At 31.3% G+C, this 72,089-nt stretch overlaps 4 protein-coding genes, 2 long non-coding RNA genes and 1 pseudogene across 10 annotated transcripts; 5 read left to right on the top strand and 2 right to left on the bottom strand.

Annotated features, from left to right (window-relative positions):
* Positions 1 to 9,491: 9,491 nt before the first annotated feature.
* LOC105629583 (uncharacterized) lies at positions 9,492 to 11,797 on the bottom strand (annotated as a pseudogene).
* An 8,608-nt stretch (positions 11,798 to 20,405) lies between these two features.
* LOC105629582 (phosphatidylinositol 4-kinase beta 2) lies at positions 20,406 to 36,878 on the bottom strand. The gene is made up of 16 exons (XM_020677542.3): positions 34,834 to 36,878; positions 32,021 to 32,212; positions 30,242 to 30,290; positions 29,008 to 29,140; positions 28,402 to 28,867; positions 28,247 to 28,327; positions 28,043 to 28,162; positions 27,206 to 27,275; positions 26,907 to 27,004; positions 26,721 to 26,825; positions 24,597 to 24,650; positions 23,974 to 24,117; positions 23,567 to 23,620; positions 23,397 to 23,471; positions 21,612 to 21,695; positions 20,406 to 21,525 (listed from the first exon to the last, which is right to left on the bottom strand). The coding sequence occupies exons 1-16, from the start codon at positions 36,289 to 36,291 to the stop codon at positions 21,424 to 21,426; spliced, it is 3,285 nt and encodes a 1,094-aa protein (XP_020533201.1). The 5' UTR covers positions 36,292 to 36,878; the 3' UTR covers positions 20,406 to 21,423.
* An 11,742-nt stretch (positions 36,879 to 48,620) lies between these two features.
* On the top strand, positions 48,621 to 49,773 carry LOC149497725 (uncharacterized). Its single transcript, XR_016319923.1, has 2 exons — positions 48,621 to 48,748; positions 49,569 to 49,773. It is a non-coding gene; the product is annotated as an uncharacterized LOC149497725 (long non-coding RNA).
* Positions 49,774 to 54,487: 4,714 nt separating this feature from the next.
* On the top strand, positions 54,488 to 55,639 carry LOC149497724 (uncharacterized). Its single transcript, XR_016319949.1, has 2 exons — positions 54,488 to 54,615; positions 55,435 to 55,639. It is a non-coding gene; the product is annotated as an uncharacterized LOC149497724 (long non-coding RNA).
* Positions 55,640 to 58,718: 3,079 nt separating this feature from the next.
* Positions 58,719 to 59,213, top strand: LOC149497723 (uncharacterized). Its single transcript, XM_089719271.1, has one exon. It carries the CDS (start codon positions 58,719 to 58,721, stop codon positions 59,211 to 59,213), a length of 495 nt encoding a protein of 164 aa, XP_089575397.1.
* Positions 59,214 to 60,806: 1,593 nt separating this feature from the next.
* Positions 60,807 to 61,319, top strand: LOC149497722 (uncharacterized). Its single transcript, XM_089719270.1, has 2 exons — positions 60,807 to 61,010; positions 61,053 to 61,319. The coding sequence occupies exons 1-2, from the start codon at positions 60,807 to 60,809 to the stop codon at positions 61,317 to 61,319; spliced, it is 471 nt and encodes a 156-aa protein (XP_089575396.1).
* A 4,533-nt stretch (positions 61,320 to 65,852) lies between these two features.
* Positions 65,853 to 70,297, top strand: LOC105629612 (NAC domain-containing protein 82). Of its 5 annotated transcripts, XM_020677550.3 has the most exons (6): positions 65,853 to 66,008; positions 66,440 to 67,667; positions 68,722 to 69,141; positions 69,252 to 69,378; positions 69,600 to 69,653; positions 69,753 to 69,894. In XM_020677550.3, exons 2-5 carry the CDS (start codon positions 66,810 to 66,812, stop codon positions 69,620 to 69,622), a joined length of 1,428 nt encoding a protein of 475 aa, XP_020533209.1. In that variant the 5' UTR covers positions 65,853 to 66,008; positions 66,440 to 66,809; the 3' UTR covers positions 69,623 to 69,653; positions 69,753 to 69,894. The 5 variants fall into 5 exon arrangements, with proteins under 5 accessions (XP_020533209.1, XP_012066614.1, XP_089575528.1 ...); XM_012211224.4 differs by lacking the exon at positions 69,600 to 69,653 and having other exon boundaries at positions 68,725 to 69,141; positions 69,753 to 70,297; XM_089719402.1 differs by lacking the exon at positions 69,600 to 69,653 and having other exon boundaries at positions 69,819 to 70,297.
* Positions 70,298 to 72,089: the final 1,792 nt, after the last annotated feature.

Raw genomic sequence — 72,089 nt, 5'->3', positions numbered from 1 at the left:
CTCATCTAGGCGTCGTGGTGGGACACGATCCCAACAAGAGATTAGGACATAAAAACGAAAAAAAAAAAAAATTAGGAGGGATAATACAGTTTCAGATTTGCAAGAGAAGACATGATATAGAACTTGTTGAATTTCAGCTTTGGATTTGCTGATAGAAACCATAGTTACATGACCGAAACTCGTCTGCACAAGTTCGGTTCAAATCTCAACTCATAAGTATAAAATAGTTTAATTTAATATGATATCCATTTGATAATTTAACAATATAACTATGGGCTTAAGTCCACTTTGTGAACTCAGGCTTTAAATAAAATCATTTGACACTTAAAGCCCACGAGATGAAATCCATCAACTTTGGTCTCTTTCTTATATTCTATGTTGTTGGAGTTTCACTTCTTTCTCATCAATTCACCCATAAGTAAATGCTTCTTCTCTTTCTTATCATTATTATTATTATTATTATTATTATTATTACAATGAAAAAAATAATTTACCGCATCATGTTTTTGGAATTGCATATAGTTTGATAACTGAAATATCTAGCTGAATACATAATTTTAATTAAACTGAACTTTATCCTTTTTAACAATTTTAGCCAATTCTTTTAATTGCTACAATTGATACCGCAAAATAATTTTCTCTTAATATTTGTGGTCTCTGTCCATCAACCGTTACTATTATGCTTATGTGGCCATAGGTAGGACCCTCGCCATGACATGTTAGTTGCTAATTGTAACTTTGCAAAGTATAATTGTTAAAAGAATTGGACAAAATTATTAAAAAAGACTAAAGTTCAAAATTTTTTTTAGTCATTAGGCCAAAGTTTGTTAGTTTACGAATTATAATCAAGATTATTACATACATACCAAGGATAGCCTAGTAGTAAGTGTATATACAACTTGACAATAAATTTAGATTTTTTTTATTAAAATTAATTTCTAATATTTATATAATTCATTTATCAATAAATAATTTTGTAACTTGTAATATTCAAATTTAATCTAATAAAAATGGTTAAATATTTTTCAAATTTTAATTATAAAATTTTTTATTTTAAATGATATATTATAGTAATTAACGACAAACAATCAATAGTATGGTTAAAAAAAGCTATTTCATTTTAATAAGAATTAATTAAAAATAATAATTATTTGACACAAACTAAATGAAGAAAAAAATTTCAAAAGGAGATTATAACTTCAAAATTCGAAAGGTGCTGAACTTTACAATTAAAATATAATAAATTTCAATAATGAAGAATGATAAAAATTTACATTCATATATAAATTTCTCAAGAAAGATTAGTGTAAAGGTATTTGATCCTTCAAAAGAAAAGAACAAATTTAAGTAACGCGATAATGTTGTTGAAGAGGTTCTTACAAATAGTACTATCACTTTTTGAATTAAAGCGGATTTACGATTAATTAATTATACAGCACTTGATTTTCCCTCTCTTACTATGTTGATAATTTTATTAAATTTTTAGATCTTCTTTAATATTTAATTATTATAACATGAGTGTTGACAATTTTGAATAACTAAAAAAAAATCTCTTTTTTTTCCCTAAAATTGACTAAAAAAATATGAACTTTTGCCTTTTTAATAATTTTGCCCAATTCTTTTAACAATTATACTTTGTAATTTTACAGTCAGCAAGTGATATATCATGGGCGAGGGTTCCAGTAACGGCTACATCAGCATAGTAGTAACGGTAAATGGCTGAAGGCCACAATTGTTAAGAAAAAATTACTTCGCGATATCAATTCTAGCAATTAAAATATGCCAAAATTAAATTGACAAGATAATATTTCCTTTTTTTCATGAGAAGAGGCCCATCCTTTTGAAGCCAGAATGGATTTTCTTGATATCTAACATAATGCATGAAAGGATGTTCAGGTTTTGTTTTTTAGCCATTAGGCCTATCTTTAATAATCTTTAGATGTACAATAAAAAAGCAACCTTAGAGCAAAACTAACGTAATAAAACAACTAGCTTGTAAATAATTGTCCACAAAAAAACCCTAATATTTCCTTTTTTTTATTATAGAAAAATATTTGATATTTTTTCTCTTTTCTAATACTTTACAAATAATTATAATTATGGCAATAAAGATAAAAAACTTATATAATAATATCAATAAACATTTAATTGACTTAATAGTTTATTTGAAAATTATGTGAAATTCAATATTTTTCTTTCTCTTCTTGAATATATTTAGATGAAATCTCTATAAATATATATCTTTTTTACTTTTGGTTTAGTTTTTTTCTTTTTTAGGAATTCCTTTGGGATTAGTTTTAGTTTTCAATAATGTTCTAAAAAAGTAGGTGAAACATACCATATTTTTATTTTCAAAATTTTTAAATTTTTATGAAATCAAAATCCAGATCTTCAATCTGACGGGCTTCAAGCGCCGAATAGTTTTATTTTAAACCCGAGTTCACAAAGTTAGGCTTAAACCTATAATCATATTATCAGAACTTTTAAGCGGAGAATTTTTCAAATTATTCAAGGATAAATGTTTAATATTAAATTAAGTATAATGGTTTAATTTAATAATCTATCTATCTTTTTTTTTTTCTTCAAATTTATATATATATATATATATATATATATATATATATATATATATATATATAATTCTCAAGCAAAAAAATATATATATATAAGAATCTGACTTGCACTCTTTCCATCAAGTATTCATATTTCTTTTATAAATTTTTGAATTTCTACCGTATTTTTTGGAATTTTTAATTGGATGATTCTTTTAGATGCTTTTATAATAATAATAATTAATCTAAAATTATTGAATTTTAAAACTTTAAACCTTTTCAATTTTTGAGTTTAAAATTTTAAAATTTTTGAATTTTTTTTCTTATCTAGATCTATATGACTATCTATATATATCTATAATGTCATGACCCGATTCCATGGGCCGAACCGGCACTAGGGCCCAGGTAAGCTTAAAGCCCTCGAGGCCCATAGTAAGCCTGAAACACTAAAAATTACTATCTCAATATAATTTTAAACATTCAACCCATATTTATAGGAGAATAAACCTCAAGATTTTATTTATATCTCGGCCCAAATTTATCAGCTACCACATTCCACAGTTCGGGCCCAATTAACAATACATCACATTTTTAATATGCGCTCATGGAATAATTTCGTCTATGATAATACACGACTAAATGTAAGTAAATTCTACAACTGCAGAGTCACTAACTATTTGGTATACATAGCTTTTTATATATATAATAACATAGTAAAATAATTATGAAATTGGGAAAATTTTCTTATAGCCCTGCGGCAAAGGAGCATAACTTAAACCGAATTAAAGAAAAACTTACTTCCTGAAAAATTAAACAAAATATGTGAGCCTTCTAAGAAGTAATACCTATTGCACAACCCATGCATTCACACAAATGAATAAATATATCAATCTAGTCATCCGACTAGTTATATGCTCACGCAGTCAGTCACACAAATGGCATGTCACCAGCACCCACAATCATTAACATCTTCATGTAATCACATCACGTGGAAATTAGTCAGTGGAGTCACCGAAACCCCCGATGAGTCGTCCTCCCACATGGCCCATCCTCTCACATGTGCACCAGGGAGCCGATCCCCCATACTGGTCGACCGGTCTAATCCTCACTTGACCAGCCCTCTCATTTTTTTTTTCCATTCTCTCTCTTTTATATATATATATATATATATATATACCAACACGAGGCAACTCGGTGGTCTCCATCCAGTCTAGATCATCAGGCTCACACAACAGGAGGCCACCCTGCGGGCTGCGATCAAATCTAGATTTTCAGGTGCGCAACAACAAGCGGCCATCCTGTGGTTAACGGTAACGGTAACGATAGGTGCACACGGGGGCGCCGATCTCCCATTTACCCGGCTAACGGTAATGGATCCATATAACGTTAACGGTATATAACGGTAACAGTAATCAGGGTCCATATAACGGTAACGGTCTCACAAACCCATGGTGACCCACTTCATCCCAATTCCACACAAACAAAGCATAACATTATTACAACACAATTAATGAAACATTGCAATCAAATGCAGACATATTAATCAATTAAACATCATAATGCAATGCACAATTAAACATCCAAAATCAATGCAAATAAATAAATAAACAGTATTAACAATAAACAACAAGGATAAAATAAATAAATAAATAATAATAATAATAATAATAATAAACAATGACAATGAAAATAAATAAATATTTGAATAATTAAATGAATAATAATGATAATGATAAAGTAATTAAAGCACTTTATTTATTATGTATCAAATTATAGAATTTATCTAAATAAGCTTATTTATTAATTAGAACTAGTCTAGATTCTATCAAAATTTCGACAGCACCTCCCCTAAAAGTAGGACTATCTACCTACTTAAATATCACAATATTATTATATATTTATCAATCAATGCACACAGCCATCCGTCGGGCAATCAATCAGCTTTATTCCCCTTTCTCCTTTCAAAACAACCATGTCCACATGCACCAATTAATTTACGAATTATAATAACCTCCAAGCATGTTCCAACGATATTATTAATTGTTCTCTAACTAATTATCAAATAATGTACAATTTATAAACAAAACTTGTATCAATAAGTTAAATTCAGTCATCCTCGTTTGATAGTTACCTAGCCTTTATATATTAGAGAACTCTTTATCAAACCTTCATTTCTTCATCCTTGCTTAAAGGTGACAATCACATATTTATACCTTTATCAAATTTTAAATTAGACACTAAGAACAAATGCTTCAATTAAACTAAAATTTCATGAATACATCTACTAAGTAATTCAACTCGCCCTTACATATATCAATTCCTATGATTAGTTTATCTAAATGTCCTCAATTATTCAAAATAGTTGTTTTTCGTCAAAATAAATGGGTCCTTCTCAACCTAGCTCATATATAATATATGAATTAATTCATTCAAATTCAATTTAATTAAGTAATAATTACTAAGTTTAGAATTTATACTGAAAATGGGGAAATTGGTCTTAGAACGTACCAATTAAGAATCAGGCCACGATTCCATGATCGGCGCGAAGAGAAGAGAATTCTGTCTCACGGGGCCTCGTTGGAGTGTCGCCGGCCGGTCACCGGACCTCCGCCGCCGCCAGCCGCCATGCACAGTGGCCGGAAAGTCGTGGCAGCTCAGAACCGAACGCTCTCCACACCATTTGGCTCCATTTTCCGTCCAGAGTCCATTTTTGACCTCCGTTTCGCGAGATCGGCACTCCAATCAGTCGAACCGAGCTTGGCAGTGGTCTGGTGTCACTGTCGTCTTCTCCATCGATTCCAACGCTGACCACTGCATCCCTCCTACGTTCGGTGCTCGGCATCGATGAAGGATGCAACTAGAGTCGATCGATCACCGGAGAGTCGAGCTAGAGAGGTGACGCGATTCTCCGATCACCAACTCGCAAATCTCCTGCGACCACTGTGTATGCCAGCAACGAAATGGGATAGAGGAAGGAGGACTGGAGCTACTGCAGTGAGGAGACGACGTGGCAAGGATGCGCGGCGAGGAGGCGCTGGTTCTGGTGGTCGAAAAAACGAGAGGAGGAGAGGCAGTGAGGTCGCCCGCAAAAGAAGAGTAGGAGAAGAAAAGAAAAAGAAGAGAGGCGGGTCTAGAAACTTCTGGGCCATTCCGGTTCGATTCGAACCGATTTGGTCCAAATCAATGGTTTGACCCGATTTAACTGTTCTCGAATCGAAAATTCCGACAATATACTTGGGCTTGGGCCCAATGCGCAAAATTTTGGACTCAAGTTAAGATTGTTTGGTGTTTATAGCCCAAATAGTTGAAAATCAAGATTTTTGATTTAATAAAAATTCAAAAGTTTTGAAAATAAAAATTCGGGGTATTTCATATAAATACTTCACAGTTTCAATGATTTTTTCACAATACTTCATATTGCTTTGTTGTTTCTATGGATTATTTTGCTTTCAATTTTTTGAGTTTTGAATATGTTCTATAAATTTTTGTTTTTTCATTTTAATACTAGCAACTTCAATGATATATATCACGCCTCTTCTTCATCAATTAAGTACAATAATTAGTATGACATAGAGTATGTTTAATAGTAGGTTCTTTCTTTGTTTATTTAGTTTTTATGCTTATGAATGAAATGTCAATATTTATTCATTTATTTATTTATTTATTTATTTATTATTATTATTATTATTATTATTTTTGTGATTGCTTTTAACTATTTTGCTTACTAGGTTGCAGGTTATTACTATTTACATAAATGATTTAAAAGAAAAAAAATATTAAATTCAATAAAAATATTTAAAATAATAAAGAGAGCTCATAAGATATCATCTAATAAATTAAAAAAAATATATTTAATAAATTAAAAATAAATTTAGGTACCATTTATATTTAAAATGATATTCTTATCCTTCAAATTTTATTTTTATTATTTAAGTATTAGAAAATTATATCTAATAATCATATTTTAAAATTAATATTCATTTACAATAATTATCTATATCTATATTTCAATTTTAAAATTTACACTTTTTTGTTTTTTGTTAGATCACTTAATGATACTTTTTTTAGTCTAAAATTAAACTTATTATTTATTTAAAATAATTATCTAATTTATATTTAAATTTTGAATATTTTTAATTTTATTTTATGTCCATTTATTTATAATGATTATCTATTTTTATATCTATATATCTTCATCACCATTATACTTGAAAATGATCAATACAAGAAACTTGTAAGTGAAATAATTTTATTCATATTTGGTGAAATAAAATATTTGAAAAAATAATTTTATTCATCATACCATCATACTCGAAAGTGATCAATTTAATTTTCTAACAATAATTATATGGTAAAAATATCATTTATTATTTAATATTCACTTTATGATTTTAATTTTTAAAAAATAATAAATAAACTTGGTTTTTCTTTTATTTGCAATTGCAAATTACAGATTTGACTAAAAAAAATCATATAATCAATTGCCAAAATTATAATAATTTTCTAAAATTGAAAAATGAACATAATTCATATTTTTTTTTTAAAAAAATAGCCCAATAAGAATAATAAAAAAAAAACCGAAAAAGAAATTGTAATTGGATCAAACCGACCTGAATTATACGGAACCATTTATTTGACGAAGAAAGTCAGTCGAGAGAAAATAATATCTCTTCATCCCTATAGCTGGTCGACGCAAGAACAGCCCCTTCTCTCATTTTGAACTCAATTTCACCATTTCTCCACCAAATTTTGCAAACTTTGTATCAAACTGAAGGTCTTGGCTACGGAGGATTTGCAGAGAGACTCCATGAAATCCGGCCATTTCTTGTATTAGGTAGGTACTAAATAACCTCTCTTTTGTATATTAGCTAATTTCCTGTATCAATTTTTGGATTTAAATTTAGAATAATGGAAAATCTAGTTAGTGTTTCAAATAAAAATTGGAAAAATGATGAATAATATAAAAATGTAATTTCATAATCATAATAAACAGTAGAAACGAGACTCATTAAGTGAGCTAATGGCAATCTACAAAGCAATTGAAGGAAAAACCCAAAAAAAAAAAAAAAAGGTTTATTTAAATGGAATGAATGTAAAGTAATTTAGAGAAGTATGTTAGATAATAATTGGATATGAATTCATATTAAAGTTATTTCTTTAGATATTTTATAGATTCCGAGAAGTCATTTATGTGTCAAGAAGAAGCCTGGAAAAAAAAAAAGAAAAGCCTCTATCAATAAAATAAATCTGAGTAGTGTTAGATAACCTGCATTCTTCATTTATGTATACAATGCTAAATGTTGTATATGCGTTACTTGCTAAATTGTTATTTGTGTTGCACTATTTAATGCTAATGTAACTGAAATATTTTTATATTTTTTTATGGTAAATCAAAAAAGATGTTTTATGCTTAAATAACTAAATAAAATAAAGTGTAAATATGCAATTAAATTTAAAATTATATAATAAATAAATTATATTTGAAAAATAAATTACGAGTATATATAAGTACAAATAACATGTAATACAAATATTCAAAGTGTTATTTTAAAAGCAGAAGCAAATACATCGTTTTCTTTTCAATTGGGTATATCACTTTGTGAGATATGTAACAAAATACAAGTGGTAAAATGTAATATAAATTAGCTATTGTTTTTATTTAAATCTCAAAATGAAATCTTGCTTTAACATCAAAAAGATATATGCAATGGGAAAATTATAACAAATACTTAATAGTATGAAAAAATAAGCAAGTGTAAATAACGAGTATTAAACAAGCAATAGCAACTTGTAATACAAGTTATAAAAAAAAATAGTTATTACAATATTATAATTATGAACATATCCATTTAGTTTCTATATAAACTCACTTTAGTTTATATATGAATTTATTTATTATCCCATTTATTATTTTATTTAATATTGCGATTTTTCAAATATATATCTTGTGACCTAGAAATAGAGGTTCTTCAACTTTATGTAAATGTATTTTTAAAATGAATAATTATATTCTCTTTATCTGCATATTTTCTCTATTGTTAATTATTTGGTAATATGTTATCAGTACAATTTCTTTATATCACGTCCTTGATCAACTTTTTTTTTTTTTAATTTATTTCATTACACTGCTTTCTACATCAAATCAATTACAAAGGGGATAACTTAAGATTTGTAACAATCAAAGTCAAAAATTTTATGCATTTAAATTTGTTCGTGTTTGAAAAGTAATTTTGTACACATTTTTGTAGCGTATATATTTATATTTGAATTATAAATATTAATTTAATCTTACATTTTATATCTGATTGAATATAATAATGAATACAATTTTAATATTAAATTAATATAAAAAATTATAGCGTCTCGATAATCATGGGTTATGAAACAAGGGCTTATTTTCACCTAAGATCCCTAAGCTTAGAGATAATCATTTTAAGGCCCTGTATCTCAAAACTGATTAGTGTTTGTAACATGAAAGTAACTTAGGCGAATTTCCGATAAAAAATCGCCGGAAACATGACACGTGGTATATGATGTGGAAAAAGAAAATACAACTCAGTCAATTATGGATATAAAAATGAATTTTTCATTTTGCCGTTAAGAATATCCAAATCTCTCAACCCTCGTCCCCACCTCTTTCATCACCACAAAACCATCTGCTTCAACATTCACAGTAACACTTCCTTCAACATTCAAACCTCATTTTGTAATTCATGCCTGATTCTTTCTTTTCTCTCTTTCCCATAGCCTCCTCACCCCTCTATCATCTTCTCTCTCTGTATTTTTTTTTTTTTTTTTTAAATTCATGTAATTGAGTATTCTCACTGGTGGTCAATGCTACCTTTTTTTTCTCTTTATAGCAAATTCAAGAGAAAACAATCAAAAATATAATAGGTCTCTTTTTGTAACAAAACTAGTTTGAAATATAATAGGCAAATATAAAGCTTGAAAGAATCACATTAACTGACCACAACTAGTTTCAGTACAAAGCCTAACGAACTGAGTATCAGTTGTACACAACACAAGATCGAAATACAACTCTATTTGGAAGAAAATTTACAGATTTATCACGTCAAGGCCACGTAAATATGACAGGGAAAGAAAGAAAGCAAATTCAATGGGTACACAGCAAATTCAAGAGAAAGAAAGCGAATAAAAACAATTAATATTCCAAATTATAGCCAAGGCCAGCTGCAGAACAAATATATAGAACCACAAGATACTGAATTAAACTCAAAACAGCACAATACCTCCTGTGACTGCATAACAATGCTTCTACCTTAAAATCTCACTACAACTTTCACCTTGAGAACTTTTAGAGCAGCTCAGTAGCTTTTTCACAAGCAGGTCATCGTTTACTACCAACTCCATAGTAGTGGCATCTGCAGAAAACCCCTTGCCAACCATTTCATCAATAAGTTGTTTTGCCATGGACACATCTTTGTGTCAGAGATATCCTTGGATAATCACGTTATAAGTGCAACCATTTGGTGAGCAACCATTCCCTTCCATTTTCCTGAAAACCTTCAATGCTTCATCAAGTAATCCTTCTTTACTAAGTCCATTGACCATTAAATTGTATGTGTAAACATCAGGATACAACCCTTCTATGGAAAGTCTAGAAAACAGTTCCTTTGCATCTTTAACCTTACCAGCCTTGAACATACCATCAATTAGGGTATTATAAATAATAAGGTGAGGCTTCAACAAGTTCTTTTGCATTTCATGAAATAGATCCAACGCCATATCAAGACACATATGCTTATGAAAGCCGTCTATTAGAATTGAGTAGGTTACATTATCTGGAGAATGGCCACTAGAACACAAGTTCTTGAAAAACTTATGCGCAGCCCAAGGGCTCTTTGCTTTACACAAGCCATGTATAAGAGAATTATAAGTGTAATCGTTAGGCATCAAGCCTTTGCAAGGCATTTCATCAAGAAGCCGCATTGCCTCATCTATCCTTTTTTTATAAGTGTAATCGTTAGGCATCAAGCCTTTGCAAGGCATTTCATCAAGAAGCCGCATTGCCTCATCTATCCTTTTTCTCTTACAATAACAATGAATCAAGATGCTGTAGGTAACAACAGTTGGTGTACAGCCCTTGCTTACCATCAGGTTAAAAATTTCTCTAGCTTGATCCATTTGGTTGTGTACACAATATCCGTCCATTAATGAACTGTAGATGATAACATTAGGCTCTAGTCCTCTCTGCATCATCAATATGACTATGCCATGAGCCCTTGAAACCTTTCCTTCCTTACAAAGTCCATCAACCAAAGTATTGAAGGTAATTAAATCTGGTGCGATGTTTGCTCTCAACATTTGGTTAAGCAGCATAAAAGCTTCCTTCCACCTGATTGACATGCACAGACCACGGATTAAGGTGTTGTAGGTCACAACATTAGGTAAGATACCTTCGCTCTTTATTTTCAAGAAGAGGTCTAATGCCTCAGCAACCAATGTGTCCTTGCCGAGACTGTCAATAATAGCACTGTATGACACCACATTAGGCAGGCAACCTTCCTCGACCATTCTTTTCAGAACACCAAAAGGCCACATTGGTTTTCCCAATTTTACACAGACCATTCACAATCACATTATAGGTATAAACATCGGGTTGATACCCTTTTTCAACAATATCATCAAACAAATCCACAGCTTCAACAAATTTATCCTCTCTACAAAGCCCGTGGATTAAGGTAGTAAGCGTTATAATGTTAGGCTTAAAACCAAGTTTGAAGAGTTTCCCCATAAGAGAGTACCCAAAATCCACACGGTCTAGGCGGCAGAAGCAATTAATCAAAATATTAATGGAGCAAACATTGAACGAAATCCCAAACAATTCCATCTGTTTGGACAGAGAAATGACAGCAGCAAAATGTTTCATTCGAACAAGTGCAGATAATATTTTATTGAATTCAATAATAGGAGATGAGGGATTACAACTAAGCATCAAATCAAAAGAAGACAAAGCATCATCAGCGTTATGGAATGAATCAGAATTGCTTTTACCTCTCGTATGTTTACTGCTGGTAGAAGTACTATAAGAAACGGAATCAAGAATACCCATTAGCCGATGAAGCTGAAAATCAGAAAGGCATCTCCAGCTCCTTATTGAAATCATGGTTTCTCCATCGCTGCAACAAAGCGAAAGACACAGTCTTGGATACAGTTTATGGTAACGGCGAAAGGGGATTTTGCTTGGATACAATTTATTGAGTTTACCTATTAAACCTTTTAATTTTAATTTATTGACATTTTTATTTTTGTTAAATTGAACCGCTATTTAACTAAAGCAAACGGACATCAGAATTACTAACGGTAAAACAGATTTAAAAGTATTATGACACGTGAATTCAGGTGCCTCAAAAGTTGCATGCTTTTCTCATTCAAAGAGAAACAAAATGGCATTAAGGAAGGTACTAACCTTTCCTCTTTTCATTTCATTTAATTTTGCTTGATGTTTAAAATTAATTTTTCTGTTGATCTTCAGCAGGATATCATGGTAATCTTTAACTGAATGACATTCTGTATTGGCAAAAATAATTGACATAACTTTTCTTTAATTAATCTTTAAATGTGCTGATTTATATATTTGAAAATGCAATATTAGCATGAAAAATTAATGGATTATATATATTAAAAATGTGATGATAGACAAATTTGATATATGAAAAGGAATCATTGATTCATTATGCTCAAAATTAATTAGAGAAACCAATAGAATTGCCTAAGGGAAGATTTTCTTTGTTTGATCTTTTACTTCGGAATCCTCAGCAATATTAGCATAGAATTGCCAAAATTTTATATTCGAATCAAATCGGAACCGCTGGTTCTAGGCCGATTCAAGTTCAAATCTTAATATTCATATGAATCTTAACCAGCCCTTGAACCGCCGGTTCTAATTCAAAATTTTGAACTGCTGATTTCGGTCAGGTTTTGATTCATTTACTGTACGGTTCGATTTCGGTTTGGTTCTGATTCAAATTGAACCATTGCCATGCCTGATTTTAGTAATAATTATGTTCATCAACAAAATAAAATGTAAAAGCGCAAAGTTATGATTGAACTCTTGCAAGTTTATTTTATTCTGGCAAAGGGCATAATTAATACTGAAATGTGAAAGTTTAGGGTCATAATAAGTTCTCTGCAAATTTAAGGGTGCCACATGACAAATCGTGTAAATTTTAGAGGCAAATTTATGCATTACGCCCCAAAAAAAGAGAAATACAAAATTGAAAATGAGGTTTGTTGTTGGTTAGTTATTGTATACGAAAATTTGAAAGATATAGTTTTTCTTGGCCTAAGCTATAAAATTATCCCCACCTTTGCGACCTGTTGCAGTATCACTCTAAATCCACCTTCATCCCTCGGGCATCCTAACTCAATAATTTAGATATATTGTCACCCTAGTTGCAAAATTGGCTAGGGTTTTACAATATAAAAGTGATAAAGTGAGTCTCACCTGACCAGCTTGGGTTAACTTAATCCAAACCCCCTAAATCATTAAAACTCACTGTTTTGAAGACCTAAAATTCAAACCGGTGAACCGAACCAATAATTAGTGTGGTTCAATTCAAATTCTAGGTTTTTCTCAAAATCTAGGCTTTTAAAAAGTTGAGTCACTCATTTTTTAAATTTTGGATCTTCTTATTTCTAAGTGCAAAGTCTTAATTTGTTAATCAAAACAACTAAATTGTCCAATTTTATAGTCAAATGTGAAAAATAATATTATATTTTATGATAATTAATTAATTAATTTATTTAGTATTAAATTTAGTCATCTTTATTTTTTTAAAAAATTATTTGCTAATATTTTTAATTTTTTATAAAAGTTAATTTTGAGATTGTTTTTTATTTGATATCAAAGTTTTTCTTAACCTATATTTTTAATTCCATTTAATAAATATATTTAAAAATATTATATATAAAAATTCGGTTGAACCTTCTGATTTAGTGAATCCCTACCTTCATCGGTTAATTGATTGGTCATATTTCTAAAACACTGATTTTAACTTTGAATTTTTTTTCATAATTTCTAGCGTCTTTTTTAATTTTTAAGATTTGAATGAATTTTAGATCCAATTTGATGGTTTTATTGGTAAAATATTATTTTTAATGTCTAAACTTTTCAAAAAATTTTATTTTGATGTTTAAACGGAACATTGTATCAATTGAAAGCTCGAAATGTCTGAAAAAATCAATTAGGTGTCTTTTATTTATTTGAACCATCGGAAGCTGTCTGTGTCAAATGGCCCCACATTTACACCGTTAGCACCTGACATGGAGCATGAGATCAAATCATCCGAAATATGTGCCTCTTATGTGAATTTATTAATGAAATTTCCTTTATGCCCTTCCTTAAATGTAATAAATGAACCACAGCCGCCTTCCATCCCTACTTCCACTGCCACTTACCCGCCTACCACAGCTACTTCAATCAAATCTCTTTACCGGTCACTTGCATCCCCAATTTCATCATCTCCTTGTACACTTTCTAACTCAATATCTTTCTACATCATTATCCATATCTACAGGTGCTCTCATTTTCAAAACATTTGATTTCATGCTGCTGTGAGACCCCAATCTGAGCGCTAAGTCCGATCCGTTAAAAATAGAATTGAAACACTCGTTTAGATAATGTTCAAGGAATGATTTTATAGAATCGCCATTTAAATTTCATTTTGAAGACAAATTTAAGAAAAATTTTTAAATGACTCCAATTATGAAAATGTTACTAATCATCGAAATTGAAGAGGATTCAAAGACTAGTTTTTCGGTTTAAATGATCAATTAATTGGCCTTAAATTAATTTCAATCTAAATGAAAAAGATTCAAGATAAAAGCATGACATTTATAGAAAGCTGTAAACATGGTGCAATAAATTAAATAAAGCAATAAATATCAATAAATTAAAGCAAATAAAATAAAACAAAAATAGATGGAGTATTCCCTCTCGCCTCTTCATGGGGATTTTAAGGCAATCACACATATCCCAAGCCAAGGAATAAAAAATAGAAGGAGAAAAACAAAGATTTTGGGGGATCCGTCCATAATTTGATTTTAGAGACTCGAGTCTACCTGCTTATCCCTTGTAATAGTCCCTTGTAATAGGAATCAAGACTAAGCAGTTCTACCCATTGTAAAATGGGAGTTGGTTAATTTTAATTTGGAAAACGAGTTCATTAAAGACCTTGTTATCTTTCAAGGCGTTTGATTGCTATTTTATGAAAAATATCTTAGCGGTGGATTTTAGATTTAAAAATAGATTTATTGGCTTTGGATCATCGGATTGAAATTGTATGGATCGCTGGATTTAAAAATGGATTTTAGAAAAGAAAGGCTCATTGGAGCCATTTAGATGAGGAGAGCAATATTTAAAATATTAGAGCCATAGTAGACTTACCTAGGCATTTGGAGAGACCAACGACGTTAACGAAGGGTGAGCCGAAAGGCTGGCTGGATGGTTGATAGAAAGGTGAGCCGAAAGGTTGGCTAGCTGGCTAACCTGAGGGTGAGTTAGAAGGCTGACTGGCTCAGAGCTTCGGCTTGACTTATATTTCTACAATTGAAGCCTAAGCCAAGTGAGGTCTAGCGTATCTAGGAGGATCTAGACCTGTGGAGGGCTTTTAGTATGGGCCTGGTGAGCCAAGGAGGCTTCAGACTAAAGGTATGGAGACCTAGAATTAAGGCTAAAGAAAAAGATTAGGTGGAAAGTGAGCCGGAGAAATATCGTCCCACCTACTTAGAACACTCAAGAAGAGCAGAGAAGATGAGAAGAAAGGTAGAAAGTAAAAGAAATGTTTCAACCAAGATTTTTAGAATGTACTTTGCAAAGAGCAAAAGAGAGATTGTTTTTGGTTGAAAACTAGACCTGTATTTATAGGGAAACGAACTGGGGATGAAATTCACTTTTTTTGACGTGGGATCATGAAAAGCAATTTTCAAAGGCGATTGATTGGCCCTGACTGATCGTGGCTGGCAGTCGACCTCCAGGGTAGGGCGATCGATAGATGAATGTCAGGTGGTCCACTACCTTAGGTTAGGCAGTCATAATGTATTATGTGCAGGTTCAACTGGTTCAAATATATTTGGTTGGTTCTAGGCTCATTCAATCTCTAATTTAGACCCGTAAGATACGTTGATAAGATATAGATGTCTAATCTCTAACCCAATTTAAATCACTTTAAAATTCTTTCTATAGCTCTAGTTATGATCAAAATAGTGGAGAAAAATTCAGAGTCTTTTTAGTCTACACCAATTTACAATGATTTTGTGCCTAGTTCGAATTCCATTTGACCTCTGATTTAGGCCCGTAAGGGATTGATGGGAAGTTCTCACTGTCTAGTTTCCATTGGTATTAAGTTGAGGAAATTCGGCCGAGGAAAAAAGTTATTTTTAAAAGAATGATAAAGGTCACTTTAACTTGTAGGTTAATTTTCAATTTTTGACCAATTTACTACCGGTTTAAACCACGCCCTTTGTAAATACTTCGCCAATATATAGGAGTATAAAACATAAGTGTTCAGGCATACTAGGAATGATATATATCTCATAGAATATTTTGAAAACCAGTAAATCCGACAACAAAATAAAAAATATTATGTCTTGCTCTTAATCTATCTCTATCCCTTTATCTTCTCTTAACCGCAACCCGTATCTCACCCACCACATACAATCCCTAAATATTTCTATTAAAAGCTCTTATTCTAATAACTATAAAATTTGAATTTTCTTTTTCTATTTTTTTCGTTTGAGAAATCAAATGGGCGATTGTTTTTCTGCTCCTAAATGGTTGTTTTTGAATTCTTACAATTTATAGAAAGTTTCACTGGTGATATTTAGTGGGTGATTTAATTTTACTGCATATTCTTAGATGTTTTTGAATTTTTAGTATTAATATCAAAGTATCTTTGATAGTGTTTAGTGAATGATCGAAATTCGTCTACATTTTCAAAAAAACAAAACAAAGAAATTCGTCTGAATGTGACAGCCATGGTTATGGATACTAAGGAAGTGATAGTGGTGGACAGTGGCGAGAAGGAGATTAGTTTATAGCTCTGCAAAATGATATAAAGATGCCTAATTTCTTGCTTCTGTTGATTGGAATACTGTTGCCTTTTCTTGTGTAATAATTTTTAAATGCTCATAATCCATCACCACAGAAGAGACTTTAGGAATAAGTTTTCTACAAGTGAACTACAAGACTATGATTATGAAGCTATTAGAAGCATCGAGATGGAGGTGAGCAATTGATCGTTATCTCGGTGCAGAAGGATGAATTACTGCAGAATTTGCCACTTGAGGAAATATTTGAGAGCCAAAAATCATTGGAGCGTAATCAGAGTACCGTTATGGAGTATGATTTGATTTCCTAGAACCCTAATCCCCATTTATGTTGTTTCATGAAAATGTTCATTACAGAAGTCATCAAGGGTATCCAATATAATTTTCTTTTTGTTCTCTCCAAAGACCATTTGTTTAAAAGAGCATAAATTTAGACGGACTGAAAATTTAGAAATGGATGAGTCATTTATTGAACATGGAGGGACTGATTTGTCAGTTTAATTATAATTTAAGGACGTGATTATTTTTTTTCCTATTAATAATTAATTATTTAAATGTAATTGGGAAATTTTAGCTGCGAAAATGGTGGTGTTATACTGAAAATTTTGAGATGAAAAATGTGAAAAATGAACTTTCAAATCTGAAAATTGGAGGTATTCGATAATCTTGATGGTGGTGCCAATTTGGGTTAGTGAAAATGTTGGTGTTAGCGGAGAGAAAGAGACAGAAAGAAGGCTAAGAGAGTGTTTTGACTTAAATGAAGGGCAACTATGGGATTTCCATAGTAAATCCATGTGGGATCCAAGTATGAGGCCGATGTGGTATTATCTCTATCCACATCGGCTGCCACCTGTGTAAGAACGGGATCCATTAAATGATAGTCAGAATTTTTGCATTCCTCGTCAGCAAAAAAACACTTAATTGCATTGGTATTATTTATACACTTAATTGCTGCATTCGGTCAGATGCTCAACGTGTTGCGAACCTTCGACATTGAAAAAAATATAATGTGATTTTACAAATTTGTCCCCTTAACTTGCATTTCAAAATTTATAAATTCTAGCTTCGTCCATCATGCTCAGTTTATTTAAATTTAACCAAAAGATGAAAACATCTTTATGTAATATTAAAATTATAAATTATTTTTTCAATGTTTTTTTCCTTTTTCTCTATTGTTTTTATATAGCTTTGTGCTTCAATTATTAGTATCAAAAAAAGAAGTTATTTTGTTAAATAAAAATTAATTGCAGTATAATATAAATGAAGTTGATCCATATTCTGCATCATTAGTATCCAAACTTTATGACCCGAGGTCGCCTAATTCGGCTCAGGATTTAGTTATAGTTAAAACTTTTCGTCCCTTTTTACGGATGCATTTAGTAGGGTGTCATCCGAGAGTTCTTCCCACATACCCAACCTAAGTTACCAACTGAGCCACAACCCATTAATTATTTAGCCTTATTTTATATACAATATAATGCATCAATTTTTGTTATTACATATTTACATCAAATAAGAAAAAATGCACTAACTCAAATGATTATCTTATTTGCCAAACAATCTTAATTCTATTCAAAATTCAGCTGCGTTCAATAGGCTGTTAATTCATATTCAATATTCATAATTCAGCCCAAACAAATGACCCCTAATTTTATAATTATCCTGATTTTATTTAATGCTTATTGCTCGATAAAAATAAAGGATATAAATTTTCCTTTTTATTCATTGATCTTATTTATCCAACCCTTTAAAAAAAATCACTTTCTTTTATGAATTATTAAGTAATACAAAATATTGACAATCGTATTTTTTTTTATAATTCAATTTTTATTAAAAAATAATTAAATTATTTTATAATTAAATTTTATTAAAAAATAATGAAATTATTAGAATATATTATAAAACATTCACATCCAAATCTATTATTTTGTAATGCGGGAAAATTATGTAACCCTTCACATCACGACCCTAGAAAAATCCTATTTTTCTTAATCTTTTCATAAAATTCATTACGGAATAAAGCTTAATTACATGTCAAATAAAATTTGAACATAAAATTGTTATATATACTAAAGGTGGGTAAATCACTGTTCCTGTCACAATGATTTTCCCGTTCAGCCCCTTATAGTTTTTTTAATTACAATATTGCTTTTTTCATTTTAGTCCTTTAATATCATTATAATTATAGTGATTTCATTTTGCTAACAATTCTAAGGTTGTGTTTGGCGACGGCTTTTTAAGTAATTTTTAACGTTTTGACTAATCAAACACTTTAGCCGTTAAAAACAAAAAGAAAAAGACAATATTGGCCCTCAATACACTAAAACCAGTGAGGATTTTTCTTTGTTTTTTTTGGCAGGAAAGAAGCTCAACAAATGGATCCAACGTTGCCAATCTGTAGCCGGAAATCTTCTTTGGCTAGTCACATCTACCACAACCATCGCCTTTCTCCCGGTCCCCTTGCTTTTCCGATCATCATAAACTTACAATGGTCCACAGATCCTTCTTCGACATTGAGCCAAACCTCTGCTTTGTCCACTCCAAATTCGGCCCAATTTTCACTCTTCAATTTGGAAGAAAATTAAAATAAAAGAGAAAGAAAAGAAATTAAGAAAGAAAAAGAAAAGAGCAAAAAAAAGAAAGAGAATACAGATTTTTCGCTCTCTCTCTCTCCCTCTCCGTCCAGCGATCCTGCCTCTCTCTTCTCTACTCGATTCCGGCCACCAAACTGACTAAGGAAGTAGGCGGTCGACTCATCTCGTGTTGCTGATCAAGTTTTCGGACTCCTCTCATCCGGAAAGAGCCTCCGTTGATGCGAATCAGAGCTGTTTTCCTTGATAGTTTCATTGATTTCCAGCGATTCACGCGCGTTAGGGGCAAGCACCGGTCGATTTCCCACCCTCGTGCAACCATTTTCCCTTCACCAGTTCCGGCTATAAAGCTTGGATGGCGAAACCACCATGAACAGTGGTGATGGAGGCAGCTGTGACTGCTAATATACTTAAACAATACTTCTTAAAGATCTTTTGGGAAAAATTTATATTCTCTCTCGTATGATTAACACCTTATGCATTGACATTCACTAAAAAATGAAAAAATTTAGATGGAAGGATAAAATAATGTAACAGAACTAATAAACATTAGGAATATCATAACGTGTTTTTAAGAATAAAAGTTATTATTTATAGGTAAATTATACGGATAAAATTATAACTTTTTACTTTATTTAATAGTGCAGAAAAAGATAATAACGCCATTTATTTTTTTAATAGCGTAACAAGATAATAACGCCAATTCTGGTTGACAAGCCCCGATAATATTTTGGCACTTTCGTCTTGATATCTCTTTTATTACATTTGTACTTTTTATTTTTTTTTTTTTTGGTTAATTGCGTCAAAAAAATAATAAAACTCATTTTCAATCACAAGATTCTTAAAATAAAACCTACAAAAAGTTTCCTCAAAGTAAAGTGATGTCATCATGCTACCACTTTACAATTCTACCTTTATAGCTTCAATTTGCATAATATCATCCTTTCACTATTCAATAATTTATTTGTGATAAAAATAATATATCGAGCCCCGAGACAAATGTTAATAAACCAATCTCAATCACTGCAATATTAAATTCGCTCAAATTGTTAACAACCCAGCCACAATGCTACTTGTAAGCAGTATTTCTAGATCAAAAGAATACAAGAGTGGCAGAGAGAGAAGATTGAAAAGCGTAACGAAGCAAAAATATAACATGTTGTTCTAATACTATATCAATGAACAACCATAATATCACAAGAAAATCTCAGTAAAAATAATAATAATAATAATAATTTTGTGCTATGTACGAGGAACTGAACTGATACCTTGAGTCCAGTTGCATCATCAAATATTACAGGAATTTTCCTATAGTTGAAAGATTAAGACACAAGTAAAGAGACTTAACTCTTTTTTAAAAACATCTAACACTAACATCTCATGTAAAATAGTTTACAGACTCAAATTCTCTATCGAATACACAAATTGGACCAGAACCCTGCGCCCATCAAACACTATGTTGTATGACTAGAATTTCAATCAATTTTTACCCTCGAAAGAAGATGGTATATGATCTCACTTGCTATATTCATATACAGCTTTCAGGAATTTTGCCAGGACGACTTTTTGGTAAGGACGTGTCAGAGAAATATACCTGGGAAGACTCGCCATTAAACAGTTGATGCCAGAAGTGAAACAGGCTAGCCATCTGATTGTCTGCCAAGCTTTTGTCTGAAGAATACTGCTTCTAATGGTGAAATGCTAATGTACAAATCAGGAATACTTGGTATTTGTATTGCTGTCGACCGCCACCCCGTGTAAAATTCTACTTATGCATTTGTGGTCTCAGACGCCTTTTCACGACTGTCCATCATCATCACAGGAATACTCTGTACATGCTTTCTTAAGAGGGGATAAAAGTATGCTTCCTTTTTGAGCAACTAAATTCACCAAACGCCGGCAGAATTCCATATTAAATGACGAGGAAACAGTGAAAAGAAAAAGAAGACTCTCCTGAAAACAATTTAGCCTGCTAGACTTCCTAAACACATATTTCAGCTGGTATAATTACAAACTCCTCGCACCAAGGAAACACAGGCAACAATCTGATATCAGAATTTGTTAAATCTGCAACAAAATCTTGTGCCACAATGCAGTGAACCAATTTCCCTTGTATGACAGTGATTTAGTTGCAACTTACATGCAACTCTGATAAAAAATGACGCGCTGAACTGGCGATTGTCAAAGGGAGCAAAGAATGCAGTATATCCTCACAATATCCCATTCAAAACTCTCTGATAGTAGTCATACTGTCGTGTCCTCCAAGCATCAAGGCTGCTGCTGATAAGAGAAAGCACCAACGAGACACATTGCTGCAAGAAAGCAACAAATAACATAACAACCATTGCAGTGAAAAAATCTTTATCAGAATAATATGAATACAGAACTTGTATCATACCTCTTCTGTCAAACTTAGATGGAATCGTTTTCTTAGGTTTTGTATTGTCCGTGGACCACCTTTAAAACAAGGGAAACCTGAATCCTGATTCAAGAAATTGTATACAAAGTACCATTAATAATCCTCCAAATCCTCTGCAACCATTGTGCATCTTATAATCCTAATTAATTATTACAATTTTGCTATTTTATGTTACTTCATGAAGACAATTAAAAAAAAGGCAAAATTCAAAAAATAAGTTCATGAATCTTGAAATCTTTTCAATTCTATCATAAACCATTAACTCAGTATCAGAACTACAATATTTATAATTTCATATCAAGTTTATCATAAATTTACATTATTTAATGCTGATTTATTACTTTATTAAAAATAAGCATCATATGAACATCTAAATAGAATAAAATATACCATCAGATAGTTAGCTCAATACTGATTCTCAGCTACCTTGTATTAAAAATAGCTAATAAAGCCACATGAACTTCTAGTTTGAGTAAAAAAATATTTATTGATAGCCTCTTAAATGTAAATTTGTATTGATAGTCTGTTCAAAGTAGAGCTTTCAGTCAACTATACTAAAAAAAGTCACAAGGACAATCGTTATGCAATTAAATGATTCCAATTTGAAGAACTTCTCTGTCAGAAATATAACTACGACAAAGCTAAGTTCTGATACCAACTCCAGATTGGAAAGCTAAGTTTTGCAACAATTTAATTCAAAATAATTCTATTTTGTTAATTTTTATGTTTGGAAATAAAATAATCTGTCGAAAAAGAATGATTTTGAAGTATCAGAAATCATATCATTTTAAGTTTGGTTTTACAATAACTCAATTTAATTAGATTGGACTCATAGTCAAATTACACAAATATCATTATAATTTATACTCTAATCTCCCAAAGTTTTGACATTATCATTATTTTTAAAATAAATAAAGACGATTAAAAAAATAAAATGAACTGGAATAATGTTTATATAAGAACTTAATTCTTTTAGAATTTAATTGAATTAATTTGAATTCTTGAAGAGTGTTTCCAAATGGAACCTGAACTTTTAAGTTTCCAAAGTTCCTAATACAATTGAAAAAGGGATTAAAGCTCAGGAAACTCATTTTTATTAAGCCCAAAACAAAAAAGAATGAGATCTGATTTAACAAACAAAGGAAGGAAATGAATCTTTTTCCTTCCACTACTTGTTTAATTATTTTATAAACTTACTAATTAAAATTTGTTTCCTTGAGCAAGAAAAAAAAAAAAAACAAGAAAAGAAAAATGCATTTTTGGCTTTTTCTCAAGAACAAAGGAAACAGAATTTTTTTTTTTTTAATGATATCCAATGATGGGTCAGGGCCCGTCAACTGTTAACAGACTTTATCTAATTATAACAATCTTTGCTTAAGTATTTGAAATAACGTACCACCCTCATTTAATTTAAAATAAATAAATAAATAAATAAATAACTCAAGACTTCCCATTTAAACAACTAATTTCCACCTATCCATAACAATCAGAAACCTGATTAAGATAGGGCTAGTACCATTCCTAAGGAAGACCATGGTTAGTGCCAGCCAAACAGCCTTTGTTCATCCACGTATTCATTCTTTTGAAATTTAAATCTCAGGTACAGCATTCAAAGTTTCCATCAATTATATTTATCAATTGATGACGTTGAACCTCAGAGACATAGAAGGCTCCATAACAAATGGAAGGAGTAGAATACACACACATACAGCATACACACACATATGTATGCAGTAAAAGATAAGTTATAGTTATGTGTGGTACCTGTAACATCTCAACAAGAAGAATAATACGCTCTGCATGCTTACGGCAAGTTAAGAAGCCCTGAATGCATAGAACCTGGATGTGAAATGCAAAAGACATAAGAATAGTTCTCTAAAGAGTGGAGCCAAACAGGATTAACTAATAAAATAAAAATAAAAGAAATTATCTACTTTAAAATAGTCAAAGAACTCGCTTGGAACTCCCTCAGCATCAGAATCCATGACCTAAGACAATAACAAAAAAATGCAATTAACCTTGGAACCAAGAAATCCAAAATTCTAAATCAACTCAGTATACTAATTTGGCATTGTTTTTAAGTTGCTATTGAAAAAAGCACTTTGCTGAAAATGTCGGTTAAAGATCTTTGAAATTTGTTTTTAAGTTGAAATTTCACATATCTTAGTCATGACAGCTTCAAAACAGCTAAAACAACACTCCAAAACTGGTTTTGGCAACAGCATTCAAAATGCTGCTTTTTCAGAAAAGCGATTTCAACCTCAATGCCAAACAAGCTCTAAATGAGGTTGTCAAATGATGGCTGGCAAAGGGAAAAATAAGTTGTACATTGAACTATTACCTCAAGAAGCTCCCGAGTTAATTTGAAGGGTGCACTTTCAAAATTAACACCACCAGGTGAATTGGAGAGCATGAATCCAAAATCAATATGTATGATGTGACCTTCTTCATCCAATAACAAGTTTCCGTTGTGTCTATCCTTAACCTAAACATTAGATTAATTGTAAAATTTTCATGAGCCTTTACACTTGGCTGGCGATATCAAATAGAAGGCCATAATATCTCATTTTTTAAAACCCAAAACTGTAAAGCCGAAGCCGAAATGAATACTTATTGGCTCATACAAGTTTTCTGGAGCTCCAAGGAAGAGTTTCAATAAAAATGAATTAAGTGATAATTTCAGCAGTAGGTAACATTATCAAATATATGATTATGAGCAACAAACTGTTAAATATGCTGCTGCTTGAGAGAAAAGTAACTGTTAAAAGACATAATACAGATGCAAAGTTTGCAGATAAATTTACATGGAAATTTAACATGAATTTTCTACTTGATTTGGACAACTAATTATTTGAGGCTGTTAAATATCAGGCAGTAGCTTTATTAACTGAAGGGTAGAGGGGGATAGAGAGAGAGAGAGAGAGAGAGAGAGAGAGAGAGAGAGAGGGAGGAAAGGCACCACACCTGTAGCAGATAGCACACTAGAGAATATCCTGCCATACTTTCCACGAAGTTCCTCTGCAATAAAACAAATAAATCAATTATCATCTTATTAATAAAGCAATCCAGTCGGAATCAGAGTGAACAAAATCCGCACGTGGAAAACATAAACCAAAAAGAAAAAATCATTCACTTCCCCCAATATAATATAATATTTAAAAGGTAGATAAAGATAAACCAAGTGATATTGTCTCTAGAGCATTCATTTGATCATTTCATGTATAAGAAAAGAAACCAACCATGAACAGCATATATAAAAAGGCAAACAGAATCTAATAATGCATTTTGTGGATATATAGTAGAAGAGATTATGACTTCCTTAAACAAAAACAACAAAACAAATTTCTGTAGTTAAAAAGCTTTTGGCTGTGCTTTTTAACTTGTCCTTCAAACACGATATTGCTAGGGTTAGCAATTGGGCAAAGCTAGTCACAACCTCAATTTACTGAATCCAAATAATTCAGACTCAGAGTTATATTAGCACAGGCTGGATGAACTTTCCTAAAGAAATGCAGCACGAAATCAATTGGCTGAACATGAACCAAAACCTGCTCAAACTGGCTTGTGTATAAAATAAATACAAATATACATAGAAATTCGTGTGTAAAAGTAAAATATATAATATTTTTAAACTAAGAAAGAAGCTAAGCTTATTGTATCTTACAATATGTGTTCAATTGTTTTTTATATTTAGCATCTAGTACGTTAATATAATTCACACTGATAATTTACTCTACAAAATGTATTCGGCTGATTTTGTATCAAACTTGCAAGTTCAATTCTTTTTTGTAAGTAAATAAATTAAATATGAAATTGCTTCTGCTATTTCTTTAGTATTAGGATTGGTCGCATGATGCTGCAGATTTCTTGTAATTTTTTTAAAATAATTTATATCTTCATAAGAAAATAATTTATACGCAATCAAAAAAAAAAAAAAAAAAAAAAAAAATATATATATATATATATATATATATACACTAAGAATAAACATCAATGTTGACTGCAGCTAACTGTTTCGCTTTTTGCATCAAATCTGGCAACACCTTCTCAAATAAATCAATCTAATAGAGATTCGCAGTAAATTTTATTATGAACATAAAAACTTAATTATCTCAATTTAATTACTTAATATATATCATGATTAGGTACTTTATTTGTTTTAGTCATAATCCTATAATTACAAATTTGAAGTGAGATTCAATATGTTGTTGATGTTTATATGCAAGAAAAGTTGAAGTTTCACCAATTTTAATTTTGGCATGTACATTATTTTAAATGTTATATTAGACTCCGTTAAAATTCGTAAGATTTTTTTTTCCAACAATTTGGAAATTTTTTTGAAATAAAATTAGGGTTTAATTTTTAAATCATAATAACTTAAGATTTTGTGACAAAAATAATTACTAACCTAGAGTTTAATCACAATTAGAATAATTTATTCCCATCTTTTCTGTATTTTTTAGGCTAAATTTCTTGAAAATTTGCCTCTATATATATATATATATATATATATCTATATATATATATATATATATATATATATATATATGTTCAATCACCCAGAGTTTTACCATTTGTTTTCAGACTAATGCTTTAATGTTCATGATTTCTTAAGATGAAAACTTATCAATAATATCCACCAAAAATTATAATATAAAAGGTGGCTTTTATTGATAGTAGTGTCCAAGGTCAAAGGTGGTGTAATTTTGATTCTGGTAAGACATTCGTCTAGGTACACTAAAAAAGTAAATTAGTTGCAAACAGAAGAAAATATACCATATCATATTCCCTTGTCTCCATATTTTTCACCTACTAAACATAATTCCCTTCACTTCCAAAGTCCAGTGATGAGAACAACATCAAAAGAATGTTTAATAAAAAGATGACGAAGAAAGTTATTCATGTATGGAAAACCAGAGAATAACAAAATATTTCCAAGAGCAAATATCCTAATCACTCCACAAAAAAATGTATTGGCCAATACATCCCCAATGAGCAAAACAGTTGTGGAGAGATGGGGATCATCATGCTTTGGTAATTACTAGTAATATGTGATGTTTTCACACCAGTGGAACAGCAGTCCATTACCTGTGCAAGCTTAAAACTTGGGGAGTTCTCCTCATACTTAGCAACAAAAAAGTCACGCAAGCTTGTGATGTTGGGATATCTACTCTTGAGAGAATGAAGTGAAGCCTGTAAAAAGGGAACCATTATCACTGAGATAAACAAAAATATTGAATTTTCAGATTACTCAAAGAGAACTATTACACGTACAGTATCAGGAATTGTCTCAATAAGAGCTGTATAAGATGAAGTGACCAAAACTTCATAGGGACGTAACCAGAGAGGGAGGCCAGCTTCTTGGAATATATCTGGCATCAAAACCAATTTAATATAAGCTAAACTATACAGTTAAAGAAGAAGAAGACAACAAAGCGTAACTCATGAGAATAATCTAATCTAAGAGTTTATCATTATGAGGATAAGCGATGCAACAAAACAGCAGTGACTTCCTTCAAACTACATCTATGGAATAGTTAGCCATAACACTGATGCCATGGACTGGCACCTACCATAAAAATGAGAAATGAGTTGAACTGCAAGATGCTCCTGCCGACAATCATCACCACTCTTCACAATAACCTGCACAAGAAACAAGCAAGAAAATGAATTCACTAATACTAAGAAATAAAATCACAATCAGATGCCAATGTAAAATTATTACAGAAAATATTTATAATAAAGCAGACTCCAGAGTTGCCCAGAGATTAAAACACACACACTGAGACATCAAGAATGTGATAGAGCTGATCAAGGCCCAAGACCTTTCCTAGTATATTCTAGGAATAAAATTACTGAAGGCAGCGATTTAGCAGAACGAAAATTGGGGATCAAGCAAAGGTTACACATCAGAGAAGTTAGTTATGACTTATGAGAAGGCTATATAAGGGAGCAAATGGAGAGCAAAGGATATCTTGACAGTATTCAGTTATTTTGGGCGGTGTATCTGCATGTCTCAGGCCTGGGGTTTGTTAGCAACCATTTTCTTTCTTCTTTATCTGTTATTCTGTTTCTTCTTTAGTACATGTAATTGCAGTATCCAATCAATACAAATTCCTTGTTTCTGTTGCTCCAATCTTTTAATGTTTATAATTTCCATTGCTTGTTTCTGTTCAATGTTCTAATCTCTAAAAGAATGCTAGGTATATAACCACAAGCCACATTAAGAATCTAATATATTTATTGACCAAATCATTAATAAGCTTATAGCATTAAGAAAATACAACATTCTTTATGGTAATCTTCTAATTACCAAAATAAACTTTTCAAGAAAAAAACATCAATTAACATTCAGAAATTCTGATCACTATTTTCTTTTTCCCTCAAGTAGTCTAATATGCAGAACTTACAGAGCGCAGGTCCCAACCAGGTAATTTTCCATATACTGAAGCTTTACGAATCCTCTCTTTCTTCAACTCCCAAAGTTCACCAGATAGAGCATCGCTGGCCTTAGGGATGCTACCATTAACCTATTAAAAATTAAAAGTTTTCAAGTTCCAGCATTCTTCTTTAAAAACATGGAAACTTGATTTTCTGCGTTCGTGAATGCTTACCCTAGGCTGTGCATCTGAGGAATCTTGACCAGCTCCTTTTAAAGGAAGTCCAGGAGGGGCTTCTCCCTTGGCTGCAGCGGCCTGCAGAAGGTAGCTAAAAGTTTACAAACACTATTGGAAAACTATAACTAACAGTACTCAATTTAGAGGCCAACCTTCACTTCTTCAATGGCAATTGTACTAGGGACACGACGATGCTCTCTGCGACGAAGTGGTCCTTGATCCCCAATGTCTTCCATGCGAACTCCAGGATCTGCCGTCAGCACTACCCTTACCCATTCCAAATCACCACAGTCAGCTGTTCTTTGATGCAGACCATTGCGATTAATGCCATGGCGAATATCACGTGACTGATTGTTCACTGACTGTCGGGGCCATTGCTTCTCCACATAAAGGCTCACACTAACAAATTTCAATTTCGCCTCCAAACTATGGGACATTGCCTGGTCAATTGCTTGAGCTGTAGACCTTGACATTCTATCACTGCTATTCCTATATACTTCCTGGGCGGTCCACAAAGGATAGGCCCATGGAGGTGGCTTTGGCAAAAATGCATCTCCATTTGCTAGAGGAATTCCTCCTCTGGAAAGCTTTTGTGCACCAAAACCATCCTTCGTATTGCTGAAAAGGTTTTCAAAAAGAAAAAGAACTTAGAAAGATACAAAACAGATATACACACTAGTTGGATTACTTGCGGGGGGAAATTGTGTTACAAAATGAGATCTGTGCTAGTAGTACCAGAGATGTAACTCCATAATTACCTTGGCAATTCACATTTCAAAACTTCAACACAAATCAGATATGGAGCCTTTTCCCTAGAATTCAAAAGAACAGCTTCATCTTCAGGTATATGAACTACACGATAAACCCCCTTTCCCATTGGAAAGCAAACTCCTAACAGTGTAAACAGATATTCAAATAAGTGGATGGAAACTAGAAACAAATGAAAAAAAAAAAAAAATAGCAGAATGCTTATAACTATATTTGCAATTTTGACTACATACAATCATATCCAGTATCTCACATTGTTAATCAGTAGCAGAATGCTTCTTGATACTAAATTTTTATATCTAAAATTGCTTACAGATGGGCTGATTAATCTATCAGTAATACTTGGGACATTGTAAATCGGCATCATTGGATCAGGAAAAAAAAAAAAAAATGAGAAAAAGACATTGAGCATTTTAAACATAAAGAGTTTTTCTTTCCCCTTTTCTTTTTCTTTTTTTTATTTTTTTGAGTTAAAAACCAATGTCAGTACATGTAAATTATGCCTCTGCCAAGATTTTATTTGAGAAAAAAGAGACCATAAAAGAACTTGGAATCAATGGGAAATCAAGAAAAATGATAAATGACGCATTTTTCAAATAAAATAATTAAAGAAAAAATTATAGACATCATACAGACCCCGACACTAAATATCATCTTAACAATGAATGATTACTTTTTAGAAAATGGCATGCTGCACCTTTTGCTGGAAAGTTATCTTTTAGAAAGCTTTGAAATGACCACTGTAAATATAAAAAACATACAGTTACATTGATTGCACATATTCAGTCTCAAAATCTTTGAAAAACATAATATATTGAAAGGTTTTCTTAAAAAGAAAATAAATAACATATGAAACATGCTTTAAAAAACTCCCCACCATTTTTTGAAATACAAATTTGGAAGTTCTTATTCCAAACAGAAACCACATCTACTTGGCATTGCAATTTAAAATTGCTTTTCTTTTTTTTTTTTTTTTTTTTAAAAAAAAGAACATTTTTAGATGCTGAAAAAAGCTTTTAAAACTACATTTCAACTATTTTTGGAGAGGCTGACCCTAAATCTTTTAGTTCAAACCTGAATCAACATCATATTTTCCTTCTTTGAAACCACTACTAGACAATGGAAGGATGCTCTTAAACAGCTACATGACAGAATCAATGCACAAGTATTGACTTTCAAAGGTATCATACTTGAAGTAAAATCTAATATAAATATAGTAAGTACCTCCACTACTCTGAGCTTCAGCTAAATGTAAATTCATCTCCTCAAGTGACTGAGAATACAAGAAATTTCAAAAGCAAAATGTGTTAGATAAAATATATATTGAACATTATGTATAGATATGTGATAACTATATTTATAGTTAATAGTTTTTAAGGACGTGCTTTGTACATTATTTATACTCATTGTTGATACTTGTGATTTAATATTTTTAATAATAAATTTAAATTTAAATATGATTATTCCATATTGAGTTTTACTATTAATTCTTAGTAATATTTGTGTTTTTTAAATTTTAATATTAAGATATATTTTTTTAAAAAAAATTAATATTTGATATAAATATTAGTCATCAACATAAATATATAAACATAAACATATTTTAAATTATAAAATAAAAAATTGATTATCATACTAAGGCAAAAAGTTTTCAACAAATCTTTTATATCGAACCCAAAAATTGTTTATAGTGAAATCAAACAAATTCTTGACAGTCAAAGAAAACAAAATTTATTTGACAAAACAAGTAACTTTATAATGTAAACAATATATATATATATATATATATATATATATATATATTAGTTATATTGTTATAATATGACAAAGCTTCCATAATACGATTCTAATTTCTAAATAAGAGTGCACAAAATTTTAAATTTCTAATTAAGATAAGACAAAACTGCCCAATTAGAATTCATAAATATATATTTGATCTAATATTGTTGAACTATAATTTAATTTTATATCACGTTTATTAATGTGTATAATATATATAATATCAAATAATCAATGTATATCATTTAACTTGTATTTAATTTATATATTCTTTACATTTATCAACATCTAATATAAAATTACTTGTGTTAAACCTTCATGTTTGTTATCTCTCCATATCTTCTCCTCACCACGCATGCTTGTAAACAGACCACATTCCAACATTTGGCCCATCCATCGGAGAGACCCATCATTCCCATGCCATTTCATGGCCAAAGAAGGTTGGGTTCACATGAGGAGCCACTCTGCAAGTCCATTGCATTAACAGTGGCACCATTTCGTACCCCAACACCACCTCCAACCATATTCTTGGCACCCATAGTTCCTCCTCTTAGCCTTACTGGTCCTCCACCTGAAGGATTGGTGATTGATGCCATGTTTGGCTCTACTATTTGGTTTGCTTTATGCAATCTTTGCTTTCTTTTATTTTTATTTTGAATTTATTTAAGTTTGGCAGAAAATGCAAATCTAAGAGGGATTTAAGGGTACTTGTGTCTTCTCACAGTTCACTTAACGGAAAAAGTTGTATTTTTTTGACGAAAGGACAATAATGTATAATAGTAAAAAACATAAGGACAAAGTAATGTATTTTAAAAAAGGGAGGGATAGAGTTATTAATTTTGGGATAATATAGGTACAAAATTCTATTTTTCCTTTTATTTATTAGCCAATAGAATTTAGATTTAAATAGGAAACCAATATAACCAATCAAATTAAGTTACCTTTATTTTTTCAACCAATGACATTAAAAGCCTTCAATATACTTTTGTCAATCCATAGATTTAGTAGGGATATTTTTGCAAACACTAATGCTCCCCCTCCCCATTCTCACTTTTATATATATATATTATAGATATTATAGATGTATACATTTTTCATATACAGATAAGGTGTGTGCACAAGCTTGTGAGAGCTAACTAACATAAATATGCATGTGGGAAACCAGTAGCTAGCAACAAAATAGTAGGACAGAAAAGGAGAAAGCATAAGAAAACATTGAATAACCTCACAAAGAGCACTTTTGCGATCTTCAACCGGAAATATATCCACTAAGCCATAAGAAGTCTCACAAAGCGACATCACAAAGTCTAGCGACTCATGATAAGCCCCCTTCCGGAAGTGAGATGCTGTGTTGTTAGGAAGTGGAGGCTTCATGTTTGACTTTTCATTATGTTGTTTTGGTGAACCTGGATGCTTCTGTCATATTAAGAGCACAGGAAAAGTAGATTAGGGAATTATGAAACCACACAGCTAAATGCCTCTAATTAAAAGGAATTTCCAACAAACGCAAATACAAGATATCTATTGTAGCATGCTAGAGAACTTCTTTACCCCACTAGTTTGTTCTTCATGAAAGAGAAATTTCACCAAATAAAAAACCATTTCTCCCATATACATACCATGCTCAACATGTGTTATTTAATTCACTTTCAAAGAAATGACTACTTCATGAGTAAAATTCCAAAGAATTTTCCATCGAATTGAAAACTGCTGCTGTGTGTTCTACTGTTGTGCTATTTTAAAATGGCTGTCCAAATGCTCACTGCCAAAAAATACCTGGTTTTTTTCTTAATCATATGAAGTATACTTATTTACAAGTTCAAGACATGTACCATGCTCAACATGTGTTATTTAATTTACTTTCAAAGAAATGACTACTTCATGAGTAAAATTCCGAAGAATTTTCCATCGAATTGAAAACTGCTGCTGTGTGTTCTACTCATGTGCTATTTTAAAATGGCTGTCCAAATGCTCACCGCCAAAAAAGACCTGGTTTTCTTAATCATATGAAGTATATTTATTTACAAGTTCATGATAACATGTAATTAAATGGAAATTGGACCAACACTGATTTTTCACTCTCTGTAATCACATATTTGCATACAGGTTTCTTTAATACACTTTTTACTACTCAAAAATATTTATCAAGCAAGATCACATACAAAGTATAAGACAACTGATGCACAATCCATAATCCCTTCCTTTGGATCTAACAAGCATGTGCTCTATATCGGATCTCTCATGGAATTATTAATGCTAGCATTACTAGAATCCACCATTCTAGATTAGGTACCAAGTTAAGGGCTGAAGAAAAAAATTGAGGAAGAAGATACTGGAATCTTAAACAAAGAGAGGGTTAGAAAAAAGGAAAGAAAAAAAAAAAATGTGGCCTTAACTGGAACACATAAAGGAAGAGAAATTCTGGTAAGAAGGGGGAATTATTTGAGCAACACTGCACATGGAAATGGTGCAGAATTCTGTCGCATACATATGTGACATTTTGCATTCATATGTGACCGACAATCTAAATTCACTGGTAGATCCTATGAATATAAGAGGCAACTAGATTATTCTCATGTGCACTACAGTATTGTAGAATTTGCTGGTCAGAGGGGAATGTGTAAACTCTACTCTAATACCCAACTTATATCGATAATCAATAATATATATATCTAATAACATCAATTAAATGGAAAGAGTAAATGGCGATAATCAAAATATACGAGAGATGCTTTTGTTGCATCTTGAACCTTAAAAAAAAAAAAAAAAGAAAAAAAAAAGCACATGCCTAAGCAATAAGGCATGCATCTCAGTTAGTTCGCCAGCTTGACCATAGTAGAGGCACTAGACCTAGTGCCTGTTGAGCCTTGAGCTTGAGGCATGCCTTTGACAATTACAGTTGCAATCATATTGGTGCTAATTCTGTTACTACTTCTATACCTGCTAAATCTTCACATTACTTTCTCTACAGCGAATAAACAATGCATTCTAGAACTTCTTCTGGTAATTAAAATCAATACATTCAAAAGAAAATTTTGCAATTAGCTTAAACCAGTAGTTTTTGGAGTTCAAGCACACTAGTCTATGTATGGATGATGCAATAAAAACCTAGATGACACCAACGAGAATTTGGGGGAAAAAACAGAAAGAAAGGTGTTAACCTTGTTTGGTAGAGGAAGGTAAGAGAGCAACAGTCCCAAGTAAATGACTGCATCTAACCAAAGAATCTAACTTGCTTTACTCTCTCTATATAATGGCACCATACTAGCCATAGTGGCAGTAGGCTTGAATTTTTGAGGTTCCACACCAATAACAACAAAAAGAGAATCAAGGACCGTCGGCACAAAAGAGATGCCATTAGCAATCACAGTGCCCACACTATATTGCCATAAAAGAAGACGTTACTCAACTGTCTTCCTTCTATTCTTTGCATATTAAAAACCATTCCACAGTGATCTAATATCATCACCATGCTATTTACTGTCATATTTTACCCAATGTTGCTTTTCTGAAAAAGGAAATAATTTATGGATGCTTAACCTTCAAATTCACCCCCATGGAGATTTGTACCTCACATTCCCCCTAAACCTTCCCATAATATGAGGTCATCAGCTTAAATTAGACTACCAACCATAAGCAATCTACAAAATACCTTAGTATTTGGTACAGCATCAACTTTTAGTAATTCACCATCAATTGTAATAAATATCAGAATAATTACTTTTGTGGATAAGACCTACTCTCCATTGCATTTCCACAAACATATCTCATGAACTAAGATGCGCTGTCCAACATCAATGACTATTTATCTTCATTACAACCCAATTGAACAAATAACAAAACAATTTCACTATGCAAACAAACGCTAATATGAGGTCAACACATGTCAAAAAATTTTCTCAAATTCTTATATCACAATTTCACAACTTTATGGATCAAAAAATGGTTATCAAGCAAAACCTCCATCACTTCAAAATAATAAATAAGCCAGACATATATATATAGCATAATGAACCAAACAGTGATCATCAACACACCTCTTTATTCTTCTTTGAACCAAATAACTCTGAGTCTTCAAGTGAACGATCACGATCTCTAAACAGTTTGCGGAAAAAATTTTCAGTTCCTGGGCTGCTATCAAACAAGCCACTGCTATTGCTATTCTCAGTCACTGCAGTAGTTTTGGCATCCTCAGGATGCACCCGAAACAATTTCCGAAACAATGAAAATTCAGAAGGTTCTTCTTCATCACCATTCACATTACCCTCATCCATTTTATCATTTCCATCTTTCTTGTCTTCAAACTTATCTTTAAATAATTTCCGGAAGAAACCCTCTTTTTCATCATCCTCTGCAGATTTGGAACATTTTTCTTCAGAATTCACCCTTTCTTCATGCTCATTCCTATCATTTCCATCCTTCTTGTCCTCAACCTTCTCCTTAAAGAATTTTCTAAGGAACCCCTCTTTTTCATCATCTTCTAGTGATTTAGAAACTAACTTATCATCACCATCACTCTTGTTATCTCGAAACAACCTCTTGAAAAACCCTTCTGAGCTTGACGTCAACTCCTCATCCTCAGCTTTACTACTATCCCTCAGAAGTCTCTTGAAAAAACCATCTGAGCTAGATGTCAACTCCTCATCCTCTCCTCTACTGTTATCCCTCAAAAGCCTCTTGAAGAAGCCATCTGAATTCGAAGTTGACTCCTCCTCACCTCTGCTGCTGTCCCGCAAAAGCCTCTTGAAAAACCCGTCTTTTTCACTTTCTTCCTCATCTTTCTCCACTGACTTCCTAAACAGCAATGCATCTCTGACCTTTGGACCTGGAATAAACTTCTTAAAAAGCTTGTTCTCATCTGGTGACATCAGATTTCCATCCTCCACTAAATTATTTCCTGATGAGGGTGAAAATGATAAAGACTTGCTCACAGGCGGTGAAGATGTCAGTGACAAAAACTTCTGTTTTGATGACAGGATTTTATTCAAAACCTGGTTCTTACCCCCAGGGCTGGAAGACTCATTAGGTGGTCGCACAAGTGGGTGCCACTCTCCCATCAAAGTAGCTGCAATTTGACACTTCTCCTGAATCCTACTAATACCTTCATTATCATCAGAATCCTCAAGTTCCGCCAACAAAAACCAATGCACCTTCAAAGCTATCAGCAGAGACTTTGAGCACATATCAATAACAAACTTATCCAAAGATGGGCTTGGCTTGTGGATTAACATGTAACAAATTTGGAACAAATAACTCTCAATACCTGATAAGGGCAAGGTATACATTCTATTACATAGATAGTCACGTACCCCAGCGTGATCATGCTTGTATAGGTAGCTCACTGCGATCCACTCACAGAAAAAGGCCGAGTCAAAGAACCTGATTAGCCACCCACTCTCTCCGGACTCACTGATCAGATTACTTCGCGAGGTGATCTCCCTGGGTGACTCGTCAGATTCTCCACGACTCAGTCCCAGAAGCCGCACCATTGTCATTCTATCATCATAAACGACTTTGCATCTCAGAATCAGATTGACCAAACTCTGATTGCCTTGTGATCCAAACACACGAAAATCGAAATCGATTAAGCAGAGAAAGCAGAATCCTGCTCTAGAATATTAAACCCTAAATTCCCTAAAACCTTGATTCTGGAACCAAAGCCAGTTTCCAGTCTCCAGCCTTCTCAGTGATTGAATTCAAATGATGACAAATCAACCCATTAAATTCGCTCATTCTCCAGAAACCCTAATTATCTGTACAGGTAAACCACATAATGCAATCCTTTGTTTGCTCCTAGGTAAATTATCAAAGAGGAAGGAGAAGAAGGAAAAGCAGAAGAGGAAGAAGAAGAAGAAGATAGTGTAGGGAATGATCGAAATAATATGAAGTCAAAGGGAGAGGGTTTTAGTTGAAAAAATAAGAGAATTGGGAAGTTACTTACAAAGAGAAAGTTTGAATGCTAACTATGCGGGAAATAGTGGGACTTAGAGAGCAGATCTCGTGAATCTGCTGCGTATAACGATGCCGTTGGCGGTGGTGGAGGAGAGCTGTTGGCGTGGTGGTGGCGGTGTTGTCTTCTATGCTGTCACAGAAAGATGGGGAGAGGAAGGTGAGGTAATTATTGTTAAATATTAGAAATTTAAAATTTTTTTATTTAATAATGTACATTTAAAAATTGGGTTATGCTAATATGCGCGCAAGCATATCTTCACCTATGCAAGAAACGAAACTTGCATTTTCCCTCCAAGCAACTTCCATATGCATTTCATAGCCAAAAAGCGACAACAGGAGAGAGCAGGATTTCTAAAGGGAACCAGGGGAGGAGCAGGGAAGAAAATTTTAGTGTAGTTTTAAAATACAAAAATTTAATATGAAAGGGCAAATAGATTCATACTTTTAAATTTAGTGTTAAAATATCAATAACAATTGTAAGAATAAAATAGAAAATTTTAAAAAAATTCAATTCCCCAATACTTAATTATATAGTGTCTATAATATTTATAAGGGAAAATTATTATTTAGTCCCTCAGGTTTTACATAATTAACCAACTAATCTCAAGTTTTGCGCAAATATCTAGCTAATCCCTCAGGTTTAACTCCGTCTAATTAAAAGGTCCTTCCGTCCGAAAAGTTGGTTTTTTTCCGTTAATTAAAGACTGAAAGACTAAAACACCCCTCCCTAGCTGACGTAGACCAGTATGACCTTCCAAGTGAGGGAAACTGTAGGTCAGACTGTCCTAGAGACCCAACTCTCTCACGCAAAAACGTCTTCATCTCCAGTGGAAGTGTTGAAGAATCCATGCTAGAAAATGATGTTTATTGACGAAACGAATTGAGTGGTCGTAGCATGTAGTGCTTCGTTTGCGTGGAATCACAGTCTTCAAGCTTCGTTTTGAGGTAAATACCACATACTCAGACCCACTTCATTTTTTGCTTGAAAAAAAATTGAAAATCAATATTATTGAGGATGTTTATGATGATGATTTTTGGTATATTGAAATGCTTAAGCATCGTTATGAGTTGTTTTGTGTGTAATGATAACGTATTGAGGGTTTTTGCAGACGTTTTGTGTGTAATGATAATGCTTAATCATAATGTATTGAGGGTTTTTTGTAACACCTGTGTTAAATTACAATGTAGGAAAACTTGAACTTGATGGCTTTGCCTGAAAGTTCCACCATTGGGGTCATATATGAAGGGGATACACTGTATTTGTATGATGCACAACCTGACAGAATGAGTTACATTGTCCTCTTACAAAACGTATGCAAAGTTCACAAGATAAAGGATGGGAATGTGGATATTACATGCTCTGAAAATTATAGAATAGAGAATGATGCAGATGTTACTCTAATGTTTGAAAGATTCAAGGACACTGATTATATTGAACTGAATTTGGTTAGGAGGTAAGGTGAACCGAGTGTTGTTATGCCAAATGTGTTCCACAGTCAGGTGGCAGATAATATGAGTTTACATAATGAAAATTTGCAGCCTAATAGGGAAGTTCCAGGCAATGGTGTTGGGGAGGCAGAAAGTAATATTGGGTCACAAACTGAGATAAGTGGGGATGTTGGAGATGTGACCATTATTGAGCAAGAAAATGTAGGTGCTGGGATTGGAAATACAGAGGGTACAGGTAGTGGTAAGGGGAAGGGGGCAGAAATGTTGATAGGATCACTGATGTGGGATATTGTGCTGGCTGACAACACTGAGTATTCAGGCTATGTAAACCAGTTAGGCAGGGGAAAAGGGAGGGGGAGAGGGCGATGTAGAGGCAGGGCAAATGTTCATGAGGCTAATGTGAATAGGGACAATAGGAAGGGGAAAAGAGCAATTGCAGTTGGAGCCTCTTACAGCTTTAGAGATAGAGTACAACAACAACAACCATTGGAGTGGGAGGGGGGAGAAACAGAAACTGTTGTTGATAGTCAGTCAACAGATGATGACTATGTCTTTTCTGATACTGAAGATGAGAGTAGTGAAGCTGAAACACCTGAGGGAATGGAAACAGATCGAGAAGAGGAAGTTGACTTCAATGATGATGTTGATGATGGTCCCAATGATGTTGATACTGACAAGGAACAGTCAGCTGAAAGTAGTGACATGGAGGTTGATGCACCAAGAAGGAGAAGACCTAAAAAGAAAACACGAGATCCTTGGAAGAAAATATATGACAATATATTTGAAACACCAGTTGAAGGTGATATTGAATTCAGAGTTGGGCATGCATTCTTAAGTGTTGATAGTTGTATGGAAGCTTTAAGGGATTATGCTGTTAGGGGAGGGTTCATACTGAGGATGATCAAGAATGATAGTAGAAGAGTGACAGCAAAATGTATGGGGGAGGGCTACACATTTAGGTTCCATGCTAGTGTGGCTCCAGACTTAGTGAGTTTTGTAGTAAAAAACTTACAACCTGAGCATACATGCACGATGCCATTAAACAACAAGAATCCCAATGCAACAACAAAGTGGGTGAAGAAGAAACTGGAATCTCAATTGGCTGCTGATCCAGGAATGAGCTATGCTTTAATGCAAGCTGAGTTAAAGGCAAAATGGGGCATTAAGACTGAATATTGGCAGCTTCATAGGGCAAGGACAACTGCTAGAGAGCAAGTTGCAGGTTCACACGTTGAGAGCTACAATAAGTTGCATGAATACATTGCACAAGTTCAAATGTCAAACCTTGGAACTTTTATCAAATTTGAATCAATGCCAAGGAACAATTTGGATGAGCCACTTGTCTTTAGCTCCATTTTCATATGTTTTGAAGCAATGAAAGTGGGATTTTTGGAGGGATGTAGGCCTCTCATTGGATTGGATGGATGCTTCCTGAAGGGCCCTTTTGGAGGATGTTTACTGAGTGCTGTTACACTAGATGGGAATAAGGGGGTGTTCCCACTAGCTTTTGCAATTGTTCAAAATGAATGCACTGCAACATGGACCTTCTTCCTTGACTGTCTTAGAAAATGCATTGGACCGGGATGTGATTCAAAGCCATGGACATTCATTTCAGACAGACAAAAGGTAACTTCCTCCAAACTATTTCATATTTCACTTTCAACTATTTAGCTAATGATGTTGAATTCTTTTTTAACATAGGGATTGCTTGAGGCTGTGAGGACACAGTTTGAAGGTTCAATCCACAGATATTGTTGTCAACATTTGTTAATGAACTTCAAGAAGTGCTTTCTAGGGGTGATGTTGAGGAAGGAATTTTGGATGGCAGCTAAGTCTAGCCATAGTTATGCATTTAAGCAGCATATGAAGAATGTTGAGGCTAAGAATGAGGGAAGGGCTGCAAAATGGTTACTGGATATTCCTATTTCACATTGGCGTAGACATGCCTTTCATCCAGCAGCTAAAAGCATTGATGTGACAAATAACATGACAGAGAGTTTCAACAGCTGGCTTGGAAACTTGAGGAACAAACCTATTGTTGAGCTAATAGACTCTATTAGGCAGAAATGCATGGTTATGCTTCATAAAAGGTTTGCAGTGGCTTCTGCTTGGGAAGGGAGAGTAACTCCAAAATGCAAGAGTACATTGAACAGATTGATAAAAGAATCTAGACAATGCAAGATACTACCAAGCAACAATAATGAGTTTGAGGTGAGAGAGGGGCCTGTGGCTTTTGCTGTTGACATTGCGAAAAGGACATGCACCTGCAATTATTGGGACATTTCAGGTCTTCCATGTAAACATGCTTGCATTGCACTTGGATACATGAGACTCAATCTTGAAGACTTTTGTCACGAGTATTTCACAGTAGAGAAGTATGTAAATGCCTACAAAGGAGTCATTCATCCAATTCCAAATTACAACATCCCACCACAAACTGACTTTCCATTCCTAAAGCCTCCAACCGTTAAAAGGAAGCCTGACAGACCAAGAGGAAGGAGAAAACTTCAAGAGGAAGAAGCTCCTCCAAGCACAGCTAAAAGATCTTGCACAGTTAGGTGTGTGACATGCAAGCAACTAGGCCATAATAAGAGAACATGCGAGTAAGCCCCACTAGCCATATCTCAGGTCAAATTCACTTTTGCAATCTCAATAATTACTATGATGTTTTATACTATGTGAATACTTACTACGTACCATTTGTTTTATTAGAGGAACAAACAACTTGTGCAAAGAGGAGGAAAAAATTCACCTGGATCTGATGCTATTGTGGAAAGAGGTGTTGCTGCTGCTATGGGAAGAGGTGTTATTGCAACAAGAGGGAGAGGTGTTGCTGCAACAAGAGACAGAGGTGCTTCTGCTTTGAGAGGGAGAGGTGCTTCTAGTTTGAGAGGGAGAGGTCCTTCTGGTTTGAGAGGGAGAGAAGCTTCTGGTTTGAGAGGGAGAGGACATCCTATATCGTGAATATATGTATTTTGCTCTGTGTTAAGAATGATAGCAGATTTGGTTTTTTGGTTCAAATGTTGAAGATGGTTTTTTTTGTGAACTAATATGATGCGGATGTTCTTTTGGGTTGTTGAGGTGTTGCAGATGGTATTTTGGGCTTCACATCTTGCAGTATGGATATCCTACTATGTGCATTTTGTGTGAAGAGGTGCTGCTGCTGACAACAGATTGCAAAGTTAGGGAGAACAAGGAATCTTTTGATTTTCTAGCAAGCATAGGAACAAATGTGTAACTTTTTTTTTTTGCATTGTGTCTGTCTTTTTCTTGACAGCAAACACGCAAGTGTGGACCAAGTTTGATTTGAGTAGGGTTTTTGTGATGCACATTATGTAAATATGTTGTTTTTGTCTTTTGTGAATTGCAAACTTTGACTAATGACAATGGCACTATTTGTAACCACTCTTCTGCATGGGAGCCAAGTTTGAATTAATATTTTTGCTTTGCAGTTGCTATACTTAAGAAAAAGTACACATTTCATTGCAGAACGTATATTACATTCAAGTCGTCTTCAAATTGACTGTGCCCAGCTGAGCTACTAACATTCAACAACTAACCCATCACATTAACATAGCCAACTACAAAAACAACATAAACTACAAAAAACTAACCAAACTACCCTAAATACATAAAAAAAAAATATTATTCACAATCCTCTGTTACCCTTGAACATCAACATTACAAGTAAGGTGAAAAGCATCATGATAGCCATCAAGCATATGAAAATCAACTTCTTCAAGCTGCAAATCTCTGACTCCAAGCACTCCCTTTTTCCTCCAATGGTCACAATCTCACTGTACATTTCCATCATCTCCCTCTTCATGTACAACATCTCTTCCTTAAATTCAAACAAGTCAGTAGCTACACTTCTTTGCCTCACTTCGAATTCGCTTCCTTGAGATCGATCTGATGAATCTATAGCTTTACACCAACCAAGAAAAGACCCGCATGCATTTTCAATACAGTAATAATACAGTCGATTTTTGTTTTTTTGTGTCTCTAAGATCCTAATGCCTGCTTTTTTCCCACACTTGCAATACATATTCACATACCTTCCTTCCCATGCTCCATCAGCTGCGCTTAAAGAAGACATGTACGATGTCGCTTGTTACCTGCAAATGAAATGGAGATGAGTTTGTTTTTTCCCTTTCTTCCTTTCTCTGCATTTTTGTGAGAATGAAATTTCGTCAAACCTTGTTGATAGTAATAGGAGCTTCAGTAAGGGCATTCTTTGTCATTACAAAATGTCTGCCTTTGTTTTGTACTGATTTTAACTGAAAAAAACCAACTTTTCAAACGGAAGGACCTTTTAATTAGACGGAGTTAAACCTGAGGGACTAGCTAGATATTTGCGCAAAACTTGGGATTAGTTGGTTAATTATGTAAAACCTGAGGGACTAAATAATAATTTTCCCTATTTATAATATGCCAACCAAAATAGGCTAGTTGGTCTTCTTAATAATGTGAGGAGTAAACAAGTGTAGATATTCAATTGGATCGATTAATCGTTTACTGAATTTGAATTTATTGATTTACTGATTAGGTATTTACCATTTATCGATCGATTTATATATTTATCGAATTTGAAATTTATTAATTTATCGATTCACATATGAAATTTTACCGTTTACCGAATTAATCGATTTATTATACAAGGGTTGGCTTTAAAAATAAAAAATTAAAAAAATAATATCATTTTGAATAAATTGGTAAATCGAAAATTATAAATTTTTGAGGTACTTTACCAAACCATTTATCATTTTTATTGGATAATCTCGGTTTGACTCAGTAAATCGATGATTAGCCAAGTTTTTTTTTACCCGAGGAGTCGAAAAGGGTTCTCAAATTCAAATTCTGATAGTGTCTTTATTAAAATTTAAAATATCCTGAAATAACTTTGGTCATGATCAATTAAAAATTTATCTTAAAAACTATTCATAGTATTTTTTTGGAAGAAAAACAAAAGCTTTATTAATTGAACAAATCATCCAAAAAAAAACAAGCTTCTACACAACTAGGAATAGAGTCCCAATAATGGAGGCGAGAATAAGAACAAAAGGCCATTGCCAATGTATGACCCACCTTATGTTCTTTCCTTTGTGAAGAGAAGCAGTTGTTCTCATAAATTGAGATATACATGATATGTAGAACTAATATACGGGTGCTTATTATTTGAACAAATCCACTAAATTGACCTATATGAGAATTCCATATGGTTGTGTCTATGGAATACTTAAGTAATGGCCGTGTAAGTAATCTTTTGACTTTAAATTACTATGTTATCTTGTACATGGATAATTATGTTTTGATCTTCATTCACATTATTCATTTATAGATAAAAAAAAAATGAATTGTATATAATAAGAACTGTATAAAGATACTTGTATAATTAAGATATGATTATCACCTTATGTAAGTTAGGAAAAATGTTCTATAATTATTCTCCATTAGTATTGATTAAAAAATCTTTGCATAAGGTATAATGAAATTAGCAATATTATTTAGAATTTCATTCAAATGATCAGTGGCTAAAATTAATAGAACTAATATGATTTAATAAAGCAGACACACACTCTATGCTTAATTATTGAATCAAAATATTAATGATGAATGGATATTAATTGTACTGATAAATCATGGACTGAAATGTTAAGTCAAACTACTTTGAATTTTCAAATATTTAGGTAGTCATGACATGTTGTTAGATAATGTTATTGATCTTTAAATATTAATTAATTAGTTAATTATATTTGTTGCCAACATATTTAGAATCTAATAGGTCACACATATAAGAATAGATATAAGAAAGTAAAAATGAGAAATCGAATTAAGTATAACTTGATTACAAATTAGTATTTTGATATTAAGGGCAAAATTATAATTTATATTTAATTATAATTTTACCTAAATTATTAAGTATTGACTTAGTTAATTTATGTCTAAAATTTTTTAAGATAAATTTTAGATTGTAAATAACCTAATATTTTAATTATGTATTTATTTAAATAGCTAAATAAATAAATTAAATTAATTAAATTGAAAATTCTAGTAATATATGTATTATAATTTATTTATTTAAATTATTATATAAATAAATAAGCACGTATATATTTTAATTATAATTTATTTATTTAAAAGGTTTAAATAAATAAATAAAATTTATTTATTCAAAAGGCTTAAAATAAATAAATAAAATTTATTTATTTATGACCTAGAACTTTCATATATAAGGTTTAAGAGACCATCTAAAACTAGTTGTTGGATTGATAGCCACCAAACTAATTATAAAGCACAAGATAGTTAACACCATCATACTCTCTATTCTCTCAACCCTCTAAAATAGTTATACAGTTTTTTTTTATTATCTGTTCATGTGGATACTACTAGAGACTGGACAATCGAACAACTTACGGTTTGTGACAACCTAACCGCGTAGATTGAAGTTTCGAAGAATCAGCAAAATAAGTAGTCTTCTAAACAATTTTTACTACTTTAATCGTTTAAACGAATCCCTGTTGCAATAATTTTATTTTATTCCGCTGCGTATTATTAATATTGAAACCCAACAACAACATCTTACAATCAGAAAATGACTAAATCAAACTTAGTAAGCAAGCTAGTAGAATGTTGCATAGCATGAAAAACTTGCATCAAATCTGTCTCAATCACGAACGAGCCATAATGTAGCAATTTCAACCAAGATAAAACCTCTCTAAAGCCAATAGCTTTAGCCATAGAAGGCTCATAAACTGCAAAACAAAAACACGACAAACTGGCCACAAAATCTCCATGATTATCCAACAACATATCACCAAAACCTATTCTACCTTATTGGGCAAATATGGCTACATCAAAGTTACACTTGAGCTGACACAATAATGGCCTTTGCCAAGAACTCAAAGGTGCCACAGTTGTAAAAGGGGTAGTGACAGTCCTGCGAGAAGTCTTACCAATCCCATAAAATCCAACGAGCCATAGTAATAATCTGATAAGGTGATAAAGACCATCTCTGCCACACCGCTTCATTCCACTTGGACCATATATACTAAGCGAGGGTAACAAACTCCTCTAAGCTCATTGTCTCAAGAGTAGATAAGAGGCTTCCAAACCAGTCACAGAAGGAGAATACATCTGCACTTGGTAAGGGAAAATTAGCAAAAGTCCAAGCCAAAGAAGCGTACTCACAAAGGATGAGAGCATGCATAACAATTTCCATATCCCCACAAATAGGACATAGCAAACTAAGAGGTAGTCCGTGTTGTTGAAGCACAAGACACAACGGAATCAAACCATAACATGCGCGCCAAACAAAGTTTTTGATTTTCGGAGGGACTTTAAGGCTCCAAATTTGCTTCCACACAATAAATGGAGCAAAGGGCTCTAGACGTAGCAGATATTGAGTAATAAAATGATATCAAGATTTCTCAGTGTAAGAACCATCCTTAGACTAATGCCATATTACCATATCAGCCACATCACCCTACATACAGGAATCTGCAAAATAATATTAGCAACGTCATAAGGGAATAAACCATACATAAGAGGTTCATTCCATTGATGAGGAACACCATGAAACAGATCCGCAATAAACAAATTATTAAGACCTGCAACCGGCTCCCATTGCACATAGAAGGAGTTATCCCAAATCAACCAAGGCTGTGACCACATGTTAATAAAATGACCATTACCAACATGCCAACGAAAGCCACCAGAGTCAGCGTCTTTAGCCATGACCAAGCTCCTGCATACAAAACTTAGATTATTTCCAACCATAGCACCAAGCATATCCCCATAAAGGAAGTATTTAGCTTTGAGTACCTGAAGAAGGCGAGTATTAGGATCTGACATAAGACGCCAAACTTGCTTCGCTATAAAGGCAAGATTGAAACTATTATGATGGAGAAAACCAAGGCCTTCTCGATCTTTGCTCACATACAACCGGCTTTAAGAAGTCCACCTCGAGTGCCATCAGTTTTAGAACCCTGTCAGAAAGAATTCAACATACGTTGAAGTTCATCATACAATAAGGTAGGGAGTAGAAACACACTCATGGAATAGGTGGGTAGAGACTGAGCCACAAATTTAATGAGCACCTCCTTCCCAGCTTTGGACAAGAAATAGTACTTCCAACTCTAAATAAGCCCACGGAACTTGTCCCAAAGGAACAAAAAGACTGTTCTCTTGTTTCTTTTAATAAGTGAAGGTAACCCCTAGATACCAGCCATGATTAAGAGGACTAGAAATGCCCAAAGTATCACATATGTTAGTTTTCAACTGAGAATGCACATTATGGCTAAAAAAATCCCTGATCTCTAATAGTTGATAGTCTGTCTCGAAGCAGCTTCATAAGCATGCAAAATGTTCTTAATAGTAGTATCCTGTACAGAAGCTCTAGAAAATAAATAACTATCATCATTAAAAAGGATATGTGAAATCATAGGAGCCCGAGAATTTAATCGATGACTGTGAATATCTCCAGACGACTCTACTCTCCAAAAAAGGGCAAATAAACCTTCTACACGTAGAATAAATAAGGAGAGAGGGGGCAACCCTGTCGAAATCCTCTACTAGGCTTGACCGATCCGATATCATAGCCATTAAATAAAATGGATTAAGAGACTATGGTAACACACTGCATAATAAGATGGACCCACGGATCAGGAAAACTCATTTTCATCATAATGACTTTTAAAAAATTCTAGTTTATCCGATCATAAGCTTGCTAATATCAACCTATCATTATTACACCCTTTTTACCCGAGACCTTCTTTTTCATGTAATGAGTTAATTCAAATGCAACCATCACTTTATTTGTAATAAGACATCTTGGGATGAAAACCGATTGAGAGAGCGAGATAATTTTATGAAGAATACCCTTCATCCGATTCGCTAACACCTATTTGATTGTAATTTTAATATATATAGATAATTAACCATTTTAAAATTTTAAAATTTTAAAATTTTTACTTTTTCAGATTTATGGTTTTTTAGAAATAATATACATAGATAACGAAAGATATGAAAATTGTTACATTGTTTTGTTACTATTATATATATATATATATATATATTCTAGGACTTTTTGAAGAAGAGGTAGATTTCTTTTTTTTTTTTTTTATTTAGGGAGAAAAATAGTAGGGTATTCAATAATATATTTGGTGAAACTTAAAATATTGTAAAATAACCTTAGACATGAACAATAAAAAATTTTATCTTAAAAGATATTTATATTATTTAATTTTAATATTAATATTTGATCTTAATTTTGATATATATAGATAATTAAGTAATTCAAAATTTTTAAACATTCACTGTTTAATTTATGTTGTTAAAATAAATATTTATGAACAATGAGATATTTGAAATTTTTTTATTGTTCTTTTTCACAATTGTTTTTAGATATTTGATTTGAAGGTTGATTTTTTTAAGGGGAGAGATAACAAAATTTTTGATAATATTTGTAGTAAAATTTAAAATATTCCAAAATAATCTTAGTCTGATAAACTAAAAAACTTAATTTAAAAAAAATACTTATCACATATAATTTTAATCTTTGATTTGTAATTAATAATTAAGGGATTTAAATTATTTAAATTATTTAAAACTAGATGGAAGCCCGACCATTGCGCAGATTATTTTATTACTTTATTATTGTACATTATATTAGAAGTAGTTTTGTTGTGTATAAAATAAATATTTATAAAAAAATAAATCATACAACTCCAGATAAATGAAAAGAAGTGAGTAAAAATATCATAAAATATATGCATATAAACTAAAATATAGTAAACACATTATACATACAATACAAAACTACTGGACTATAAGCATTAGTTAAATTGTTTTGCAAAACTATAAATTTGAAAGACATATACTAAAATTTCATTTACCTCTAGAATTTTTTGCAAATAAGCATGAATAGAAAAGTAAAGATATATTGATATAAAATATAAAATTATTATAAATAAATGAAAAAAAATTAAATAGTTGAATTTAAAGCTAAAAAAGATAAAAAAAATTTTCAAATATCAATATAGATAATTATTTTAAATAAGTACTAATTTTTAAACTTTAGAAAAATATCTTAAAATGATCTAATAAAAAGTTTAAAATTGAATATAGATATAAATAATTATTGTAAATGAATATTAATTTTATTTCTAATATTTAGTGTAATACACCGAATTTTTATTTTCGAAATTTTCAAATTTAATTTAAATCAAAAATAAGAAATTTTGACTGTGTGGGCTGTAAATGTAACACAGTCTCAAATCGAGCCCAAATTTTTGAGTTGGGCCCAAGCCCAAAAACAGATTATTCGGGAATTTCGATTAGAGAACACTTAAAAAGTTTCGATGAAATAAAATGGGACTCTAGTTACTAATTGATTACAAATGTATGTATATGTATGTAAACTGCATTTTCCAAATTAGAATTCTTATGTAGAATTTTCTTATTATATAGATACTTATAAAGTTTCGGACTGTGAAGACAAAGGCCAGGAGCGCACAATAAGAAAGGCAGTCCTTTGAAGGACAACAAAAAACTGTGAGTAGTGTTAGATAATTCGCCTCATCCGCCTGCATTCATGCATTCACGACTAAATGTTATCATGCATTACTGCTATATTGTGATGCACTATTTGTTGATATTAAATAATGCTTGATTACCTGTGATGTGATATTGCTGTGCCTTGTTTGTGTGGAATTGGGATGAAGTGGACCACCATGGATTTGTGAGGACGGTCTATGTGATATGGATCCTGAATATGATATGATATGGAGTTTGACCGTCAGCCGGGTAAATGGGAGATCGGCGCCCCCGTGTGCACCTGATGATATGGATTATATGGAAAACCACAGGATGGCTTCTTGTTGTTGCGCACCTGATGATCTAGATTTGATTGTAGCCCGCAGGGTGGCCTCCTGTTGTGAGCACTTGATGATCTAGATTGGATGGAGACCACCGGGTTGCCTCCTGTTGGCATTTTTTTTTTTTTTTTTTTTTTAAAAAAAAGAGAGAGAATGGAAAAACAATGAGAGGACTGGTCAGTGAGGAGTAGACCAGTTGGCCGTATGGGGGTCGGCTCCCTGGTGCACATGTATGAGAGGGCGAGCCATGTGTGAGGACGGCTCGTTGGGGTTTTAGGTGGTACCACTGACTAATTTCCACGTGATGTGATTATATGAAGGTGATACTAATTGTGGTTGCTGTTGTATTGCCATTTGTGTGACACTGCATGATCATAAATTTAATCGATAAACAAATAAAAATATTTTAGCATCTGTATGATTGTGTGGGGTGAGAGGGTTATCTAACCCTACTCATTGAGTTTGGCGCTCACCCCTGCCTACCTATTTTTTTCCAGGTAATAGAAGAAAGAAAAATCCTATGGAGTTGAGACATAAGTATAGAAGACTGTAAACGATAAATAAATGATGATGTAAATGTACAGGTAGAGTTCCGCAATTGTATTCTAGTGGGTTGTAGATGAACTGTACTAGTGGTACATAATTGAAATAAATTATTGGGCCTGTATCCACAATTATGAATAGTAAATGAGATTTGCATAATATAGGCTTACTATGGGCTTCGGGGGCCTTAAGCCCACCCAGGTCCTAGTGCCGGTCCGGTCCATAGAAATGGGTCGTGACAAAGTTGGTATCAGAGCATAAGTTGGGCCTTAAGAATCAATTGCGGAACTTAGGAAATTGAAACATAGGACTCCTATGTTGGGATCGGCCGTAACCAACAAAGGAGATGTAGTCTGGATTGAATTCCATTTTAGTGCCGGTGGACGCATCGCGCACGAGGATGGGAGGAAATCTATATGAAACTTAGGATGAGAATTAAAGGTTGATAAATAATAGTAAATTATAAACAGGTCTGGGTAACTGACGTTGATAAAATAAATTTTGAGTTTTGCTAAATCCTCTCCATAAATTTTGAAGCAGAAAATCAGTTGGAAATTGGTGTAATGGCCTGATCACCCAGTACACCTTGATCCAACAAGAGACACTGCTTCGTGAATTACTTGAAACTGTTTAGAAAAGAATTCAGAGTTTTAAAGACAATAAGAAAGTCAGTTTATTTGAATAATTATATATATAAAAAAAATGTTTTAGTATTTATTGGAAATTGTTTTTGTTGTGAAGTTGCAATTAATTGTTTAGTTTTATTGTTCTGTCGATTCTCTACAACGATTGCAATTTTGATTTATTATCTATCCCGAGGACTAAATTAGGCCTACAGAAAATAATAGTGATAAATTAATAATAAATGGTATAGAATATGAATTTGAATGAAAATTTCAATTAAGATATAGATTAAATTCTAAGAATGTTGCGGTTAGGGATTACATAGTGGAAATTGTAATCTAAATTAGAAAGGGAGGATTTAGGATAAACAATCATACTAGACAAGAAATCCTCAATTAACCAAGGCAAAACTTAAGGATGTAAAAAGAGGAAATTTGTAAATTTCTCAAGTAGAATATTAAGGAGAATAGAAATTTATTGGAATAATTAAATAAAGTCAAACGTAGAAACGATAAATTGTGTTTAAGTACAACAAAAGGTAGTTGAAAGGTAGTTGATTGGGTAATTCTCGACATATAGAATTTAAATAGAGTTATTAAAGCAATATAAAAGACAAAGGTAATTTAACCATAAGAGTAAATGTGAAGACACATAATTTCTGATAGGTCATATTGAGGTGAGGCAAAATAACTAAACAGAATAAAGAAGCAGATAAAACTTCCTTGAACAATTAGCATGAAAGGTAAGATTTTGGGTGTTTTAATATAGAATTAAAAGTAGTAAATAATTGGGCAAAGGTTTGAATTTAAAATTTGATTAATATGGAAAAGATTGACTAATAGATAATAGAAGTAATTACAAGCCATGGAATTATTATAAATCTATATGAGAAATTTACGAAAAGAAAATGATAAGTTGAGCAATTCAATTGAATCGTTAACAGACTTATGGAACTAGTGTGTATGTAAGGGATAGTTGTTATAATTAAAAAAAAAAAAAAAAAAATTTATAAGGTAAAAAGTGTAGTAAGTGTATTAGATATGATATAATTAAGATTCTAGTACATGTAGGATACTTAGTGGGCTAGACTAAGTTGATGAATTAATTATAATAAAATGAATGTAGAAGATGATGAATAACTTTAAATCACAAATGGGGGAATGAATGGGGAAAGGAATGTGGATGCTATAGGAAAACTTAATAATTAAGGGAATTTGATATATCTGGGTAGAGAGTTATGTAAAAAGAACTAGTAGTAATTGTGAATCTAAGTTATTTATAAGAAACGTATATAAAATCTGCTTTCAAGCATTAAGTACAAAATTAGATTGAGGTGCTAAGTAAAATAAAAGCAAAATGTAACAAAATTTGGAAGAGGATAAAGGTCAAAGATAACTCATAATAATGAAGTAGAGATTGAAAAAAAAAAAAAAAAAAAAAAATTAAATTAGAATAAAGAAAGCTAAGAAGCAATGACCTTAGGAACGCCATAGATTCATGTACCCATCCTTAAAACTCTTTTACGGATAAGACTTAAATGAGGTTGGGTACACTAAAGAGATATGAAGGATAAAAGAAATATTAAAAATAATAAAAATAAATTGGGAAAGAAATAAAGCTCAAATGTAAGAAATATGTATACAAAATAATAATAATAGTAAAAATAAAGATAAAGATAAATAATAAATAAAAATAATAATAATAATAATAATAATAATAATAATAATAATAATAATAATAATAAAATAAAAATAACCTTTGAAAAAAAAAATTTGAATTAAGGTGTGAACTAATATACTTGACAGACTAGAAATAGCCAAAGGAATAATAATGATGGATATTAGAATATTCTTGGTTAAGAAGATCATTTAGGGATGAAATATGTAACAGAAGACTGGAACTTGATGATTTGAGGATTGTCCTCGTGGAGATAGACAATTCATTTTTGTGAAATAACAAAAGGTTTTCAAAAAAAATACAGCGGGTATTGATTTTCAAACTTGATAAAAATATTTTTATACCGCGATTGATATTGGTATTTAAATGACATTAAGGTAAATGCAAATATTTATTATAAGAATTTTAAAGTTATGTGTGTGTGACATGCTGATATTGTTACACGTGGAAAAAAAAAATTATTTTGAAATTTTTTTTAGATATAGTCAGTTACCCAAGGATGGTCAACCTAGGCTGTAGTTGATAACTCATTAGTTGAATTTTTGAATATACGATTAATATAATGATTTATATCAGCGAAATAATGTATATTATAACTATTAGTAAATCAAGACTTTTAATTTGCTCAAAAATCTTTAGTAGACAGTTGATAAAATGTCTGATATGAGATAATTAGTGTTGCAAACTATTATTATAAATGAAACCATTGAATAGAAACTTTCTTAAGAAAAAGAGATTTGACATCAGTAACAGAAATGAACTGTAGAATTAACTTGGGAATAAGAGATATAAAGCAGTGAAACTTAGAAATAGATATATTAAAAAAAAAAAAATAGAAATTTTGAGTACTGTGCCTTTTTAACTGTAGTAAATTGTGACAACAGAATTAAAGAGACTTGATGTGGAAACTTACATTGCCAGGTAATTTACGAAATCATAAGAAAGCTATTCTACTTTAGAGAACGTTTTGGAGTAAAAGATATGTTAATACAATACAATGTAAATATGTGACAAAGTTGATAAATATTAAAATTAATAAATTTAAATCCTGACAAGATGGCTGGCAGCAAAGAAAAAGAATATTCGAAGTTGATCCTTCTGTGAGACAATGCTTAAATTGATTAGGGGGCTATCTGAAAATGATAACAGTAGTAGATGTAAACAACCCATAAATTTATTAAACAATTAAACTTCAAGAGGAAAGTCCGAGAATAGTGATTAAATTAGTGAAATGTACAGATATTAGTTGATATTAGTTGAGGTTGAGATAAGAACACCAGGTGGCATTGTGCTAACATGAGAAACTAGAGTTGATAAGGTTAAATGAACAAATTTAAGGAAGTGATAAATACCTTGCTAAACTTAAATAAGAAAAGGGTGAGATAGATAAATTGATACTATATTTTAAAAACTTGGATGGAAAATTAAACAATTAGCTTAAGTATTATAAATGTGGAGTAGGACCTTGCGATTATTTCATAATTAAGGTATAAACTGAACTTTTATATGGAACAAATAAATTATTTAGTTGACGCAGAGTTGGGTGAAAGAAATTGAGTTAGTGATGTCTACTTAAATGGTGTAATGTCGGAATTGTAAGACAGTGTTATGTCGGGACTTAAGAACTGTTATTGAGATAATAAATATTAGGGTGAAACGATAGTGATCGGATAAATCGTGAAAAATCATGATTCGTAGTATAAAGAAACTAAGTGGAAGGAATGCTGAATAAGTATGCTTTACTATCATTAAGATGAATTAATAAACAACCTAAGTGAAATGAGCGGTTATTATGAAAGTCAACTTTTAATGATATATGTTAAGATAATTTAAGGAATAAGTGTTAGATGTAAGGACGGCGATTAAATAGAAAGTGTGGAGATCCCTGTAGAGTAAGATAACTAATAGTGCAGAGATGTCCTTAGTAAAGGAGCTATTTAAATAATTACGCTAGTATACAACAAATATATTATAAGAAAGATAGGACTTGTGTAAATAAGACTCGAATCGTCCTGCGATATTATAAAAAGCAAGGGTTACAAGATAATTTTCCTTAAACTTACGTCTCTTAGACGAAGCTTCTTGTAAGCCTTAGGCAAGTAATGCGAACATGGAACAAAACGTTGCTTTAAATAAGATAATTGGTAATAGAAGAACAACCAGAATACCTCTACTCATCTTTCCTCGATCAATATATGTGTTCTGGAGCTGTCATTTGAAAATGAAGTAATTCCTATGACTTTGAAATTCTATCTCTCTGTCCATTCTCATTCTTTTTCCACTAGACTCAATTCGAGGACGAATTGTCTTAAGGGGGGGAGATTGTAATACACCGAATTTTTATTTTCGAAATTTTCAAATTTAATTTAAATCAAAAATAAGAAATTTTGACTGTGTGGGCTGTAAATGTAACACAGTCTCAAATCGAGCCCAAATTTTTGAGTTGGGCCCAAGCCCAAAAACAGATTATTCGGGAATTTCGATTAGAGAACACTTAAAAAGTTTCGATGAAATAAAATGGGACTCTAGTTACTAATTGATTACAAATGTATGTATATGTATGTAAACTGCATTTTCCAAATTAGAATTCTTATGTAGAATTTTCTTATTATATAGATACTTATAAAGTTTCGGACTGTGAAGACAAAGGCCAGGAGCGCACAATAAGAAAGGCAGTCCTTTGAAGGACAACAAAAAACTGTGAGTAGTGTTAGATAATTCGCCTCATCCGCCTGCATTCATGCATTCACGACTAAATGTTATCATGCATTACTGCTATATTGTGATGCACTATTTGTTGATATTAAATAATGCTTGATTACCTGTGATGTGATATTGCTGTGCCTTGTTTGTGTGGAATTGGGATGAAGTGGACCACCATGGATTTGTGAGGACGGTCTATGTGATATGGATCCTGAATATGATATGATATGGAGTTTGACCGTCAGCCGGGTAAATGGGAGATCGGCGCCCCCGTGTGCACCTGATGATATGGATTATATGGAAAACCACAGGATGGCTTCTTGTTGTTGCGCACCTGATGATCTAGATTTGATTGTAGCCCGCAGGGTGGCCTCCTGTTGTGAGCACTTGATGATCTAGATTGGATGGAGACCACCGGGTTGCCTCCTGTTGGCATTTTTTTTTTTTTTTTTTTTAAAAAAAAAGAGAGAGAATGGAAAAACAATGAGAGGACTGGTCAGTGAGGAGTAGACCAGTTGGCCGTATGGGGGTCGGCTCCCTGGTGCACATGTATGAGAGGGCGAGCCATGTGTGAGGACGGCTCGTTGGGGTTTTAGGTGGTACCACTGACTAATTTCCACGTGATGTGATTATATGAAGGTGATACTAATTGTGGTTGCTGTTGTATTGCCATTTGTGTGACACTGCATGATCATAAATTTAATCGATAAACAAATAAAAATATTTTAGCATCTGTATGATTGTGTGGGGTGAGAGGGTTATCTAACCCTACTCATTGAGTTTGGCGCTCACCCCTGCCTACCTATTTTTTTCCAGGTAATAGAAGAAAGAAAAATCCTATGGAGTTGAGACATAAGTATAGAAGACTGTAAACGATAAATAAATGATGATGTAAATGTACAGGTAGAGTTCCGCAATTGTATTCTAGTGGGTTGTAGATGAACTGTACTAGTGGTACATAATTGAAATAAATTATTGGGCCTGTATCCACAATTATGAATAGTAAATGAGATTTGCATAATATAGGCTTACTATGGGCTTCGGGGGCCTTAAGCCCACCCAGGTCCTAGTGCCGGTCCGGTCCATAGAAATGGGTCGTGACATTTAGTTAATAAAATGAAATTTTTTTTTTAAAAAGTATCTTCATTAGTACAATGACAAATAAGTTATCAAAATAATGAGATTTAATTACTATCAATCTTGTTTATTTATCTTTTTTCTTTTTCCGCTCCTATTTTTGCCTCTATATTTCTTTCTATACACATATCATTTTATACTATTAAAAAATTCTGAAAAAGAAAAAGAAGAGACCAATTGATCATATGGATTGCAGTTGTTATTGCCATCCTTTTGCTAATCAAAATCTGAAAAACAATAATAATGTACACATGAAAATAAAAAAAATAATCAAAACATAAAATTGAAAACAAACTAATCGAAAGAACAACAAAAAGATAAAAAGAAAACCATTATGAAAATAATCATTGGAAGTTTTTAAAGATTTAAACTCAAAAGTTCAAAAGTTTTTAAAGTTTTAAATTCAATAATTCTAAATTTTAAAAGATTTAATTATTCAAAGATTTAGATTTAGATATAGGTATATATGGATATAAAAATAGAAATGCTCAAATATTACAAAAAATTTAGAAAATTTATAAAAAAAAAGAGAAAAATAAATATTCAAATATGGGAGTGCCACGTTAGCTTTGAAAAGTTTTTTCAGGATTTTATTTCTTCAAATTTATATATTTTTAAATAAATATATGCAGAGAATAAGTCACTTTGAAATTTTACATTTTTCTTCTTTATAATTATTTTTAAAATTTTTGATTTTAATATTTAATCATAATTTATTTTTGAAGAAGATACTTTTTTATTTTTTCTATATTTTTTATTTTCATTTTATTTTTTTATTTAAATAAATAGTAATATTTCATAAAATTAAAAATTAAATGCAAAATTTTGTTCTTCTTGTATTTATTGCAAATTTGAAGATAAAGTTTTAATTTAATTAAGAATTTTGAGTCATATTTAAATAATTATTATAAATATTTTTAAAACTATTAAATTATTAAACTTTTAAATGTCAAAATTTATATTATATATCAGTGTTTAAAATTTAATTTTCAATTTATATTATGGAGTTCCACGTCAGTTTTGAAGAGATTTTTTTTGTTTGAAGATATGAGAGTATCACGTCTAAGTTTGAAAAGATTTTTTTTTTCAGGATTATATTGATATACAGATATAGATTTTATTTCTTCAAATTTTAATATATGTAGATAATAAGTCATTCTAAAATTTTAAAATTTTCTTTTTTATAACTATTTTTTAAATGTTTTGATTTTAATACTTGATCTTAATTTATTGTTGAAGAATATACTTTTTCTTATTCAAAAAAAGAGATACTTTTTTATTTTTTTTATTATTTTTATTTTCATTATATTTTTTTGTTATATAATAAATAGTAGTATTTGATAAAATTAAAAATTAAAAATTAAATGCAAAATTTTATTCTTCTTGTATTTATTGTAAACTTGAAGTCAAAATTTTAATTTAATTAAGAATTTTAAGTGATATGTAAATAATTATTATTAAATATTTTCTGTGTAAACCACCAGTATCCGGATCTTATTGCCACCTAATCTATCTCGGGGATTAATCACAGTTAAGGCTCTTCGGCCCTACCTGCAAGTGCGTTTATTAGGTCCGAACCCGAGAGCTCTTCCCATATGCCCATCATGCTTTGCCAACTGAGCCACAACTCGTAGGTTATTATTAAATATTTTTAAAACTATTAAATCATTGGACTTCTAAATGTCAAATTTATATTATATATCGCTATTTAAAATTTAATTTTCATAATTCAAGATTTAATTTTAATAAAAACAACTGGTGTTAGAACCCGCGCGATGAGACTATTTAATATACAAAGCAATCAACTAAGATTTTTTTTTATTACTAATAAAAAATGAAGCATTTTTTTAATTTGTTTTTGTGTGATTGAAATAAAAAATTAAATTGTTTTATTTTATATTTATAATTTATTATAAATAATTTTTTATTTATTTAAAATATTAATGTATTACTTTTTTTATTTTTTACTTTTATTTTTATTTTCATTATATTTTTTGTTATTTAATAAATACTAGTATTTGATAAAATTAAAAATTAAATGCAAAGTTTTATTCTTCTCGTATTTTTTTGAAATTTGAAGTTAAAATTTTAATTTAATTAAGTGATATTTAAATAATTATTATTAAATATTTTTAAACTATTAAATTATTGAAGTTCTTGAAGAAATCAACACTGTAAAATATTTTTTTGTGTCATCTTTTTTATGCAGATGATAGTTTGTTCTTTGAGAGAGTGAATATAGAAGAAATCAACACTGTTAAGCAAATTCTTCTAGAGTATGACGTTGTTTCGGGTCAAAAAGTAAACTTGGAAAAATATGAAATATCTTTTAGTGCGAATGTTCGAGGTGAGTTTAGGGAAATGGTGGAAAGTATGTTGGAGCCTGGGGGGAGAAAGGGATTCGATTTTTCATACCAAATATCTTGGAATTCCGGCAGTGATTGGGAGAAAGACCAGTGAATTGTTTAGTAACATTGTTGATCATGTTGCAAAAAAACTAAAAGGCTGGAAAGAACAATTTCTCTCTATTGCAGGTAAGGAGGTCCTTCTGAAATCAATTGTGCAATCTATTCCCACTTACCTTATGAGTTGCTTTCTTCTGCCTAAGAAGAATATCTGTGATCAAAGTGAGAGTATGATGGCAATTTTTGGTGGGTCAACAGAAAGAAGAGCGCCGTATTCATTGGGCTTCTTGGAAATCGTTGTGTCGAGCGCCGTGATTTACATGTTTTTAATCTGGCAATGTTGGCTTGTCAATGCTGGAGGCTTGCTCAGGATGATGGTTCCTTGTTGTCTGCTCTGTGCAAAGCTCGATATTTTCCTAATTCTTCTTTTTTAGGTGCGGCAGCTGGGTATCTTCTGGGTATCGGCAGCTCGATGGATTGTGGAAAAAGGATCTCGCTGGCTTATTGTCAATGGGTCCCATGTTAGAATCTGGCAGGATAATTGGTTGATTGGTCAACATGGTTTTCATCCTTAGTCTCCTCCGGTTAATCTCGAGTAGCTGGAATGAAGCTTTCATTCGTGACAATATTTTACCTTTCGAGGCTGATCTTATCCTACAAATTCCGTTATCTAGCCGTAGAGTTACTGACACTCTTTCTTGGCCTCCCACTGTCAATGGTAGTTTTACGGTAAAATTGGCTTATCATTTCGCATTTGATTGTCTACGTGCTCAATCTGCAGGTGGTTCCTCTAGTAATGATGTATTTAAGATTTTTGGACGGGTTTCGAAGTATTGTATTCCTTCTAAGGTGAAACATTTTATTTTTAAAGCTGTGCATTCTTATCTGCCTTCGAAGGAAAATCTAATTCGAAGAGGAGTCGATTGTGATCCCATTTGTCAGTCTTGCGGCGAAGCATCAGAGTCAATCTTGCACTCTCTTCTCCTGTGCCCAGTAGCGAAGGTTATTTGGGCTGTTTGTCCACTTCGTGTTACGTTTGAGGAAACTGTTTAGTCTTTTCAGGAGCGGTTTTCTGAGCAAATTCATGGTCGACCGAAGGAACAGATGGAGATCCTTTGAATGATTCTTTGGGCCATTTGGCGGCAGAGTAACCTTTAGATTTTCCAACAGCTAAAGGTCTCTGCAATAGTTTCTTGTAATTTTACAGTTAACCTTGGGCTAGAATTCTTGAATGCTGCGTCTTTAAAGTCAGGTCCTCCTTCTGCGCCAAGACAGATTACTTGATGGAGTCCTCCGCTACAAGGAGCTGTCAAAACTAACCCTGATGCTGCAGCTGTGGATGTTGGTGATTCTCGACATATTGTGCTGGGTATGGTCATCCGTGATTTTGCAGGACAGGTCCTTGGGATAGCCCAGCAATTTCTTCACTCTTCCTTATCTGTTGAAGAAGCAGAAGTTGAAGCTGCAATTCTGGCCATCCGGCGTGCAATGCAACAAAATTTTATGAATGTTTACCTTGGAGCTTGATTCACAGGTGGTCACTACGTGTTTACAAGGTGGCAAGCCTCTCCCTATCTCTGACTCGGGTACTCGTCTTTTGGGTGCTACAGGAGCTTTTCCAACAACTTTCAGAAGTCTATTTTTCATGTTTTTAGGGAGAGCAACTCTGTTGCTCATAGTTTACCGAAACTTGCTCTTGATTTGCAGGATTCCAATCTGGTTTGGATGGTTCATGTACCTCAAACCATACATTCTTTGGTTGTAGCTGACTTACCTCCTTCTGGTAGCTTTTAATGCATTTGTTATTCCCCTCAAAAAAAAAAAAAAAAAATATATATATATATATATATATATATATATATATATATATATTGAACTTCTAAATGTCAAAATTTATATTATATATCAGTGTTTAAAATTTAATTTTCATAATTCAAGGTTTAATTTTAACAAAGACAATTTCTTTCTTGCTGTTTTTATCAATCCGTTCAAGTTATTTATTTTTGCGAGAGTAAAATTAGAGTACAGATTCTAAAACTTCTATATTGGTGTATAATTTTTCCCCACCATTAGATTTAGAATGAGTAAATATAAACCACTTGATCTAAACTAAATCAAATGACTTGATATACCTGTAAAAATAGGTTATCAAAAGTGGAAATTTTTCTCTTTGTTTTTTTCAATGTATCAAAAGTAGTTAAAAGAAATATATAAATCAAAAATAGCACATTTATTTTTAATTTAATATCTAATTTTTACTCGTTCGATATATATTTTTACTCGTTCGATATCTAATCAAGAACGTGCGATATATATTTTTACTCGTTCAACGTACCCATTAGAATGATTATTTATAATTTTTTTATATATTTTTTATTAATTTTTACAAAGACAATATACAAATTCAATATTTTTAATTATAATTATTATATATATAAAAATAGGTGTGAACCACTATTATAAATATATAGTATTTGATAAAAAATTTTAATAATTTTTTACAATAGATTTTTTTGATAAAATTAAACAGTTACAAAATTGAAAATAAATAACCATTTGATCTAAGATCTTGCATTATATAAAAATAAATACATATATAAATGTGGATGGTGGATGCATGAGGTAGAAGGTGGATGGTGGGGTAAGATGTGGGGTTTAGATGCTTCCCCTAAAGACAAAGATTTTATGTGGAGGGCTCTAAGGAATGTGTTGCCTACAAAGGAGAGATTGAGAAGGAGAGAGGTGGAGATTGATATTGGGTGTCCTTGGTGTGGGGAGGAAGAGGATATTAATCATGCAATAGTGTCATGTAGTAAGGCTAAGGGAGTTTGGAAGCAAGGGGGGTATGAAGTAGGTGATATAAATATTTCTTTTACTAACTTCTTTTTTCAGGTACTTACTAATGGTGATAAACTAAAATCCCAAAAGTTTTTGGTGTATGCTAGATATATTTGGATGGCAAGAAATAATGCTCTTTGGAACAATATAAGAGACACGAGCTACACTACATTCTTGAAGGCAAAAGAATACATGATTAGTTGGGAACGTATAAAGTTGGCGCAAAAGAGCATGGCTAGTGCATCCTCAAATACAAGTCGGCAGCGGCTTGCAATATTCCCACTTGGACGTCTTAGCAACAGTGGAGACCAATCATGGTAAGCTTTTGTGGATGGTTCTATTTTTGAGCAAGAAGGCATGCAAGGCTTTGGAGCGGCGATGGAGACAGAGGAAGGCATTTTTATTCGAGCAGTTTCAGGCCACCTTACAGGTGGTACGGACCCTTTTATTGCAGAGGCTCTAGCTCTTGGTAGCTTTTTATTATTTCTCAAGCAAAATTATGCTGAGCGTGGAGGTACTATTTTCATAGACTCCCAGGTTTTATTTTTTGCTTTGAGCTCCTCTATTTTATTCAGATCGGATGTTGGGAGTATTATTTATGATTGTAAGAACTTATTTTTAGAACTCCTTTTAGTTTCGTGTAGATGGATTCGTAGGCAAGCGAACTTAAAGGCTCATACCCTAACTCGAGCTTCTATTCGCTTTGCGCATCTACGTATCTGGAATTATATTCCTCATTGTTTGTCTGAGATTTATGATAATGAATGCAAGGCTATGAGTTTTACTCTTTCAAAAAAAAAAAAAAAACATATATAAATTATTGGTAATCAAAGTTAAATTTTTTTTTGTGATAGTATACCAAAATAAAAAAAAATCAAAAATTAAAATTAGTATCTTAGTCATTAATAATAATAAAGTGATAAGTTTTCAATATAGTAATAAGAAAGAAACTCTTGATAATAGAGAGTCATAAATTGATAGTAGTCAAAGAAAATATAGTTATTTGATAAATTAAATTTTCAATTGAGTTATAATTTAAATATTTATCCTTTATTATCATAATAATAGATGTAATATTAAAATCAAAGTATAATAAATTTTTAAACTAAAACTATGCAACAACTTTAAAAAAAAAAAAAAAGAAGAAGTGTTAAATGTTAAAAAAATTACAATCATGATTTAAATAACTTTTTAAAAAAAATAAACAAATTATACTAATTGAAAATTGATCAAGAAATTTACTTAGTAAATTAAGGATAAAATAATTAATACCATTCAAGAGAATGATAAGACAAAAAGTAGCTAACAATAAGCACACAAAAGGAAATATGAGGAAAAGAAAAAAATTTCAATTTATAATTTATAAATTTAATTATTTTTAGATTTTTAATATAAAATAGTTAAGTCCTTTTGCAATAAAATTATAAATATAATTGATTTAATATCGGAGTCAATCAAAACTTCTACAATAGGATTTTCATGCTTAATTAAAATTTGATTGAATGTTTCGATTATGATTTCTAATATATATTTGATTTAATATTAATAAATTATATATATATATATATATATATATATAGTTTATTTAATTAATTTATTATTATTAGGAATCATATATATTTGATTAGTTTATTTCATTTTGTATTACTTTAAATATTATTTAATATTAACTAACATTTGCATATATTAACTGTGAAGAGAATATAAATTTCAATTAATTGATACAAATTATATTTAAAAAATCAATGATATTTATTTCCTTTTTTTTTTTTTGAACTAATGGATTTATTTCTTCAAAAGTAAATTATCATTATTTTTTCAACCAATAAAATCAAAATTCTTAAGTTTTATATTCTTACCATATATATTTTATATAATATAAAATATAATTTATTATTTTATCCAATATAATTTATATTTAAATAGGAAATGTATATCCTTAATAATTAAATTGGCTTTATTTTTCAACCAATAAAATTAAAATCCTTAAATTTTATATTCTTACCATATATATTATATATAATATATAAATATAATTTATAAGAACTATAAATAAAAACCATTCTATTAATTTGTAAATAGAGAAAGTTAAGGTTATACTTACAGCAGCAAGAAAACATGATTGCAAATTCAATAATTTCAAATTAGCAAAAGATTGACGTAACAATTTTTTATAGTTAAAAGCAACAAATTCTTGATAGCCAAAAGTAATTAAAACTGAATATATATATAATGGTATGATATGACAAATTTTTAATTAGAATGGAATTAAATTTATAATATTAATATAATAAAAATAATAAATTGATATCATAATTAGAATATGATTAGTAATAATATTTTTCTTAATTCATAAATTTAATAGGAGCATTTTAGGAACTCAATGTTCCCCTCTAATTTAATTGTGCGAATTTAAATACATATATTATAGATTATAGATTGATATAAAAGTAATTGTTTAATTGTGCGAATTTAAATATTATGTTCAATACAACTCTAATTTTTTTTTTTTTCAAAATAAGTAATTATCTAATCTATCAAATTCATTTACCCAAAATAAATTATTTAAAATTTAATGAATAATTATAAATTTTTATTTATCTTATCATTAAAATTTTTGGCATGTATTTATGCAATTATAATTGTATTATATACATTCTTTCAAAAAAAAAAAAATTGTATTATTTACATGATATCTCATTATCTTTTAATATAATATTTTCAATTAAGAAAACTAAAATTATACAATTCAAATATTTTAACTTAAAATTTAGCTCCTTTTATAATATTTGATAAATCCATGTGTCCAAAAAATTATATAAATGGAACCATATTAATTTATTTTATTGTATTATTTGAGTCATATAATTAGATTTTATTATGAAAAATAACTTTATATCAAAGTTAAAACTGAGATTTTAAATGATTTAATTTTGTTCTTATACATATAGATAATCAAACCATGTAAGATTATTTTCATAATATCTCTTTAAATGTGTTAAATTGTAACTTTTGATTATATGATAATTTGCATAAATATTTATAAATTAATTTTAGATATTCAAAACAAAAATGTATTGGTCTGATTTTAAATGTATTTATAAAAGGTTTCTATAGAAAACTGTCAATTGTAAAGTCTTAGAATATGAAAACTAGAAAACAGAAAATAGTAAATGCCATTCACTTTCTAACAATAAAAAGTCATATTTTAATTTAAAAACTTCACAAACATTATTCATGACTTTCATAATTAAAATAAAATATTATAAAATAAATATAGAATTTTTTTTAAAAAAAATTTAAAAATTTTATTATTGATTATTTATAACAAAAATATCAATTTTTATCATTATGTAAAATTTTTCAAAGATGAAAGATATAATATATTTATAATAATAAATTTAAATATATATTAAAACATAATAGGCTTAATCATAAATTTAATGTTTGAACTTTCGAAAAATTTTTATTTTAGTATTTCAACGGAAAACGTTTGCAATCAAGTGTCGGAATCAATAAATTTTTTTCAATCAAGTGTCTCCATTATACGTGGATTGTCAGAAACATGAATAAAGTGTTTGGGACCCACTAATTGTTAAAAATAATGCTGAGTAGAACATCAAATAGCTTGACACGTCACGTGTTAAGCAGCGAAGTGTAAAGATCAAAGTACAAAATTGCCCTTAACCCTTCAAGTTCTCTTTCACCTTCCTTTCAATTTGCAACTATCAAGAAACAAACACAAAAACAAAGAACAAAATTAAAAATGAACGGTCCTCAATCTATTTGTTTAGAATGTCTAATGAACAGAATCGAAATAAGTTTATCAAAGCATAACTGTCATTTCTAAATTCTGATTTCTGTAATAATGTATCTATCTTTTTTCCAATCATTTAGGTAGAATAATGAAATAAGAAATTTATATTAATCCAGAATATCCAGAATTTATCTTAATCTTTATGATATAACATTATATGTTTAAAATGACGAATGTTTGCTTGGGTTACATGTTAAAATGACAATAAATTTGGAATGAAGGAGCTATTTTAATATATATTTGAAAAAAAATGTTATAGCTATTTTAATAATGTTATAGCTCAATAATATTATTTTCATTTTTATTTCGAAGGTACATCAAACGTGGGAAATATCGAAGAGCTAGAAGGCAAATAAAAAGTCAAGATCACGGAAAGGATTGACAATAGTCAATGAATATCAATAGTTATATAATAGTACTTTGTTAAGGAATCATGTAATAAATCGATAGTGGTAAGATGGGAAGAAAAGACATAGTCCTAAGGATATTTAGGAACACAATGTCAAGTAGAAGAATGATAAGTTGGGTATGTCAACAAAATTATGAAATTAATGTATACAATATAAGAGTATAAAAATGAACATATAATGAGTATAGTCAATGTGCATAAAAAAAAGTAATTACTTTAAAAAGAATATAAATGGAAAGAGCTATTTTTAAGAATTTAAGAAAAATATAATTTTAAAGGTAGAAATATAAATATCATTTTCTTTTTAATTAGATGTTAGAACATAAAATTTGCACACCAAAATAAAGTATATTGGTAAGTGTATTCGTGATCTGAAACTAAATATAAATTTGAATCTCCTCCCCTAACACTAAAAAGAAGAAAAAAAAGCATAAAACATATATAAATAAAATATTCATTGTGTATATATAAGAAGACAGTAAATAGATACAATGTGGAGAAGTCAGAACTAATGAAGCAATCGAACCAATCAAAAGCGAAGATTCCTAAAGAAGCTTCCTGTTTTAATTACTCTCCGTCTTGCTAAATAAAATAAAATTGTAAATGTAAATATATGAAAAATAAATAAGTAAAATTACTTCTCTCTATAAAAGGAACACGCCGAGGCGGTTTTCTTATTTCGTTCTTTCTTCCACTGTTTTTCTTTCCTTCTTTCGCTGGTGGCTCTCTATTTTTCTCTCTTTTCGTCTCTCTCGCGTCTTCCGCGACGTCGCCCTCTCTCCGGGTACTTCCTTGCTCTTTTGTACTCTTTTGTTCGGGTTTTTTCTGTTTGGACTTTTTGTGTATTACTTCCTTTAATTTGTTTCATGTTATTTTGGGGAAAGAATTTGGGTTCTTGATTTTAATCGATTTAGGGTTCTTGAATTTTCGTTGATATCAGGGTATCGTTTGTTTTGATATTTGCCTCGTTTTATCGATTTAGGGTTCTTGATGCTCGACGTTGTTTGAGCATTTGTTTCTGCGACATTTTTTTGTCTCCGTTTGATGATTTGATTTTATAATAGCGGTTGTTGAGATTTGGGTTTTTCTATTGTTCTTTGTGCAATTTTTATCTGGGTGTGTTCTGTTTGGATTGGAATCTATCTAGGTTTGTTGCTTTTTCATATTTTATTTCTATTTTAGCAGAATTTGTGAGCCTAATAATGTTTAAAACAGGGTTTATATTGCACACCAAATGTCTTTTGATCTCTGCAAGAAAAAATTGCCGATTCTTTGGTGTGACTTTGAGTTTATGAACCGGGGGAGACTGTGGTGTTGGCGGAAGATATTTTTTCGACATTGGACTTGACAATAAGTTTTCTTTTTCCTATTTACTCAAAAGCTTACTCTTTTCCCATTAGATATCTCGGTTTATCTTTTATGCAAAAGAAAAAAATAAAAAGCTGTGTAGGATTTGAATTTGGGTTATATTCTGCATAACCTAAGCTATCATCATTTGCCGTTTGTGATTGCTGCTAGCGTACTGTATTTGGATTTAATAACTTAAGCTTATTGTTGGCTTGGAAACTTTCTACTGGTTTTCCTGATGGGAAAAAAAACCCTGCCTCCTGGGTTTCGGTTTCATCCGACTGATGTTGAACTTGTTAAGTATTATCTGAAGAGAAAAGTGTTGGGAAAGAATCTTCATTTTGATGCCATAGCTGAGATTGATATTTACAAATATGCTCCATGGGATCTTCCTGACAGATCCAATTTGAGAACTGGGGATCTGAAATGGTACTTCTTCTGCCCCAGAGAAAAGAAATATGCAAGTGGGACTAGGATGAATCGTGCCACTGATTTGGGTTATTGGAAAACCACAGGCAAGGATAGAACTGTTCAATATAATAATGAAGTTGTGGGGATGATAAAAACTTTAGTTTTTCACAGAGGGAAAGCACCTAAAGGGGAACGAACAGATTGGGTTATGTATGAATATAGACTTAAAGAAAAGGAGTTGGATGCTAAAGGAGTTGCTCAGGATGCATATGTGCTTTGTTCGATATTCAAGAAGGATGGTCCTGGCCCAAGAAATGGTGCTCAATATGGAGCACCTTTTAAGGAGGAAGATTGGGATGATGATGATGATGAGGAAGAGGAGTTCAACGGTGTAGGGATTGTTTCTTCTTCTGGCATGCCTGTCCTGGTACCGATTAATCAAAACAGTTCCCTGGCTACAAGCTCACATGTGCCTGAGGTTACATGCACGGGATCTATTGGAATATGTCCATATGAGGCTCTGCCATCTGCTTCAAACGCTACTGGGGTGGTTGTAGATGATTATGTTGCTGCTGCAGATCCTCCCCAATATGTGAATGAGAATGAGGGTGATGATATTCTTGCAATGCTGGCTAACTTCTATGCGGAAAACCCATCGAATCTTGGTGAAAATGACATGAATGAGGTGTGTGACATTCTCTTCTCTTTTTAACTGAATGAAAAGCCTTGATGTAGTTCTCTTGTAATGATGGTTCTACCATGTCTTTTCGTTTCTAATTCTTGCAGTTCTTCGGACATCGCTTAGTTATCTGGTTTAGTTTATCTGTCTCTGGTCATTGATCATGAGTTTACATTTTAAATATGAATATTTTTATTTCATGTAATTTAAGTTTTGGAAGGAGGGGGCTGAGTTGTTTGTATGTACCTATGATGAATAGAGGAGAAAAATATGATAAGGTTAGACAATAAAACAGAATTGTTCGGGATGTTAGGGGCTGAGTTGTATGTGGTGATGAATAGAGGAGAAAAATACAACAAGATTAGTTAATATAACAGAATTGTTCGGGATGTTACTTCTGCTTTATTTGTAATTTCATGAATGAATATAGATGATGGGATGCTGATGCCTGATAAAATGGTAGGCAATATATGCTTTTCACTATATTATCTTGACTATGCTTTTTGATGTTGTTTTCTGATGCTTTTTGTGTTTTTAATTGTATAAGCTTTTTTTTACAAACATTGTGCTTTTAACTATATTATTGCTCTCTCTCTCTCTTTCTCTCTCTCTCTCTCTCTCTCTCTCTCTATATATATATATATATATATATATATATATATATATATATATCTATGTTTGTAACATTTTAAGCTGGCAAAGCATTTGATGCTGATGCCTGATAATATGGTAGGCAATATATGCTTTTAACTATATAATCTTGACTATGCTTTTTGACATTGTTTTCTGATGCTTTTTGTGTTTTTAACTGTATAAGCTTTTTTTTACAAACATTGTTTTAGCTGTATAAGATTTTTTTTCCCTAACTAACATGTTTGCTAACACTGGATAGTACTGTCACCCACAGAGGGTTATTTATTTTTACAGATGCAGAATGTTAGTTGTGAAGTTTTTATATTTTTTCCTTGTCATCCTTTTTTTTTTTTTTTTTTTTTTGATGGTTCTACTAATCCTTTTGTTTTATACTGTACTGGAATTGATTCGTATTATTGATTTGTAGCAGGCTGTTAATATTAAATATGATGTAAATGTTCCGGCTAATCCTCAGTTGGATGGGATTGATATTTACCGTGACTTGGGAGATCTAGGCAACCTCACTGGACTTGGTGAACACGAAGATAATATCTCCAGTCATTATAGTGCTAAGTATTCCATGGACCAAAGGCTCGAAGGTGATAATATGAAATTTTTGGAGCTAATGGATCTTGAAACGCCTTTAAATTGCTCTGCTGAAGTTGGTGGATATGAACAACTCCAAAATAGTGGCTTATACGCTGGTAAAAATTGTTGCTTTAATCCTGAAGATTTATATCGCGATGCCATTCCCTCAAGTACTGTAGAGCTTGTCCCTGGATTCAGTCAGTCTCCTATACAACCTAGCTTGCATGGGTTTGAAGATCGAGTGAATGTGTTTGGCAAGGTAAAGTTAAAATCAAACAATTGGTTTATTTTGCTTTTAGTATGCAGTTTATGTGTCCTGTTTCTTTTCCATGGATTGCTTGTATTTATTTTAGTTTGCAAATTATCCAGGAAAATTGCTTTGCGGAGAATGCTAATATGGGTTATAAGAATAACAGAGCTGATTCAAATGGGAATGCAAATCCTTGTGAGACATCTGAAATAGGAAGTGCATGTGCTGCTGAACCCGTCGGAAGAGGTAGATTACATAATGCCTGATGACATTCTGATGATTGGAACAGGCATTGATGTTTTAATTTGTTTTTTGTTCAACCTTGAGAGTTGAATATATGTGGTCTACTGAGATACAGTCTGGTCAGTTACCTTTTGTTTTTGTTTAACCACAGTTAATAGAGTATTTTGGCTGAATGTTTTCAAAAAAATTGTTTTGGCCTGATTTTTGAGTCTCTTGCTGTGTAGAAGCTGTTACAGGTGACTTTTAATTTGTGGTGAAGTGAACAAAGGATGCTGCAGGTTCTCGCTGCAGTCTCTATTGTCCTATGATAATTTTTATCTGAGAAATTTTAAATGCTCATTGCTTTCTGGTCATTTTTTTGCAATGCTTGGTATCAGGAGTACAACAAAGAAATTCCTCTTCAATATTCCAATACTCATTGGAATCTGTACCTGCTTGTCCAGTTTCTGCTGCAGAACACTCGGCTCCTATTATTATTGGAGTGAAGAGATTGAAGGGTATTGTTCTGTTGGCTCCTAATGGTGGCTCCTCCATCCGTGTCAAGGCTGAGGTGACTCTTTGGACTGGCGGGTGCACTGACGACGCTTTGTCAGACAAGTTGGAGGAGTCTACTCTGTACAACCTAATTGAACATGAATCTGAGGGATTGTTTAGGTTTACATTTTTCTTTTTCTTGGGGATAATCAATTCGACTCAATTGAGCCCCATCTCCAAACTAATTTTGGGTAATGTTCTAAACTTTTTCATGTTTATGAGTAATCACCCAAACTTTTATGTTTTTGCTTGCTGGTATTGTCTATTCTGGTATTTTAACAATGTTACTTTTTCTGACTCTTTATGCGAAAACTTGTTTTGTACTGTGTTTGAAAGAACTGTTTTACTATTAACTTGAGAAACCATAATAAGCCTTCGTTATATGCCATGATGGGGTATCTAAGTAGTCAAATGCATTTGTAATGTAACTAGCCTTTTTCATGATTTGTGTTCCACGGTGACTATACTTGTTATATATATATTTTTTACGTTTTTTTTATTTTTTTTATCTATATAATATTAAAGCACAAGTTTTTGTTTAGATTAAAATAAGTTTTTTTATGATGAAAATGGTCTAAAAATTAACTTCTAACTTCATTCTTAAATCTAATAATTCTGTCTTTAATTTATAAATGCAAAATTTTTAAATTCTAATTATTTTGAATTGATAATGAAATTACTTTGGATATAATGGCAGAATTACTTATTTAGTGTATATTTACAAATTTATGGAACTCTAAAAAGTGATCCAAATAGAAATATTCAGTTTTTTTTTTCAGTTTTATACGTATTATTTTCTTTCAAGTCAAATAGATTTAAAATATAAGAGAGAAAATATTAAAAAAAATTAAAAATCTTTAATCATTAATCGGTCATTTATTTATTTGAAAAATATAAATTTCTTATTAAATTAAAGCGATAGTAGTTAAATATTAATTTAGTAATGAACAAGAGAATTAATTTTTTTAAAACTTAAAATATAGTAACAAATAAATTATATTTAAAAATTATCAATTTAAATTTCTAAAATTAATCCATTTTCAACTGAAAAGACTAAAAAATTATTGTTTATAGATAAAAAAAAAATTAAAATCCAAGTCAATAAAAAATTACAAAGCAAATTATATTAGGATCCAATATTAGTCAGTAAGTTGTAAATAAAAAAAACGTTCCATGTTCCTTAAATACACAATCGATTTTTTCTGCAACCAAAAAAAAAAAAAACTTTCTTTTTTATCTCTCTTCTAAATAAAATATTTTAAATTTTAATCAAAATAAAATCATGTATTTAAAAGTAAAATATAAAAATTCTCAAATTTCTCATTATCATATATATTTATACAAAAATAAATTTTTTAAAAAAATTTGAAATTTCAATATGTTCATTAATAAAAAAAGATTATATAAAAGAAATGTTTTATTTTCTCCAAATAAACTAATTTTCCCTACAATCACACAAAAAAAAAAATATATAATTTTTCTCTTTTCTCTCTCCTAAATAAAATATTATGTATATTTTATTTGAAAATTTATTTTTTGAATCCTCTCCAAATGTGAATTTTTCTACAATGATACAAAAAAAATATATAATTTTTCTTTTTTTCTCTCTCCTAAATAAAATATTATCTATATTCTATTTGAAAATTTATTTATTTTTAAATATATCCAATTAAATTATACAAACATAAAAAAGAATGTATTTTTTTTCTCTTTTTTTCTCTCTCCTAAATAAAACATTTTAAATTAATATGAAAATTTTTAATTATCTATATATATTTATTTAAAAAAATAATTTTTACAAATTATGTCCAATCAAGCAATAAAATGCAAGTTTCTAATTTAAGGATATTTCAATTTGCATTAAGGCAATAGTAGAAATCTCATTATTCCCCCATATTTCAATTTTCAAAAAAATATAATTTTTCTCTTTTCTAATTTAAGGATATTTCTAATTTTTACTATAGATAGTTAGATCATAAATAGATGATATTGTTATTTTTTAAAATATAATTTTAAATATCATATTTATTATTACTTTTCCTAAATTTTCGATAGGAAATTCATTTGATTTAATGATTAATTGTCTTGCTTACTTGTATTTTAATTTTTGTATATCTATAAACTTCTTGTTAAGTTATCATTTTCCTCATTTAGTTTTAAATTTTATAGAATAGTTTAAG

Source organism: Jatropha curcas, chromosome 3 (assembly GCF_041381405.1).
Source record: "Jatropha curcas cultivar XTBG-Jc1 chromosome 3, XTBG_Jcur_1.0, whole genome shotgun sequence".
Taxonomy (NCBI): Eukaryota; Viridiplantae; Streptophyta; class Magnoliopsida; order Malpighiales; family Euphorbiaceae; genus Jatropha; species Jatropha curcas.
The sequence above is the reverse complement of the archived record's forward strand: the minus strand, read 5'-3'. Positions and strand labels throughout refer to the sequence as shown.

Bases quoted from the DNA above. Each gene is read 5' to 3' on its own strand.
- LOC105629582 (XM_020677542.3), bottom strand. From the start codon at position 36,291: ATGACAATGGTGCGGCTTCTGGGACTGAGTCGTGGAGAATCTGACGAG. The intron at 24,118-24,596 runs GTGTGGTGCCTT...TCTAATGTTTAG, and splicing joins TAGTGTGCTATCTGCTACAG to GTTAAGGATAGACACAACGG. The intron at 23,472-23,566 runs GTAGATAATTTC...TTTCACATCCAG, and splicing joins AGTTCTTTGACTATTTTAAA to GTTCTATGCATTCAGGGCTT.
- LOC149497722 (XM_089719270.1), top strand. From the start codon at position 60,807: ATGTGGGGTTTAGATGCTTCCCCTAAAGACAAAGATTTTATGTGGAGG. The intron at 61,011-61,052 runs GTAGGTGATATA...TTCTTTTTTCAG, and splicing joins GGAAGCAAGGGGGGTATGAA to GTACTTACTAATGGTGATAA.
- LOC105629612 (XM_020677549.3), top strand. From the start codon at position 66,810: ATGGGAAAAAAAACCCTGCCTCCTGGGTTTCGGTTTCATCCGACTGAT. The intron at 67,668-68,721 runs GTGTGTGACATT...ATTGATTTGTAG, and splicing joins GTGAAAATGACATGAATGAG to CAGGCTGTTAATATTAAATA. The intron at 69,379-69,752 runs GTAGATTACATA...GCTTGGTATCAG, and splicing joins TGCTGAACCCGTCGGAAGAG to GAGTACAACAAAGAAATTCC.
- LOC149497723 (XM_089719271.1), top strand. From the start codon at position 58,719: ATGGTTTTCATCCTTAGTCTCCTCCGGTTAATCTCGAGTAGCTGGAAT.